The 51,605-nt window shown below is 42.0% G+C and overlaps 3 protein-coding genes across 5 annotated transcripts; all 3 read left to right on the forward strand.

Moving 5' to 3' along the window:
* Positions 1 to 3,410: 3,410 nt before the first annotated feature.
* On the forward strand, positions 3,411 to 5,001 carry LOC119126225. The gene is made up of 7 exons (XM_037257360.1): positions 3,411 to 3,590; positions 3,837 to 3,875; positions 3,936 to 4,364; positions 4,422 to 4,489; positions 4,581 to 4,589; positions 4,706 to 4,902; positions 4,962 to 5,001. Exons 1-7 carry the CDS (start codon positions 3,560 to 3,562, stop codon positions 4,999 to 5,001), a joined length of 813 nt encoding a protein of 270 aa, XP_037113255.1. The 5' UTR covers positions 3,411 to 3,559.
* LOC119125499 (adhesion G protein-coupled receptor E2-like) lies at positions 4,425 to 7,088 on the forward strand. Its single transcript, XM_037256084.1, has 8 exons — positions 4,425 to 4,589; positions 4,706 to 4,902; positions 4,962 to 5,206; positions 5,274 to 5,340; positions 5,410 to 5,501; positions 5,807 to 5,966; positions 6,078 to 6,140; positions 6,278 to 7,088. Exons 3-8 carry the CDS (start codon positions 5,022 to 5,024, stop codon positions 6,428 to 6,430), a joined length of 720 nt encoding a protein of 239 aa, XP_037111979.1. The 5' UTR covers positions 4,425 to 4,589; positions 4,706 to 4,902; positions 4,962 to 5,021; the 3' UTR covers positions 6,431 to 7,088.
* A 3,967-nt stretch (positions 7,089 to 11,055) lies between these two features.
* On the forward strand, positions 11,056 to 48,070 carry LOC119125386 (protein phosphatase 1 regulatory subunit 29). 3 transcript variants are annotated; one of them, XM_037255836.1, is made up of 4 exons: positions 11,056 to 11,208; positions 23,332 to 23,504; positions 41,086 to 41,666; positions 41,748 to 48,070. In XM_037255836.1, the coding sequence occupies exons 3-4, from the start codon at positions 41,328 to 41,330 to the stop codon at positions 44,277 to 44,279; spliced, it is 2,871 nt and encodes a 956-aa protein (XP_037111731.1). In that variant the 5' UTR covers positions 11,056 to 11,208; positions 23,332 to 23,504; positions 41,086 to 41,327; the 3' UTR covers positions 44,280 to 48,070. The 3 variants fall into 3 exon arrangements, with proteins under 3 accessions (XP_037111731.1, XP_037111733.1, XP_037111732.1); XM_037255838.1 differs by lacking the exon at positions 23,332 to 23,504; XM_037255837.1 differs by lacking the exon at positions 11,056 to 11,208 and having other exon boundaries at positions 23,245 to 23,504.
* The last annotated feature ends 3,535 nt before the right edge of the window (positions 48,071 to 51,605 follow it).

Raw genomic sequence — 51,605 nt, forward strand, 5'->3', positions numbered from 1 at the left:
CCACTATGTTGAGTTATAGGTCATTCTCCTCATGCCTTCTGTAAAAAAGGACATAGGCAGTCGTTTGCCGCTTGTTGCACACAGCGGCATAACTTGTTTCTTGGACATCCAGGTCATTGTAGGTAAACCAGCGATCAGTCTGGTCCTCGTCTTGCACTGCTGGATCCACTCCATCACTAATATAGTGCCCTAAACAAGAAGGCGACTTTAATTCATTTCAAAGTGCCCATAAAAGCTGTCTACTCAAGGACAAAAAACAAAATAAAACCAAAACTTCATTAGGCTGATTATCTCACCGCTGCTTGTTGTGCAGCCATTATGATTGATAATGCTCACCAAATTGTAACGAGCCCCATCCTGTAAAGAACCAACAGCCCGAGTATGTACTTTCTCTTTGAGGTTGTCATCATCTCGCATTACCTCTTTGGGTGGGAGAAACAACTCCTTAGAAAGTGAAACAGGCCGACGAACCTTTATTGAGCCAAATACTGAAAAAAATACAAAGCGCTTCAGGTGCAAGACCAGCACTCTGTAGATGGGGAGGAATGGAATGATTCAATAAACAGAGTTTTCAATATCACTCATTAGAGGTGGACATACCTTGGCAGGGTGATAAAGGAGGAGCTCTGCAATGATGTGTTGGATCCACACTCGCATTGAAAGTCCACCTGTGTATTCTGCACAAAAGCCACACAAGATTTCACCTTCTTCCTAAAGTTTGGTGGAAATCAACAAATCTTCTCTTAGGTTACCTTCAGATAATTTTGAAGCATTTCCTTAACTGTTCCACAACCAGGTAGCAGGTCTAGGGAGAGGTTTGTAAATTCCTCCTCTCTAGTAAATGTCTTGCTACACCTACGGAGGGAGGTCCACAACATTAACGCAGCAGTCATCATTCGGTTTCAAGGTTGCTGCTGGCAGGTGGTGTGATTGTTTTTGTAGTACCTCAAACACATTCTGATGTTTTGCATCTTGAAAACAAAGTGTTCTTCCACCGGACACTTGTAGGTTTTTCCTATAGCGGAGGCCAGATTCTGCAGGACTGGCTTCAGATTTCGGATTTGATCAAGTAGAGAAGTCAGGAACTCATGGGCATCCTGTAAATGCAGACGCAGATTCAAATCCAAAAATGATGTCATACAAAATCAAATTGTAAATGTTTTTACTTTCTGGCCTAGATCTCGAAACTCTGGCACCAAGGTGGAGACAACGTTCTTGAACGCGTAAAGGCAGTTGATTTTTTGCTCCACGTTACTGGAGCTGTGACATGCGCTGATGTTCATAAATGACCTGGAGAGGGCAAAAGAAAAAGACATGCGATCCGAGCTACGTTACGTGTTTCGATAGCTTACGTTAGTAGAGCGGCCTCGGGACTCAAACTCCAAATGGGCTGCTGGCAGCTGATGCCTTCAACAAAATCTTCCAGAGTCAGAAGGCTCTGCAGGCTGGCATTCATATAGCAGATCTGTGCTGGGTTGGGAAGCCTGATGCACCAGAAAGACAAGTCAGTTATTCTTTTAAAAAAAAAACCCATTTATAAATAATAATTAAAAAATAAAACTAAATCAATAATATCTCTATAAATTACCCTGTTACAAATAGACAGTGGCGGAAGTAGAGGGGGGGCACTGTCCCTCCATGACTTTTGGGTATTTTCAGTATTTTTTTTTTAATTTATATTTTTTTTACATTTCCCCCCGACCCACTGTCGGGAACTGTGTGCAAACCCACCCAAGACATTTGTACTGTTTAAGTCTCAAGGTTGCCTTCATGGGTGTGGCCTGTATTGCTTCATTGTATTTTTCATTCTTCATCGTCCAACTTGTCCTGTTCTCCGGAAGCCCCACCGAAGAGTTGAGGCTCTGCTTCGGATTTGGCGCCACTTGACATCTCTGTGGCAGAAAAAAAAAGGCCTCGCAAATTCATGACCAAGCGCTTTGCTTTGTGTCAAACTTACCTTCCAGCAGCACCGTGTTTTTTTCTCAGTGGGAGCGACGTCATCTTGGATGATGTCACTGTTGGAAAAACATGATGTCATCATATCTTACACAGACTCATTTTTGTTATCAATCACCCACGGAAAATGTTCAGGTCAAAGAATGTGACTTTTGAGGTAGGGGGCAGGCAGCGTGTTGCACAAATGATTTACTCACTTCAAATGTCTGTTTTCTTCAGCACTGACATTTTTGATGATGGATTTGATGGGTTTTGGGACACAATCTGTCTCCGGGTCTTTGGGACTTGTGCTTAGGTGGTCTTCTTGGAAGGACACCCTGAGGGATTTCTTTTTTACTGGCTGGATTTCACCCACTTCCACCATGTCCGGGAGAGAGGTGGAAGTGCTCTGCTCTTGCAGGCTCTTTTTTTCAGGAACGTCACCGCATCTCTTTTGGAATGATGAAAAAAACAATTCGATTTGGTGGTGCATCAAGTGCTTTTTGTCATACTTACCATGCAACAGGGCCACAAGTGAAATTTGTTGCTCTTGTGTTTTTTTATCGCAGCACATTTGTATTCTGAGTCATTGGAACTGTGGGGCCAAAAAAGCAGAAGTCATTTTTGTTTTGTTTTAGAGAGACAGGCTGCAGGTTTCAAAGTTTAAAGTCAAACCATTTATTTACCTAGGGCAACTAACATCAGCCCCTTTTTCACAGCCCGAGAGTCGCTTCCACCATGATTTTTTTTCCTCCTTAGAGGCAGCGGGACTAACTTGGTTGGGCACTCTGTAGAGCAAGATGAGCGGCGGTTAATTCTACTTTTGTCCGAATTGCGAGAACAGCTTCACTGTTGAGCCCTCCTCACGATAACAAGATCAAACTTCATCACCTCTTAAATAATGTCATCCATTTGCTGTCATCTGCGTCCACATGTAGAGGAGGAGTCGTGTTCTTTTGAAGCATCTCTGTAAATCATGGCCATTGATGTTCCTATTGGCCATGCACAACGGTAGATGCGGCGGTCTTTCGAGAAAACGGACCTGGGATCCTTACGGCAGTCGAACAATTACATAATCCCCCTCAATGTGGTAATACCTAATTAGTCATGAATGACATCACAACATTTGTAAGTCATCAGAGGTCTTACATCATCGGCATCAGTGGGATTGAGTCATCGTTAGGTTTTGGAAACAAATATTTAAAAAAACAAAAAAAAGTATGTTTTTGTTTAATAACTCCATGTTGAGGACAAATATTAGAAATGACCCTAATGTTCACAATACCACCATATTAAAAAATGTTAACATGATTTGTTTCTATTGATTTTTTGCATTGATTTCAATGTAATGGTTTTCCTACTGTCTTTCTTCTTCATGTTTTTTCAACTCATTGAGTTTCTTTTTTTTTTGTGGTGACGGACACAAATGGCTATTCGTGTTCGTCACCACAAAGCTCCCGAATGATGACAAACATCTATATATATATATATATATATCGCCTTGAGTGACATTTGCATTGAATTTTTGCATGGGGTGGGGACAAGACGCTAAGAACACACATGTTGGCTACTTTGCAAATCTCTCTTGCGCTTTGGAGTTGCAGAGGTGTGCTTTCTTGTCACCATGAACTTCTGCGCTTTAACTCTTCTCCTGGGTGAGTTCATTTTTATCATAAATATTATTATTTGAGCGCAGGGCTTTGTGATCTGAAAACGTCAAACATAATCAGTTCAAATAGATTACAATTTTGATTGCACGTATTATATGGATCGAAGAAATGGTCATCTGATTTTCACCTAAAGTAATCTGGCTTAGGCTCCAACTTGTCGTCACCCTGAACCAGAAAAGATCAGATGAGCTTGTGTCATGATGTCCATTAATCATATTTTCTTTCTCCAAGGATCCTTCTCCATCATTGCACATTGTGTTTTCCCTCCCGGTAAGTCCGACGACACTTTGCATTGGAGATGACACGCAACCACGGTGATGTCCTCCACAGGTTCTTGCGATAGCTACGTCAACATTACGGAACCATATCGCAACATCGCCTTTACGTCAAGTTCCTTCAGTGGCTACTCGCACGATGACGGCGGCCTTTCCAGACAGTGGTCACGCTTCACTGGAATCGGCGGAGACAGAATCGTGCAAAGCCGCCACTCGGGACCACGGGGCGGCTTCCGGTACCCCATCTGTTTTCAATTTAATCATCCAACCGAGGAGTCGTCAACGGCGTCGACAGGGACTGCATATGTTTATGCTGGAGGGTGTGATAGTCATAGCATCGCAATGGAGGTGGTCCTCTGTCCAGGAAGCTTCTACATCTTTAAACCAGTAAACCACCCACAGTCCAGTTCAGGCTTCATAACCTGTAAGAGAATGGAAATCATCGTCGTTATTGACCTCGTGACGTTGGCTTTGTTTGATTCCTGTCGGACTTCTGGAACGCTCTCAAATGGTTCCTAACTTTTTTTTGCGCCACTCTCAGGTATTACCCGAATCTGGTTTGGTGACTTGTGTGTACTGGAAGGACGAATCGGACGAGACGATGAGATGGTCGGTCGACGGGTGTTGGATGGCTCACACAAATGAAAACGTCACAGTTTGCAGCTGTTCTCATCTCTCCACGTTTGCCCTCATCTTACAGGTTGGCAAGGTAGGCAGTCTCATCACGAATATATCCTATCAAAATAATACAAGAATTTCAAACAAAATTTATAATCATAAAAAAAAAAATCGACTGATGCATGTTGAGTGTTTTCTGTCTGCCAGCCTCCACCGGAGGATTCTTTTTTAGAGTGGCTGAACCGAATGTGCATCATAGTGGGACTCTTCTTCTTTGCTTTGTGCATCCTCACCTTCCTGCTGTGCAGCTGGAACCCCAAAATCAACAACACGGCACGTCTTCACTTGTGTCTCAACATGGCCTCGTCCCATCTCCTGCTCTTGACCGATATGTGGAGCATGAGGTTCGCCGCAAACCAGACCTGTATGGAAATAAACGTTCATGTATGTACTCTCCCGACAGCTGGCCTGCACCGTCATTGCGGGGCTCCTTCACTTCTTAGTGGTTGCAAGTTTTGTGTGGATGCTGCTGGAGGCCTTGCAGCTTCACCTGCTGCTCCGTAAGCTCTCCAGGGTACAGGTGATCCAGAGAGACGGGCTCCCCGAGCTTTTGCTCTACTCCATCGGCTACGGCGTTCCCTTTGTGATTGTGGGTGTTTCTGCGCTGGTGTATTCGGATGGATACGGAGTAGCCGCAAATTTGAAGGAGTGAGTTGGCGCAAGTCGCGTGTCATGGTGGCGTACGAGAGGAGACTCATATCGGGGTGCATTTCAGCTGCTGGCTCTCGCACAAGCGTCACTTCAACTGGGCTGTCTCAGGACCTGTCATTACCATCCTTGCAGTGAGTATCAAATAGACGCTCCCAAAATACGTATTTCTTTCCTGATTGTGACTCTGAATCTTCTACTAGCTTAACGTGATCTTGTTCTGCGCTACTTTATGGAGTCCAAGACCTACTTTGGACGGTATGAGAAGCGACGTCTCTCAAACCAGGGATACCAGGTGATTGTGTCTACTGTATTTATGATTTATATTTCAGAAATGACACTTTCGATTTATTTCAAAGTCAAAGTCAAAGTCAGCTTTATTGTCAATCCCTTCATATGTCAAGACACACAAAGAAACCGAAATTCCGTTTCCTCTATCCCACGGTGACGAGACATACAAGCAGACGACACAAATTTCATGGGAATTCGTTAAATGTCATTGCGCTTGGCTAATAAGTAAAAAAAAAGCTTCCCTGCATCTTTTTGCAGCTGAACATTCGGTATATTTTTGAAGATAGACATTTGAATTTTGTTTTGCAGGTTGATTATTTTTAAGATTGTAGCCCAGTTCGTTATACTGGGCTGTACGTGGCTTATCGGACTCTACCAGAGCAACCTTTTCTTCCACGTCCTCTTTATACTACTCAACTCCCAGCAGGGAACCTTTCTCTACATTGTACACTGTGTGCTCAACAAAGAGGTCAGATTAGCCAGCGCTTAAGTGTTAAAAGTGTTTGCAAAATGTTTGGAAAAGTTGGCGACAGGAAAATGGATGGATGGATTCAATTTCGGTTTTATTTTTTCCCCCCAGGTTAGGGAGGAGTACAGGAAATGGTTGACGTGTTCATTTAATAAGAAACAAAATGGCTCTGAGGTGAGTATCTTTGGTTTTCTTGTATTCTGGCTGACACTGCATTTTTCCATCTAAACTCTTACTGGTAGCATCCCATGACATCATAAAAAAAGTTCACTTTTTTTCGACTTCCTGTCGTTAATGATACAAAATGACAGAAAGATGCACAGTCAGTGTCTGAGGACATAGACAAGGCCGAGGAGGACATTTCACACAGTGTAAAAAAACTGACGACAGATGAATTTCACTTATTTGTCCACTTAGAGCAACCTAGTTTTGCTGTGGCTGCAGCATATATGAATTTGTTTTAAGATGTTCAGGGCAAAAATGGCTTGCCCCCCCCCCCCCCCCCCCCCGTTTTGCATGATTTGTTTACAATTGATGCGGGTCTTTCATAAACACGACAGCGAGTCTGTCGAAAGGAAACAAACGCCTCCACAATGTCAAACATTCATGCCTTAGGTGACATTTTCCTTCGGAAGTACATCTTACTTTACAAGACAAATGGAAAGGGCTACCAAAACAAAACAGTCACACTGCATTTCACAACAATGAAACACAATGATGGCTTTGTCCAAACAAAATCATGTAAATAAATAAATAAATGTCTTTATTCTGGTAAGGTGCTTGATTCGTATTCCTCACATTAACATTTGCTAATAGCTTTATCTGTATTTGTTTACCATTCATTCCATTTTTTTTTTCTTTGCACTAGCAGGTGATAGCGATCACAGATTATGACGGATTATTAAATCATCAAAGATAATTGGGAATACAGTACTGACAAATGCATGCATTGTCAAATATTTACATTCAGGATTGAGTTTGATGAAATTTCATTTCATTAAACATGATCTGAGTCCTGTGACAGCTTGCTTCCGATATGCCACCACTGTCTCCTATTCATATTTAGATTGTAATTTGGACGTTGGGCTTTCGGGGCTATTGTGCCTTTCAAAGAAGGTCAAATATAATGTCCACATGTAAAAAGTTGCATTATATCCAAAGATTTGTGAGTACAAATGTGTAAACAAATACATTTGACTACTTATTCACACTTGCTATCTTCTGAGTCATAGTAACATTTATTTGGCAAGCTTAAAAAATATTCTTACAGATGCATGTTAAGAATGGGTCTTAGGCAAAAGCAAGCTGGCTTTAAAAGCAAATCCCTTCACAAAGTAGCTAAAGCCAGCAGCAACATTGATGTCATTTGCAGACATTACCATTAGATGTCAGAAAAGAGCTGAAAAAGTGCACTTGTTTTGATTTAGGAACAGGCTGTGAGTCACATGTTCCCTTTTAGTTGCCCTTAAAACCGAGACCATAACTCTGCTAGTTAACACATTGCTCCCGTCACACGACATCATAGTTCAGCTCAGATCGGTATTGATTTTCAATTCTAACATCGTCTCTGACGAGGTATCGTTTTTTTCCCGCTGCGGTATCGGCTACGTGTAACCTAAGTATGACGATGTGCATTTATGAGCTTTATTTATGACCACTGCATATTGCAAAATGGACTACATCTGCAATGGCGCAAGCAGGATGGATTCAATCATAAGGAGGAGTGCAGAGAGAGAGCACCGTTGAAGATAGAAATAATAAGGATTACTGATGCATAACATTCACAAGGATCAGCTGGACTTCAGTGTCGTCGTGTCCACCTGAGAGCTGATCCAGTCCCATTTGTGCCCAAGTTGTGTGTCCATGCATGTGAACACCAAATGGCCGCAGGCATGCTAAGAAGTTTATTTACATCACAGTTATTCCAGGCTGCCTATATAATGCCGTTTATAGCCCCATATAACATAGAGCTATTTAATAAAGTTTATTTTTGTGTTTGTAGTTTGCAGCGGCTGAAGCCACATATTTACATTGACTACTCAAAACCTCTCAGTGTGAAATGAGAACTGATCTTTGTCAAGGCATTTTATAAACTGCATCGTCTTTATTGAGCCTCATTACATCAAATTCCACCATTGGATTCTTTCTCTTTCATGGATTCAGAATGATGTAAGCGGACCTAGTCAACTCAAAGTACACTTCAGTATTCTCATCCATACTGGACTGCAGCAGGTGAAGCACTAGAGCAGGGGTCTCAAAGTCCAGTCCTGATCAATGTCAATGATCAGGCTCCTGCAGAACGTGAGGATGAACTGATCATTTGAATCAGGTGTGTTTAACGAGGGAAACTTGGAAAACATGTAGGAATGCGCCCCCCCCCCCCCCCCCCCCCCCCCCCCCCCCCCGAGGACTGGACTTTGAGACCCCTGCACTAGAGTGACTTGAGTATTGTCCAGACACATTTTGAAAAGTCTCCACATAGTAAGCTTTGCATACAAATTCTTTGACATGAATTGTAAGCTGGGAAGGAGATATAAGCAGAGTGTGGGTATATTCGCCCATCTCAATCTCTTTGCTTCTCTTCGCAATACTACACTCGGTAACCATGGGAACACACTCGCAGCACAAGAGTCGTGAGACCACTCTGCTCAAATGCGGTAAACAATCCTGCCGTCACAAGTCAACATGCCTCCAGCTGAGTTTGCCAATTTACGTTTCCATAACGAAGGTGCACGGGGAGGAAGTAATAGGGCGCTGTCAACTTTGCATGAGGTTTTATTGACTTAAATGGCATTAACAGGCACTGGTCATTTGTTTTCAATATATATTAGAAATTAACTTCCTGGGAAAATGTCTGACTATTTTTCATCTATGTATTAAAGATAAAATGAAAAAAGGGAAAAAGGAATCTACAGTACGTGCCCTCATTAAGGCATTGGCAAAGTTAGGATTCTTTTCTTTGGACGGGCTAAAGATATCTCAGGGTGTCCTGCCACAAAACTTTTTATTTTCATCACTACAAACCCCCACATTTTTTATGAATACGCTGATGAAAATTCACTATAAGTTACATCAGGGGATGAGAAAAAATGTCCAAGCATATTTTTAGGTGGGGGCAGTGCCCCGGCTGCCCCCCTCTAGCTCTGCCAGTGTTTAAAATGTTCTATGTAGCCTAAAGAAATTGTCATCACAGTGCCTCGGGCAAGGATTTGCAACTTGCAAATCTGGCATCTTATAGGTCAGTGTCGACAATGTATGAATGAAAAGGTGAAAGGTCACCTGTACCATAGACATACACTGTGATTTGTCTTAGTCAAGTGCGGTTCTCTTTACTGAAGCTTCAGAGAAAAACAAACTCAGCAGGACAATATCTGAGCTGTAGTTAATTGGTTGCCCCGATGCATCAGTGTACCTTTTCACACAGATGAATTATTTATAAGTAGACAGCTGAATGAACAAGATATAACACAAGAAAACATCTATTTATATTATTTCGACAACTTTGTATTGAATTTGACATTTTGCAGTTGCCTTAACGACACTCATTTATCTTTTCTCTAACAACAGGGCTATTTTTTCTTTTATACTCACAAAGAGTTGAGTGCTGCGATCATCAAAAATAATGCCAGAAGAACATATGTGCGAGAAAATGGAGGATGACTAAAGAGAAACATTACCGCTTGACTCATCTGAGCTTCCAATTCTATTTTTTCCCATTTTGTGAGAGTCTTCCCAGACTAAAATGACGCACTTACAGTCGTGCAGCAAATGCAGCTGGCATTATTAGAGCATGATTTTTTATTTTTGCAAGAAGTTACAAGCGCTTTGTTTAAGCAGTTTGGCCGGTGTATACGTCTCTTATGTTTTTAGCAATACGTGGTGGTAATAAATTACCTTTGAGGCGAGAAATAAAATCACAGCTATTATGTCACTGCTCTAAGAGACGCACAAAGACGCCCATTGTGTGCGAAACCATTTAGTAACTCATCACACATGACCACACATCCTCCCAGTAGCAGCAAAAGATAACAGCTTTGTCGAGCGTCATGCCGAGACGAGCCATTGTGCTATTGCTTAACACTTGAAGCACTGATAATGAGAAAATATTAATGAGAGTTTCAGTACCGCGTCAGTCTCTGGAGCAAATAGTCTTCCTGCGGAAGAGAGAGAGGAAAAAAAAAAGACGGAGATGGAGTGAGGGTGAGTTAATGAGCTGTGCACGCTGGGCTTTGCGCGTGCACACTTGCCGCTGCGAGCGAGCGAGCGAGCGAGCGAGAATGGAGTGAGTGAGAAATGAGGACGAGGGAGTGTTAATTGAGTATGATCACACTTTTCCTTTTCATCAGTATGGGAAGTGACTATCTTGCTGTATATGATTTGAAATGGATTTTTTTGACAGTGCGCCGTGGCACATTAGTGGCCCGTGACAAATTACCAGGTGGTGCATCGAAGTTTGCTTAAAAAGGAGGTTGCAATTGAAAATAAACCACTTTGCTCAATCAGTCATTGACCGGCAGTCAGTCTCATGAAATGTTCCTTCGCTCGATGACAGAGACAAATTACCACCTGTTGCCATTCGTACAGCAAAAGATTTTTAGCAATTAAAATGAAGTAGATTAGAATGATCATAAAAAAAAAGGAAGGGCCCGATCTGGCCCCCGAGCCTTTTGTTTGACACCTGTGGTGTTGAACGTCATTGCATCATCCAAAGAGGTTTATTTAGATTAGCCCAATTAGCGACACAGCTCTCTCTGTATGATGCCGTGCAAATGATTATTTGAAACCTTTTCAACTGTTTCAGGAATGAAGCGTTAATATCTATTTAAAGGCAGATTGCCAATTGTGCACCTAACAAATAGAGATGTTCATATCTAAGAAGGACATTTTGCTTTTTGTATGGGAGGGAGACGGACATCCAGTGCGATTCAACGCTCTCTCTCTCTCTCTCTCTCTCTCGCTCTCTCCCCCTCTCTCTCTCTCTCTCTCTCTCTCTCTCCCCCTCTCTCTCTCTCTCTCTCTCTCTCTCTCTCTCTCTCTCTCTCTCTCTCTCTCTCTCTCTCTCTCTCTCTCTCTCTCTCTCTCTCTCTCTCTCAGAATCATCCTCTATACCAGCATTGCTGCTGCCGCTGCTGCTGCTGCTGAGCCTGCGACGTTACGGCGGATGAGAAAAAGCGAATAATGTCCCCTCTTTTTTTCAGCTTCAGTCAAATGGACGCATAGTTCGGAGCGGAAACAAGTAAAGGTACTGTCCTCAAGTCTATTCCATATTAGCACCCTGTGCCTTTTTGAAATGATGTAAAGCCTGGCAATGCTGATTCTTGTGAGAAGGATCATGCACCTGCACTTGAGACTTCTTCTCTCTCGGCTGGCTTGAGCATTTGCTTGTTTTTCAACCTGATTTGGGGTTCAGCGTCTAACATCGGAAGTGTGTCGGTGACTGAGCCATGTGGGATTGTTCTTTCTTCTTCTTCTCTGTAGTTGTTGCTGTGCAGCACAAGCCCATTTCAGCTTGGTTCAAGCGAGCATTGATTTAAAGTGAGGAAAGGAATGAGTCTGGCAAGGGGGTGCGGTGCGATGCGGTGGGGTGGGGTGGAGTGGGCTAGGGGTGAGGGGGCGGGTGGGGGTCTTATGAAGTGGGGGAGTGGCTGCAGCGAAAGAAAGATTGGACGGGCTGCGCCATGGACAGATGTGCAAGAGGGATTTAGAGTCGTGGGAGGAATCACGCAGGGGATAAAACTGGCTGTGAGTGAGGATGCGTGTGAGTGTGTGTGTGTTTGAGGGTGAAAAAGCTCAAGAGTGGTGATGACTTGTGTGCACACACACGCACGCTGCCACACAGACGCACGGACACGCAGAGTTCACCTGCAATGAGGGCTTGGGTGTCAGCCGCTTTGAGCACTCCTGCGTCTGTTTGTAACCGTGTGCATGTCAGCCAGGGAAGGACGAGAAATTCCCGCCCGTGGCAGCAACAGTGTCGGTCGGGAGCACGCAGATACCGCCCACACGTTTTACACAGGCAAGCAAGAAAATCTCAGGTCCAACAATAGCTGAGAGTTAAACGAGCTTCTCGGTAGCTTTGTAATTGTTGTCGTTGCATCCACTGTGTGAATGAAGCGCAGCGAGTCACTTCAGGACCATGGATAGCGAGCGCACAGTGCTGAGCCAGCACGTTGGTGCCCCCCCCCCCTCCCTCCTTCTTGTTGGGGAGATTGCATGCTTGATTATGCACATGCATGCTTGATCGGATTAGAGCAAACACATTCTGATCACATTAGTCATTTGGGGGTTGGGGAGCGACAGAATAGTATGTATTTATAGTTCAACATGCTGCACAGCAACCAAGGTAGATGGACTTTCGATTAAGTACACTGACACAGTCTGCTGAGATTTGATGCAAGCATTGGAGCCGGAATTCGGCCCTCTAGTTTGATGGTAGGAGAAAGTCAAAGCTAGTAAAGAAAATACGTTTTAATTAAAAAAAGAAATAAAAAGCAGATGATGCGGCTTAATGGAATTATTTAAAAAAAAAAAAAACAACCCATGACAGAATTGAACAAAAATAACAAGTTATAAAAGGAAGATTCAGTTGACTATGTCCAATAAAATATGTCAACATTGCATTTGCCCTGATCAGTAATCAATCATTTGTACACGGTCCTTAGAATACACAATTCCCTGCCTGTCACTCGGTATGGACTCTCATAGAGAGTTGTAAATTTGCTTTCACTGCAGTCAATAGTGTGATCCCCCTCCTGAGACCTTTGCGATCAATCACTGGCCACGCCCACTTTGGTTAAGGACCTACTACGTGAGTGCAGCTGCCCTGTCCCCACATCAGTCCTCCGAGTTACTTCATTCCCGCAATGCCCCCCCCCCCCCCCCCCCACACACAAAAACTGCATGTATTTGTCAGATCGTATTTGTCTCCTTTCCGATACGGAGGAATGATGAAGAGTTCCCGATCAATTGCAATCACAGATCAGTGGCGTACTCGGTGGGGGAGGAAGGAGAGGAAATCAGTAAGAGAGGCAGGCCCGGGAGACCTGAATAATGACCACCTACCTTGGAAAGCCACAGCCTTGTTTCTCTCTAATCTCCAGTTCATCACAATTGTATTGAACTATGTTAGTCATAATTCAAGGAATCCATGCTCCTGAGAGTTGATGGATATTGTGCGGCAGAAAAATAAACACACAAAGTGAGAGCGGAATCAAAGACCATGCAAGCCTGCTGTTTGCTGAGCTACATATAAATAAGGAAATGGTTTTTTTCCATAGGCTGGTGTCAGATGGCTGGAAGCAGTAATCACAACGTCCGTGCGTTAAAGCTAAGATGCATTGCGTTTCTTTGTTTGCTTCGAAGATTTGTGCAAAAAAACCCAAAAGAGACTACATTGATGACGAAATGGAAGTGTGGCTGACAGTGCAAATTAAAGAACACAAAGAGAGGACAGTGATTTCACAATGTAGCAGAGCAGTTTTAAGTTGCAATAAAAGTGTTCACCACTAGATGGCAGACATTGCTTAAGAGGCCATCCAAGAGACGTCACATTCCGACCTAAATCATTACTACAGTACCAATATGGTATGTTCTTTTCCCACCAGAACCATTGACATTTCATTTGAAGTGCGTGAAGAGTTCCTAAATATGTGTCCTTCCAAATTAGATCTGTAATTCCATTGAAGAGTGTTCCAATGGCTTCATTTGACAATGGACGGATTGCTGGCTTCACTTGATTGCAGTGAAGAAGGGTTAACAGCCAGAGTCATTAGTGCTGTTAAAGCTTGCCGACCTCAACACTCAGAAGAGGCCAAGACACTTTGGGCTTTGGTGACCCAATTATTCACGCAGACGTCTCAGGTCAATTAAATTATGGAGCAAATTTGGCGGGTGCAAGACAAAACGTGATTAGGCAGGTAAAAAAAAAAGCCTTACAACTATCTGCTGGAACACACTATTGTCTTACTTCCTATTGGAGAAAAAAATCATACAGTGGCATACAAAGTCTACACACCCCTTTTTGAAATGCCATGTTTTATGATTTCCTGTGCAAATAGAAAGATTTTTTGTTAATCTGTTCAAAATGGGATGTAAAAATAAAGTGGTTGCATAAGTGTGCACACCCTTGACTGTAGCTGTGCTGAGAATTAGCCAAGTCATGGTCAATGGAAGTCTAATTGTCCCCAAATAAATTTTCAGCAGTTCAAGTAGGTTTTTCTTGGCATTGCTTTGAAAAGAAATCCCAGAATGCATTGTGTTTAACCACAGAGTTTTCAGTGCACATTTTTCAGAACTAGAATAACAAAATCCTATCAGCATGACCTAGCGCAGTTCATCAATTACTACATGACAATGCTGTCTTCCTCCCACATTGCAAAACCATTCATGTTTGCTTCATTGAAGACTCTCAATTATCCATACACAGATGCGCACGGTTATTTGCATACGACATGTGCCCTGCTATTGGCTAGCAGCCAGACTAGAGTGGAAAGTCAGATGCAACTAGGTCTCAGTCCACCCAACGAGGCTCCATGTGCATTATATAATTTGGTGTTACACCATCTTTACAGTTCTTCTTCAACAGGGTCACTCGGCCCACCTCCGCCAAGGCACCGTAACGATTTCTGCATCCAGCAGAAGGGATTATGCAAAGATCCTAAGAACGCTAACCCTTGGGAGACATTCTCACACTAACTCACACCTCCACATGTCATCCTCAGCCGTAGCGCGCCGCGTTCACTTTCAGCCTACCAGCTGTTGCAGCGCAATCAATACGGCCATCATGTTTCACAACTCGGAGTCGCTCCCTCAATGCCAGGAGCTTGCGGGGAGATCCCCTTCAGGGAAGAGACGGCGAGTCGTGGCTGACAATGATTCGCTGATGAGCTTTTCCAAGAGAAGACAGCAACAACTTGTCACGGGAGGACGGCGTGCTAGTTTATTTGCTTGGCTGCAGGGATGAGCGAAAAGCCATCATGGAGCCTGGCAAACTCTCTTTGTCAATGTGCTTATTTGCCGCCATGGTTGCAGAGATGCCGGCTGGCCGGCAGCGGTAATGCGGACTGAAATACCAGCAGTTGGCTCCGATTTGAAAGATTGCAAATTAAATTCTCAGTTCCCCTGTGGTTCTCTTGAAATATCATCCAGCAAAAGGTGACTGTCGTTAACATTTCTCCCGTGGCAACATATGGTGGCATTATTACGTGGATGGGGGAATTAAGCGGCACAGTAAAGACTGTTTGAGGTGAACGCAGAGAATTTAGCGTGACCTAACCGGGGCCAGCAGATGTTTCAGACCTAGCAATGCAGTGCATTCTTACGGAATCACACCATTTATTAGCATATCAGGCTCAAATTGCTTTGGAAAACCAGGAAGGAAAAATCGGACAGTTTATTTCTATAAACCAGTGCAAATAAAAAAAAAAAACCAGCATGCTTGGGTTGAGCGAGCTCCAGAGGCTCAACAGATGCTCTGTAAATCCAGTCTGAGAGCTCCGACTTAATGGGCGGTCAATTGGCTTCATTTATACCGGCTGCTGGCATAGACATTCACTTCATAAAAAAAAGCTTGATACTGTTACGTGTGGGAAAACCCTCCCAGCAATATTTCACATCATGACACCTGATTCCCTCCCTTTCTTGCATGTTGATAGTAGCAACACAGCAGTTGGATGTGCTAGCCTCGTGACAAAGTGCTGAGTCATGACCCCATGTTGGATGGCGACAAGCTGCTATCGGAGCAGGGGGGGTGGGGGGCTTGCTTATCTGTGTCTGCTTGATGGAAGGTGTTGCTTCTTTGGCGACTCGCAGAAGCAATGTGGACGTGGGTGATAGAGTCTGGGAATGTGTGTGTGTGTGTGTCGGTATGCGGGCGCCTACACTATCTTTTGTACTTTGGTTCTGACTTAACCAGCCGGCGTGAAGCGGCACTTTAGAGCGCCTCGTTGTCATGGCGAGAAAAAGCTCCGCTGGGGCCAATTAAAGATAAGAAAGTCGATGTCGTAGTGTCCATTTTTCACGACTGTAAAGGTATTTGATTGACAGTTGAGAGATGAGTGGGCGTTGTTACGGCACATTTTGCAGACTGCGTTTGAGAGAGCGGCTTCATTTGTCTTGATTTTGAAGCCTCATTTGACATAGTGTTTTGAATTATTCAAATTGAGCAGAGCTCTTAACAACACTCTTCACTGAGGGGTGTCAAATTTAGACATTAGAATCTTTCACAGCAAAACAATCTTGAAGAACAAATTGTGTCCAATGGACATTTTGCCCAGCTGGTTCGCAAAATCAAGCCAAGTTGAGTTTCATTCAAAAAAAAAAAAAAAGGGTTGGTATTTTTGTTTTCATTGCAGCCTGTCATAATTTTGTTGTGTTTTGACAAATTATTTAGTTGTGTAAATGCTGTTAATTGTAAAAAAACCAAACAGATTGTATTTAACCTGAGCCAAGTCAGTATTTCTGCCCTAACCACTTTAAAATGATGGCACACTCCATCTTTTTTTTCATGGCAATTCATAACCTCCATTTGTCTAAGTGCTATTTCATTTTCAGATTATCATTTTTTTTGGGGTGGAAAATATTGAATAAAACTTCTTTTACAATCTTCACTATCTCTCTTGTGTCAGTTACATTACGGTCTCGAGCTCCGATAAAACTTTTTATATATCGGTAATCGTATATTGAGTCTGCGAGAGTCGTAACGTATTAACGTCATACTTGTGTTTTCAAATTCAACGCTGGCTTTGTTCTCTTGCCATATACAGTATGTGTGTGAACTCTACTGTCAGGACCATCTGCCACCATCTCTCCTTTGTGCCAGCTGCCTGAAAAAGCTGACCCCCCCCCCCCCCCCCCCACACACACACCACCACCAACCCCAATTACCAGATAAATTTTTCAACGCGTGGAAATGTGAGTGTGAATAAGTGCGAAGGAGTGAACATGCAGCAAAGCGAGGGGGCGTTGCGCATTCAGCCAGCTCTGTAATTGTAAAACTGTGATGAGGATGAAAGGGCAAACACACACACAAGAAGGAAATACTATATGGAAAGACTTCATTCCCTGCAATGCTACACACTGTTTGTATTTTGCCACACACACACATGCATGCACGCACACACACGCTGGTACTGAGTGGATTTTGGAATAAAGCCTTGTTTTTTGTCTACTGGCCTAGATTCATATGGCATCTGTGCTGCACAATCATTTCCCTCTCCGTTGTTAACATTCTGCACTTTCACTCATTTGTGGATCGCAATGAGCGAAACATCACGCGTGCACTCGCTCAAACACAGAAACACACTTGTCATGTCCACTCATTCTCCATGTCCGTTCCCTCTCCATATCCATCGCTAAAATCAGGTTATAAATATTTTAGCTACGCATCTGCACTTAAACACATATTCTGTATATGTGTGTGTGTTTGTCTTGGCACAGTTTAGTGAGGATGTGTCCTGCTGAAGCATCTGTTTGCATTTTAATGTGAGACACAGCCTTCAGAAATTGAATGGCTGCCTTGAAAAAAAGATGAGCAGACTCATCTTGAGTTTCAGTTTATTGTGAAGGAAGAATGAAAGCCTTAGCACAATAAATTGCACTGGACTTGGAAGTTGAAATTGTGAAACGTGTCCAATATTGATAGAAAATATTGTGAAAAGGATTTTGTTCCAGTGGGATAATGGAATGATCCAAGTTTGAATCGAAAAAGATGCTATTTTTAATTGTAATTGTCTTTTATGATACATTCACACGTAATACTTGCTTTCATAACAGCGGTCTCCCAAGTGGTTTCTTGGAAACCCTTGTTCAGTTCGGAGAAATTGTTTGCTCATCCTTTTTGTCCGTCTGTCCTCACGAGTGCATATCTGCTTTGCCGTGGTTCCAAGGTGAATGCGATCCGTCACTTGAAGCTAACCCAACCAGAGGGGACACTTAATAGAGAGAAGCAAGGCTCGTCCACCACTGAAATGCATTGTGGGGCCTGAGCGCATCATATGATTGCAAACTGAATTGCCATATTGAGAGTGGACAGACGGGTTCCTCGGAGGGAAAAATGTACTCATTACAAACGTCAACTGACATTTGATCAAGTCACGTCACCTCTCATGTGCTGCAGCCCACTGCCTTGCATCTCAATGAAGATTAAATGGATACTATTGACGATGTAAGATGTTTTTTTTTTAACTAGTATTAAGTGTGTTAACATGATGCCAGGGGGAATATTTTGTGTTGTGGTCTCTTTTAGTGAATGATTATTTTTCCCCCCTGCAGTTTGTAAGTGGGCGGGGCCTCCTGCAAGGCAGATGGAGGAGGCTACTTGTCAGAAACAGGAAATGATGCCTGCTGATTTCTTGAGTGTCATTGATTGCAGCTCATATTATTTAGTCATATTTCATTTTGGTACAGTTCCTCTTCTCACAAAAAAAGAAAAGGACCATATCTACATCCAAAAACTATTTCCACTGGTGGACACTTGGATCTCACAGGTAAATAATTGGCAAATTGTTTGTTAAGGCACGTGTTGAAAATGTGGTGGCCATTTTTTTCCAGCTGTTTTTGTGATGTAAAAAAAAAAGGTAAAACAAGCTAATTGAGGCCCGAGGGAACATTGAGGCATGGAGAGGACTAGAGCATGATTGCGTGTTTGCATATTTTTATGAGAACTACTGCTGGCCTCTGCTTGTGTCCTCATTATGAAGCAGGTATTTCCCTGCATGCATTGCAAACAGCATGCGGCCGAGTTTGTTGTTTATATGATGCTCGCTGTGAGCTTCCCTTGTAGGTCAGACTGGTGATTCATCAGATTAATTTGAGAAGAAACTCACACATGAATGCACAAAAGCAAGCGAGCACACTCCGGTGCTGTTGCCGATGTCTTTTCTGTCCGATTCACCTGCTTGCCCGGAGGTGGCCGTAGATGTGGATTTGTTCAATCGTTTGTGGGCAAGAGAGAAATGAAAGTTGATACATGAAATAGAAAATACAAGCTAGCTGGAAGATGTGTACTTTTTTTTCTTCCTTTTCTGTATGCCACTTAAGAATGATAAAAGGCAAATGAAGACAGTCCCTGTGCTGCTATGAAAGGTTTCCGATTGTAAATGAGAACAACTGCAATGTCACAGAGTGGCGGTGTGTCCATTTTGAATGCCACGCTGTATTTGAATGTTTTTTTCCCCAATTATTTATATCACTTATCTCTGGTTATGAGCCTCGCCGGCACACGCTTTGCCCAGCGGTACTAAGCATGCGTGCGCCTGGTTGCACGCAGATAGAAAGACAGATGGGAAGGTGATTGAGATGGATGCCATTCATTAGAAGCTCATTTCAGTCTCCCGCGCTTTCTAATGGTTCCGGTCAGACAGGAAGTTGACCAATCCCGGCCGCCTCTGAGGCCCACAATTCTCACTCGGCGCAATAATGACTTCTTCAGACTGGCTTCTTCAGCCTTAAGCGTTGTTATCTAACGAATACATGTAGCAGATGAGGGCCCCCTCCCCTCTCAGCTCAATGGGCACACCTGCCAAGAGCTCACCTGCTTGCTTGCTTGCTTGCTTCACACTCAAAGATGCGCCTTCTTTGTCACTTCAAGTTCTTTTCCCCCCACAGGGTGTTTTTAACATTATCAAGGATGTTTGGTGGTTTGGCTTTCCATGAGTGACTTGTTGAGCAATTGGAATAAACGACTTTTGTTGCAAGAGTACCTTCACAAAAGTGCAGGATTACTTTGCGATACAACTGAGCTGCTTTGTGAGGTTTTTGAGTTACGAGCTATCATTTGGAAATTTTTCACGTCAGCTTATTTCACGACAAAAAGCAATTTGGCATAGTGGGAAAAAAATCTTCTTGTAAAAAACTTCAAGCTGTTTAATGCCACTTCCAGTTAAAGTTTACTGTCAGAGCATTACTAATGTAAGAGAATTACTAATGTAAGAGAATTAATTATTAATGTAAGAGAATTACACATTGTTTATTTAAAAATAACCCAAATAACATTTCCTTAAAGTCTGCTGACACATAATTCAAACCGTCACGGATGTGTTCACAGAAACATCCATCTATGTGGCAGTGTAATAATGCTTCCAGCAATGTATTTGAACACAAAAGGTGCAGCAACACATATAGACAGACAATATATTAGATCAATAAGATATTCAATCATATCATGTAAATATGCTTCTTAATTAAGACTCCAATCAATTTTGTTGACTACCCCTTAAATGAAGACACATTGACTCATTCTGATCAAACTGATCTTATTGTAACATTCAATAATATGGTGTGCGATATATTCTCAAAAGTTACCCTTGTCTACAGTGGTAGACTAATATCATCAGACAAAAATATGCAAACACTTTCAATATGAGAGCCTAAATGAAAATATGTGATCAAATATGATATGATTCAAATATCTCCTGTTCATTTGCAATACAAAACCTTTTCCCAAACAATTCTATCTTAGATCGCCTGCCCGCTCACCACAGGATGCAATCACATCCAATGTGCATATCTCAAATATGCTGCCATTGTGTCAGGCTAATTACAGAGATGCTAAAATGCAGATGGAGGGGTCAAGACTTTCTCACGCTCGAGATGTATTTGTCACCCCCCCAACCCTCAAATTAAAAACTTGAATATGGCACATCATCATAAGGTAATTACACGAAAGCACTCAAGTTTCAGATTAGAACATTTAATGAGATCCAATGAAATAGAATTGAATATCCTCAAACAGAACATTGTCCTCTATGTGAAAGCAGAATTTGTAATGCAGCAAAGTTGTCAATGTCTACAAATTGCAACAAGGCCAACAACTATCTCAGCAAATAATGACAGGCAACAGCAAATAATGCTGCTATCAATTAAATCGAGCCTGCTTTCTGAAACCAGATGTTCATTTTCTTTTTAGTTGGAGCCGTTACAAATGACATCCATTCACAAGAACTATAACTGTGTCGCTTATAGTGTTCAAGCAATGGACATTAGTTTGTGGATTGATGATGAAAGGCCTTGAAAAGCACAATTCAGAAATCAAAAAGGGGAGGGGGGGGTAACAAATGCACTTTTATTGAAACATAAGAGATACTTACATGAGTAAATGATGATGCCTTGTTTAGCATATGAAGAAGCTTTTGCCTATTTCCATTTTTGGACTGCATGTCATTTTTGTTTTAGCATGTTGAATATTTAATCAGTCACTCTGTGGCCCATTTGAGATTTATTTTTCTTTCTTGACTGAGGGGCATTGGTTGAGTACTCTTTGCTGGCGTGCAATCTTTTTGCCATTAACATGCACAAAGTCCAGAGCAAAGTTTGCCTTTTTCAGAACAGAGTCCGATTGATCTATGATACGAAAGAAACGCTTGTGCCTCTACTTCATTTAAAAGTCACATTTTCATAACATTCACTGACTTGAACAAAATAATGTCAAAAAGAACATTCCAAAGAACACTCCATTCTTTTCAATGTACTGCCTGCACTAAGGTGGAAGTCACATTGTAACCAGATTGTTTCTTTTCTTGCAGGGTTAGTAACAAAAAAAAAAAGAAGTTTTGTGAAGGCTTGCTTTAGATTCTAGTTAAGACCCCTAAATACACCAATACTTTGTCTGATCTGCTTGCAATCCATCTGATTGTTTCGACAGCTGCTCATGTTAATGCAGCCAAGCATGCGCTCATTGTGAACGGCAACGCAGGTGTCGCCTCGTAAAGCCTGACAATAATAACAAAAAGGCCATTTTGGTGGGTCAGAGTGCCTTTCACTTTTTAAGGACTGTCTTTTACGGTCAAATTAAAACACACAGGGATACCACATCAGGTGGTACATTTTTTATTTTTTTTAAATATCACTCAACATTTGCGATACGATTCAACGAGCTGCGGCCGTTTCTCGACATACAAAGCATCGGGGTGTTTTTTGTGAAATAAAACTGTCGATAGGACACAGGTATTGTTTGTACATTATTGGACATTATAGTCGAGCAATGAAAGCTTCATATAACCCACACATGTCGTATTGGTGATTTTTGGAACAAAATCGGGACGATCCGTGCAAGTTGGGAGCTCAAAATTCAGCTTGACCTAACTTGCTACTTCAACCACTTCACATTTGTGCTTCAATTGAAAGCCAAATTGCTTCTCAGGTGGCCAACATTTCACTGGGCGATTTCAAATTCGAAATAACGATGTGACTAAAGTGTCGCACTATTTTCCAATTCAGCCTTTTAGAATGTGATATTTATTTTTTTGGGTTGTGTCCTAAATGAGAAACAACTATAAATGGACACTTCAGTGTTTCCAAAACAAGCTGTAATGATCCGGCAAGACCTTTGTGTGGTTCTCTACTTCCAAGCCATTAAGCCCACACCTCTCCAAACATTGAAGGTGATCATCAGGTGATTTTCTTTTTTTTCTTTCTCCCCAGCGGAGATCATTACGTTGCTAGTCGTCAAATACAAATTGTACACGCGTTCGCCAGGGGAAGCGTTTGCATATCAAATCTCGCACATGAATTCTTCCGCATACCTGAACCCAAAATATGAGCTAAAAAAAGTGTCGAGCATAACTCGACATTACTTAGTCAGCGATGGCACACTGGGGAGACACTTTGAATGTGTCTCAATAGTCAACTTTGAAGCCTGCATGCGTCCAAGACACTTTGTTTTAGTGCTTGAGGAGACAATTACTTCTCAAGCCTCCCAGCCGCTTGACTGTATGTGCTTGCAAAGCCGCACTGAGCATGCAGCACTGCTTCTTCTCCGCCCATTTAACTTGCAAAAGGATCGGTCTGGTATTATTGCTCATAATAGGATGTCACAGTTTGTTCTCTAACTGATTTTTATGTCTGTGTGTGAGTGTGAGTTGGGCTGGTGGAAATGCTGCAGGGTGGGAGAGGATGGAGACATAGTACATATGAGGAGAGGCAGGGGGGGGGGGGGGATGCGGCTGCACGTCAGCTTCCCTGACAGCAATTTGCACAAATTATTCAGAAATGGGCCGCATGCTTGAGGTGTGTGGTGACAGGTGTCCTCTGGAATGCACAGTGTCCATAACACCACTTAAATGAGGGCATCGCTTTACCTCTTAGCCTTCTGATGTGGCCCGAGTCAGGAGTTATCCCATCCCAGTAACATTTAAGTGGGGCACCACGGTGAAATCCATTTGCCACTTTGAGGGAAAACAAAAGGACGGACGGGCGTGTATAATTGGATTGAATTGTCACATGAGCCAAGAAATTAACTTTAAAAATGATATTCTTATTCTGCATGCTGGATACGAATAAATAAATAAATACGAGTAGCCTTTTTTTTTTCTCACAAAATACAGAATATTTGATGTACTCATACCTAACCTCCTATTTTCATTTCTAGTACCAACCTGTGATGGAAGCTTGGTTTGGCAGAAGTGAGTCTTAGACAAAGAAGCAAACTTCTCTCTCAAGTCTTTTGGAAAATCCTCTACTCACTCTTTCATGATTGCTAACTGAGAGGGCGCAACGCAATTGTGCCTTGAGAAAGCCAACTGACGACAGAGCGGGCAACAGGTAGGAAATGTTTTTGGGCTTCAGTTTTAATATTCAACATGCAATTTTATTAACCAAAACATACTTTCTTCTTAATTGACTACAAACATAAATTGTTTTAAGGCAGAGCACAGCTTTTTTTTTTTATTATTATATAAAAATAGACATGTGTCACTTTCTTTCAACAGACAAAGATTGTCACCGGCAGGGACGAAAGCATTAGTTAGTGTCTTGGCGTGCGTAGATTATAACTGCTTTATTGCGCTTATTACTCCGGCACGGCTATCATTTGTGCTGACAGCATCGCGCTCACCACTGCTATTAGATCTTGTGGGGATGCCATGTACAAGTGTGCTATAAGTGTCAGGCCATTATAAAGTCAAAGAAATAATTCTTGTAATTACGTCGTCTCTGTTTTCATTCCGCCTACTTGTGTTGGGGAAAAAAAAGTTACCGGAGTGAGTTTATTTACAGAGGCTCGCTCGGGATCATTGCAGTCTTTGTTCCACCTGTTTATTATTTTTTTGTCCAGCAGAGAAATGATGATCCCTATTCTCAAATGTCAGATTAGGTTTCAAGCAAACACCCCCCTCCCACCCCGGGTTATGCGCATCCTTTGCAGCATACTCTCACGGCCTCCTCCGCTGGCATGACTCTGTGTCCTCGCTTGCACTACCAGTGCAAACCATTTTTTTTTTTTTTTTTTTTTTTTTGTTACCATAATTATCTGTGTTTTGCCACAATTGTCCCAAATTGATTTTCAAAAAGTTATAGATGACTTAAAATGTGAGAAGAAATAGAAGTAGGCAAGCTAGCGAAAATGTTTGGCCTAATTGTGCAGTCAAGCAAAATAGGTTTGAAGTGAACTTTTTGATTTTTTTTTTTTAACGCCACATCTGTTCAAGTCTGCCAGGAAAATAAATCAAAACTACCCAAAAAAAACCAAAACAACGATGGCATTTGGCAGTTCTACTTTGCGCCTCATGTATGAATGAATTTAGACGCTTATTGCAGCAATAAGAGACTCAAATCACACGATGTATACTAATTAGGCATTAACATTTTTTTTGCTTCAGCGCAAGAGAAACAATTACCAGTTTAAGGCCATTCGAGAGGATCATTATTGATGGACCTAATGAGAAAAAAAAAAACCTTCGCCTGCCATTCAGGGCTAAATTATTGGCAGCATTGTTTAAATACAAAATGCATTTGAACCTTGCTCACATTTATGGTTGAGCTTCTGGAAAACAACATTTTAATAATAAAAAGATTGTAAACAACACATTGTGGTGAGTAATAAGTCACCAGGGACCTGAGGGCCGAGCGTTAGGGGGCAGACTTAGTCAGGCCCTAGAAAAGGGAGAAATTGCTTCAAATGACATAAATGTACTTTTAGCGATAATTAGGGAACATTGAGTCCCTTTTACTGGCTAAAAATATGAAAAACATCGTTTGTTCAAAATAGCTCAATTTTGCGACTTTTATTCTAACACCCCTATTCAATTCCTAATCATCGATTCCTCGGCCAATTCACACGCAAGAAGAGAACGGGGACAGACTGCAAATTGGCACTTTCTGCAAGGGACTGAGAAAGCTCAAAAGAGCAAAAAGCTGTGAAACTGTACCAACACTCCCATTAAGCCATTTCTCTTGTAAATCCCTCTTTAATTGTGAGCCATGCCTTCGACTGCCTCCTCAACCCAGTCACAACCAATACAAGCATTTTTGAGGCCATTACGGGATCATTTCTTGGGTAGGATTCTTATTTTTATTTCTTTTTTTGCCACTATTAAAAGGTTTAAATTCCGATTTTTGGTCCATGTCAAAGTACAATCAGACTATTGTTGTTGACTCTAATGTTCATATTTGTTTTTAAATGTTGAGGTTTCACTGTACGCACACACATGGCTGACAGCTCTCCATCTGTTTGACTAAGCAGAAAATGAACTGCATTTACACCAAAGGTTAATAGACTTTTTTTGTAGATTAGAACTGAAAATGACCTCTGAGGCGGAAATAAAAAACGCTTCGAAGGTCCAAAAAGTGATGAAGCTGAACAGTGAGGGGAATTCAGTTGTTTGAAATGATTTTTTTTACGCACGTGATCTGCAATCCAAGAGAGCGACGTGGCCCATATGCAGCCAATCCTGCATGTTACGTAAGCTGACCCAGTGTTGTAATCAGATCAGTATGCTTCAAAAAGCCAATCCGCCAGCCACTGCCAAACACTTCACAAAGAATAGGAAAAGACATTCAGACTTTGTACCCGTGGGAATTCTCCGCATCCTCAGCGGTCTTTGGGGAGTTCGTTGACTTGCCTTCGTTTTGGTTTGAATATTGTATAGCGATAGTGTGTGTTGTGTATCTGATGTATATTTTATGCGCGCTATGATCGTTGTTCACGATTCTCAAGTAAGAAGAGAAGTGGGGTGCTTGGAAAGCGATGTATCACAGACCTACTGTGCGTGACAGCTTGTCACATCCCCTATATAGCATTCAGAGCACTTTTCCGTTATTCATGATAACTAAAGCTAGCGGTGGGATCTCCTGTACAAACACACTGTACTTCTAGCTTCTGTTTGACTCATACCTTGAGTTTCTCTCACTCGCAACATCTCCGAGTCGACTTTACCGCTTCATAGTTCTGAATTGCCAATCACGTTTTGGGCGAAAGGACTGTAACGTTTTTATACGGCCCGAGAGCTGGTTGTGGATTAGCATAGCGGCTAGCTTCGGTCGCTTCAATTGCCGCTAGTCTTGAAGGCAACAGCCCAATTTAATTTGTAAAAATACATTGTGATGTGATTGATTGTGACCTGAGACTTGGCTACTGTGATGTCATCTTCAGTCAACAGTAAGTGGCAAAATGGCCGCCCCCTGAGATAGATATATATTTGCATCTTAATTCATGTTCCACAAATTCAATATTAATCAGAATGCTACGTTTAGACTAATGAGGGCACATACAACATTTTATTGGGGGGGAAAAAAAAATGAGGGTTGACTTCCCCTTTAAAATAATCATAGCAGTAGAACAACAGGAAAAAGAATCCATGACATTGATCAACTGACAAACAAACAAAGACGCAAACTAATACATAGACAATACACTGGCAGAAAACAATAGCAGCATATCCATGGAGCTCTTGTGTTATTCTTCTCCGAATCCCCGTTCTGTTATCTCAGATGCCTCTTCATTTGTTTTGTCTCTGTAAAAGAAAAGTAAACAGTTGCATCTTGCTTTACTGTACTGCAAGCAAGCAGCACATCACTGACTCCAGTCCACTTACTCATTCATATGAGGTGCCATTGTGTTTCAAAGAACTCATCCCTTTTTACCTGATTGACTACCGGTGATTTACATAATCACTTAGTCAATTTAGACGAGCGGAGGGAGGGAGAGCAGATCTGCTTTGTCGTTTATCATCACAGCACGTTCCCTTTGTGTGATTTCTCCACAAGCTCGCACGCTGCGCAAAGTACAGTCGTTGGCAAGCTGTGCTTTCATTTATTCAGTGATTATTTGAAATTGAATTGAAGAGGATGTTTGTTCGAGCATGAATGCTTGCCCGGGCTGGATCGTGGAAGCGCTTTGTTTATTTTTACAAATTTATTTTCTATGTAATAAGATTTCAGCCATGGTTTGATTTTGTTTTTTAGTTATTATTGCCGCTGCATTACACCTGCGCTGACTTAACTGACGTTCTATATTCCGCTGTTAATGAAGGATAAACAAGAATTCACTGTCAGACATCAAGAACTCTGCAACAAAATAAACCGCGGGTCGTTTAATCTTAAAATAACTTCCCCGGGTCTATTGAGTATGTTCCCGATGAAAGATTACAGCTCTTCAGTAGACAAACAAGCGAGTCGCTTTCGACTTTGCACATTTTACTGACAAGAACATGATGAGCTCTCATTGCCTTCCTTTTCGCCACTGTGGAATTCTTTGTCACTCTTCTGAGCATCGGCGTGAGAACAAAAATTGGGTTTGCTGTATTTTTTAGCACACCCACACACACATAGTAAGTGGAGCACTAAATGAGGACTTGTTCCTCGTTTGAGACCTAGCCTTGTGCTATTTTGAACCAAAAAAAAAAATCATGGCAGGGTTAAATTATCTAGGTAACCTAGAATATGAGGCAAGGCTTGCTTCAAAGATATCACAGTGGTGCCTCCAGATACGAGTTTAATAATTGGATGGGGAAACCCAAATCATTGTTTCGTATTGAAATGAATGGAAATGCAGTTAAACCGTTCCAGCCCCACTCAAAAAAACCTCAAATTATTTTTTTTAAGTGAAATACTTCCTGAGAAAAAATGTATGGATGTTCTGTTTTCTACCCGAAACATGCGAGAACAAAACAGGACTATTTGTGTTATTGTATTCCATTCTATTGTTGTGCAGTGTCAGCGGTGAGTGATCGTACCACGGCTACTCCGCAGGCTGCTCGGGTCAGGAAGCAGAGAGCTCGTAATTGCTCCTGATGAGCTGTTTGTCACCTTGTTTGGAAGCTTCCACCGTCACCGCGTGACGGAATGTGTGTGCAAGTGGCTGAATGAGGTAGTTAGGACAGACACCTCGCTGCAGCGTATCGTAAATGAAGCCCAATTTGCAGTCCTGAATAACTCTCGTTATTTGCTGATGCTCAGCCAGCGCCATTGTGGTTGATGACTAGCTTTTCCTTTATTGTCATGTTTAGAGGAAGAACTGTTAGCAGGTAGGATTCTAGGATCTGCTAATCATGATGCCAAGCGTACTCTAGCTGGCAGTTATTAGTATTAATAATAATTCATAATTTGACAAAAATAATCATACAGAACTTATTGTTGGTGAAAGAACCCCAAAAGGAATCCTTTCCTTTTCCATCACGAAATCTACACCAATGTCACTTTGGAAATCAAACTAAATAGTCAGGCGGTCTGTTATTGGATCTAAAAATATTTCTGACTGAATGTCACTGCTAGTGAATATGAAAAGAAAAATCTGCATACCATAGTCAACATCCATTGCGAGACCTTCTTTGCTGACTATATTAGTGTGACACTTCAAATGCAAATTGTATTACACAAAGCCTTTCTTGCAGCTTCACCCAAACCCGTTTGGACCTTAAAGGGCCATACTACTCAAGTGAGTACACAGAAAGAGGAAATGCAACCAAACAACTGTGAACAACATTACCACTAATAGTGACGATGATGACAAAGCACCAGAAATTGGATTGCATTCTTGCACTTTAGGTATTAGTAGTGTGTGCATTAGACAGTATATTGAGCGGTCAGTACAAGAATGTAGCGTAATGAACGAAAACAAAAAATACACTTCTTAGTGGCTGCAATATTGTTAAAAAAATAGCATACTCTAATTACCAATATAATTATTTCTGGTCTAGATATGTGGGAAATCTCTCATACTTGCTTATGGCGGAATGTTAGCACTATGTGGAAGTCCGACATGATGTCAAAAATTCACAAGTGTGAATACGTAAATCATACGAGCCGCATACATGCTATGCTCCTCGTTCATATTTGATGGTACAAGCTCGTGTTCAGACTCGGGCCGTGGACTCGTCGTGCACATTAGACGGAGCACTGACAAGCATCTTCCATTAAGTTTATGACTTCTTCTCTGTACTACGGCTTAGATTTCATCAGGTCACCGTGCTCATCTTGCTTCTTTTTAAATAGCTTGTATTTGTGTTTGGTTATAAAATGATTGCGCTCTTCATCTCGGATGTTCCATTTTAATTGGGTCTCTGTGTCTTTTCTCAGTCACAAAGCTTTTTTTTTCTCTCTCACAAATTTCTATCGTTGTAGTGTAAGTAACATAGCACACGTCATATATGAAATAATAAACACGTTGAGTCTTGCGTGAATTAATGTCTATTTATTGTCACGCAAGCAAGGTACACGAGGCAAGCGCCAAAACGGCTGCCATCATTATGGCTTGCTTTGCCAGCGCTACGTTTCTATTGTTGTCCTAAATGAGATCTTGTTTTGCAATGGCAGTCCATATGCTCACGAGGCTCCCTGCATGTATCATCCAAGAAATGAAAAAAATGGCATCTGCCCACGCAGATAAGATCAAGCATTATATTGTTTTGTTGGATTCAAATTCCTTTCTTTGTGTTGCTGTGTTGTCCATATTGTCGGCATTCTTTCATAACTTTTTTCCTTGTTTGTCTTTTTTGGCCACGAAGCACTTCTGGGTATTTCGTCTTATCACTGTGACGGACGGCTCCATGTTTTTGTCGGCTTTCCATCTGTTTTCTCCATTTTTCTATTCAGCTGCTCGTCGTGTGCGCTACATGACATTTCATTCTGAAATAATCACTGAGGAATGCACATTTTCTCCCGAGTATATATTCTCTCCCTTGCATATATTCTCTTTGTCTGACCATCGAGTGATGCGTCGGTAGTTCTAGAGATGTGAATTTAAAAGAAAACCAAAAGATAAAATGTGTTGATTCTAGATAGAACTGATTGATTAGCAAAATAGCTCCTCAAAGACAAAAAAAAGGCAATTAGCAGTCAATATTTTCACTCGAGTTGTTGCTAAATTGTCACATGATGAACCAACAGTGTGTGCGTGTGTGTGCGCTTCCATTCTTCAATCACACATGATGGTAGGCTTCTTACATCAGACTGTGAGCGCTTTCGAGTGGAAGATAAATGGCTGCTGGATTAGAGAGGAGCACCCGCAATGAAGAGAAGGAGATAGAGTGACTCAAAGACGGCCAGGTGAACCCATCAATTTGGCCTGATTTCCGATTGGAAGTCATAGAAAGGCATTAGGCCAGACGGAATCAAATGGGAGAGGGAAAAATGGAGAGAAAACTGGAGAGCACTGAGGGAGATGGACGGAGAGCTTGCGTGTGTGTGTGCGTGCGTGTGACGCTGGAGGTTGTGAGTGATGGAGTTGTGGAGTGATGATAATTCTCGTGAAGAAGCTCAAGCGTCGGCAAGTCTCATCTCAACACTGATGTCGTCGGGCAGTTGGCATACACAACTACGCATTACTCAACACTCCACTGGAGGACATCTCATTGAAATCAAGCATCGTTGCGTCTCAGTGATACGCTTCGAATATGTGGATGAAAAGTCAAGGCCAAGGTTAAAGTTCTTTCTGGATGCATGATTAGCCTTGCAGGTCTTGATGCTCAATTTCTGTGGAGTGCTTGAATCGCATTTAGTTTTATTTTTTTTATTTTTTACTGACCCTCACTATGCCTGTATTGTCCAGTCAAGCCCCGTTAAGCACAGGGAGTACGTTCATATTTATAGGGTCAAGTGACTCAACTGGCTTTACAAGTACCGTAATTTTCGGACTATAAGTCGCACCGGAGTATAAGTCGCACCAGCCATAAAATGCCCAAAAAAGTGAAAAAAACCCATATATATGTATATAAGTCGCTCCTGAGTATAAGTCGCCCCCCCACCCAAACTATGAAAAAAAACCGCGACTTATAGTCCGAATATTACGGTAGCTGTTAGCAGAAAGCAAACAATTCTTCCCCAAAAAATAAAAAATAGGCTTGTGCTTGTTTGTGGCCATGTTAATTCTGAAGGTTACTTTCAAATAAAATGTATAACAGAGAATTCAAAATGACTCTGCTAGCTTAATGCTAACATACAATTCAAAACACACTCGCTAACAATTAGCCTCTCTGAGGCAGTAGTGTTAATCTTTAATGATGACAAACAGTGAAGCAACACGTGTAGAATAATTATGCAGCAATAGTCAGAATATATTCTTTATCCTCTGCAAAGAACTACTTGTATTAGTGCCGCACTGAGAAGTCCAGAGAAGGTCTGTTTATGCAAAAATCGCTTTAAACACCACTTTCATATTGAGGTATAGAACTCTGTGTTCATGTTTTTTTTCTTTATAGTTGAGTTTATTTAGAATCAGTAGAGAATCAATTTATTGGCTAAATTTCATCTTCTGGACGAATCCTATCTAATGCCAGCCACATACAGGATATTCATTGCATGCATTGCTTAGCTGTTGTCCAAATATGGTCAATGGAAGCATATTCTTCTTGTGTCACATGAGCTCTAATCTAAAAAAAAATCAAATAAAACCCAAAGTTCCCCCTGAACTACAAACAGAATAAGATATTATGCGGTTCAGAAGCAATTTTAATGAGCCACTTGGGGAAAGCTTGGCTGTCAACAATACGATACAAGGAGAAAAGTAATTATACCTCCCGGACATTTTAAGTGAAGCTCATCACCACTGTATGAGACTTTAGTGTCACTGTGTTTTGCTAAGAGTACTTTAAGTTCATCATGGATACGTCGTGTGCACTCCGAAGAATGTCGACAAGGTTGTAAAGGTGCCATATGGTTTTGGAATGATGGAATGCGGCGTCTTTATCTTGTTTCCTCTGTGCACACTATACATCCGTCGCCGTTTGTCAGAGGCTGGCTTCCTTTGGATCCTCCTCCCTTTCTAATTGCATGTTTAAATCTCTCCTCCATCTCGCTGGCTTCATCTGCCCGTGCTCCCAATCCTCTTTAATGCTGCTCCCCTCTCGTCCACCTGCGCTACCTTTCATCCTCGTTTTCTCCTTCTTTAGCTTGCTTTAACTCCTTTAGCTTTTCACCGTTTTTTTTTTTTTGTACTTTGGCTGATGGGGAGAATGTTCTTGACCCGTGACCAAACTGCTTTTTCTGGTCTCGCTCGGTTTTTCTTTTGCTGACAGTTTCTTACCACAAACTGCTACAGCTTGTTTAAGCAATTAGGAGAAATCAACATATTACAACTTAAGCTATGGCAAGAAAAGGAGCATTAATTTTCCTTCTAGACTTGAATCTCCGTTTGAGGTCAAATAATCTTGAATACTACACATGGTAAGACCACTCACTCTAATGCATCTCAAACGTCGTCATGTTTCTATTCAGCGAGCCATCTAAGCTAACCAATTACCCACTTTTCCATCTATTGTATGATATTTCATAATTTCTTCAAGAGCTCTTTGTCTTCTTGCCTGCTTTTCTCCGTTTCTTTCAATCTTTTTATGCCTCGAGCCAGACGATGACCTAGTTTAACAGTGGAAAAGATTTTTTTTTTTGATCCCACCCTTCCATCCGCCCCAACAAATGTCAAAACATACAGATAAGGGCTTCACATATTCAATTTGAAGTCCACATGTTACCATGCAAGAACTGCACAAGTATGTTTTTTTTTCTTTTTTTAATCATAAACAAATGAGGCAGTCATTTTCAAGCAGATAGTTAAAATTCAGTGTCACAAGTAAGCCGGGATGGGTCAGCCAAGAGTCAGCAACACGCACGCACGCACGCACGCACTCGCGTCATGTGTCAGCATGTGTCACCGAGTTGTCTGAACTAGTGTCGAGCTTCACTTGACCCATGTTGTGATGCGCTGCTGTTTGGAGCCGCAGGCTAGCCAGCGAGGAGCATCCGGGGCCCCAGACAGTCCGCTTCACTAATATTAGAGTACATGACTTAAAGCCACTGTTGACTCATTTTTTTAATGAAGTAAATCAATATGAAGTGGGTGTCATGTAATCATAGCCCTGGGCATGTTTTTTTTTCTTGCACAATATGTAGATTATTGATTGTGATGTTCAAACGCTGCTATCAAGTGTAAATGAATTCTGTTTCATTAAAAAAGTACATTAGTCGAGAGAAAATGGGAAGGCAGAATGTGAAGCCTGAATATTCTTTTTGTTATGTTCCAATAGAAATGTTCTGATGTGAAGATTGTGTTGACAAGAGTTTGAGCAAATCTTGAAAAAAATGACATTGAATTCTATGCACGGAGGACATTATCCATTCAGTATAATGAGGTGAAGTTTCTATTAACCAGCTAAGCCTTCCAGGCTGGATTTAACTAAGCCATCAGAACAAAACGATTTCATCATTTATAATCTACGTCTTCTTTATTGTAATTCTGCCATTGAACTCGTACCTTAACTTTATGCCTCAGCCCATCCCGGATTTGAATGTTAATCATCCATCCATCCATCCATCCATCCATCCATCCATCCATCCATCCATCCATCCATCCATCCATCCATCCATCCATCCATCCATCCATCCATCCATCCATCCATCCATCCCGTTCAGCTTTTACAGACATAAGTATTATCTTGTGCAATTTCAAAACAAAAAAATCTCAGCAGTGGTAATTAGCTGCTTTTGTTCAATCACTGAAGACATTTTTTATTTTAAATGCAGTGAAAAAAGCTTGGATTTGGAGCAAACAATGAGCCACAAACATTGCTTGTTCATTCATTGTCTTAATAGTGTCCCCCTCAAATGATTCCAGTCCTTGATTGGTAGAGGCGGAACTGATTGTGGCCCAACTCCTCTTCTTTGTTGTCAGAAGCTGGATTCAGATCACTGGTCTGTTCCAAAAGGTGTGGAAAAAAATCAAAGTGTCATTGATGAACTCATTTTGTCATTGGGAATTGCAACATACCACCAAAACTGAACATGGCCACCTTAGACTTTTGCATTTTTCATTATAGTTAGATTTTATTTTGTTTTCAATTAGGTTTTAGAGCATGGTTATTAGTTTGTTTGGGTTTTTTAGTTGTATAAAAGTAAACTTAAAATCTCAAACAACTACATAAACTTCCTTCTTCTGTGTGGATGTTCAGCAATTCCAAAAATCTAAAATCAGCTCCTGTATGATATTAATTGAGAAAAAAGAAGCGAAGGGCAATTTCGCTGCAATCATCAGTTTCACAAACGGAAGGTGCAATTTTATTACTATTTTTTTTTTTCCATCCTTTTAATTTGTATTTAATTTCATTAAGAAAATATGTTTTATTCAACTTCAGTGGTGGTTACTTCATGACTTTTCATTAACCTCGTCTTTCCCACACTGTGTTTTCTATTCATTTCAAAATATTACTTTCAGGATAAAAACATTCTTCTGTCTTTGTTCAGTCAGTGCATATTTCATTCCTCCCTTTTAGCCACTACTGCGTTTCATGTTTTTTTCAGTTTACATGCGTGTTTAAGAAGGAAAGGAAAAAAAAAAATCGGAACCATTGAAAGGCGCTAGGCCAATAATGATGAAGACAAACGTGCGGCTTTGATCCAGAGCACACCTTCACCCACGGGATCATTTGTGAAGGTCTTTTAAATGGAAAACTATTTGTGTTGTGCACATTCAGTCTGAGCAAGCCAGCTTCCAAGTAAGGCTTAAAAGCAGTTGTCCTATTAGCTTTTTATATATATATATATATATATATATATATATATATATATATATATAAGAAGATTTGGAACCATTATAATTGTACAGATAGTTTTTAAATGATGCGGTTAAATGAAAGACTATATAAAAATGCATAAACAACTTACCACAAGGAAGTCATGCATACATTTATATGGTAAACGTAAACATGTATGTTTAATAAATATTTCATCGCTCGTATTCACTAGTGTACGTATTTACTCTGGCTTCATCAATGCCGGTTCATTTCTTTCTAATACAATTCCCTAACACTCTTAGCGTTGGCTTACAATTATATACGACATCCAATGACAATTTTTTTTAATGTACGTGAGTCTAAACAACCTTTACATGAGTCTAAACAACCTTTGTTCGCTCGTCTTTCTGTTTGTGATGTTTCATTTGTAACACAAGTTGTGAATGTAAACGTAAACAACGCGCAGTCGTTTTCAACTTTCGAGCGGGTATAATTGATAGTACTACAGAAGGCCAACATTATGCACAATATTCACTTGTGTTGGATTAAAAGCAGATCAGCCAACGCAATTTTGAAAGCATTCCCTCGCAGACGTAAATCCCGTCTGATTGGAGCTTTGCGAAAGAAAATTCCATTAACTGTTCCCAGGTTTGTGATGGAAGCGCAAGCCCCAAGCCACTTGGCTACCTTTCAATTGACTGATCCGGGGAATCTGTTCTTTTTTGAGCAACCTGTCACCAAATCTGAAAACCTGAACGACGTTTTAATATCCATTGATCGATATATCAGCACCTTGAATGGATTGATTGAAAAGACACCACCTCAGAGTTAACTTGTTCCAGAGGGGCTCTGCTTCTTTTAGTTGTAAATCCTCCGGGCTCTTCTCGGTCACGCTTCATTAGGTTCCCAAGTCTTCATAATGCAACCAGAAATTGGATAAGATATCATGCATGAGCGGCTGCAGATGTTGGTATCGGCCAAAAAAAAAAAAAAAAAACAGATGCAGAGCCAAGCGGACAAATATGAAGGTACGGAACAAAACACAAGTAGAAAATTATTTCAGCAGTTGTGACAAGAACAATGCAGATGACAAAACATGTAATGCTACTAATTAGCAAGTGTTGAAAACAAAGCCTCCCGCTTGCTTGCTTGAGATCATTTGTCATGCTGCGATTGGACGCATGGTGTGGGGGGGAAACAAAGCATCACCTCACCAGCTCTACCACTTTTTCTGCCCCTTTGTTGACTTCTGCTTTTCTGCTCTCATCTTCCTCATTTATTTATATATCCATCTTATTTATTCATCTCCTTCTCACGCTAGCCGAGAGATGTGAATCAAGGTGAGCGGCTGAAAATGCAAATTTCTCCTCACAGTGGTGTCATGGAGTCAGACAGTAACTGCAAGAGGGACATCAAATGGGTATATTTAAGCTTGACCGAACTTGGAGACGTAAGCGTTTGTGTAGTACAGCTGCTTTTAGCGCACTTCTGCCCGCTCGCCCGCCCGCCTCTCAGAGGAGCCTCATCTGTCTGCAGCCGTGTTGGTTTCATCGTGTCAAGTGAAAAGGAAAGAGGGCTTTTGCTCACAACCTCAACCTGTCTACACTACACTCCACGCTCTCGGGGGAGCTGGCACGGAACACGGCGGAGTGGAGAGGAACAATAATACAACGGACAGATGGACCGAGTGGATGGAGCTCAGGGAGGGAAAGGAAAGCTACAGACAAACTGCCGTAAATGGAGGGCCATGACTCGTCGGGAGGAAGTGCACGGGGAGCACCGAGAGGAGAAGAGGAAGGGAAAATGCCCGGCCTGTTTACTTGTGTTTCCAACTACAAGCCTGTAATTGGTACAAAAACGGTGCTTATGTACAATAAACAGGTCTGAAGTGAAAATCTCTATGCTAAAAATGTGGAAATGGATGTATGAACACAAAGGGTGGAGCAACACATGTAGACAAACAGTATCACAATACTCGCAGGCATGTATGCTTTATGAGAAGGGTGACAATGTGACTATAAAAAACAAAACAAAGAAGAGCCACTCACTTTCATCGTTGTTTACCTGTATGACCTTATTGCACTGCCCCCGGTGGCTGCGGTAAGCACACCAGAAGAAGCGCTCCTTAAATTCCTTCTTGAGGGAAACATATCTGAAACGAATCTCTCGCCACATATTCTTGGCTGCATTCTCCTCGACTGACATTGACAGACAGCAGTGCAATATATAATAGCATCTGGATGTTGCTGGCGGCTTTTCCTTGCTTGAACCCTTTTGTAAGTTGGATAAAACCTGTTTGCTTTCCTGTCAATCTCTCCTCCACTGGGTAGCTCCGCTTCATACTCGCTACTGCATTAAGCATTTTATTTTGCCGCCGTAGCGCTGAATCAAATCTGCACACGTGCACAAAGATAAAGTAGTCCTATAATGAATCGTATTCGACCCGAGGCAAATATCAGGATTACCAACGAGTGGACATTACTAAACTCCGAGTGGCACTTACCGAAGAGCCATTTGCGAGGCAAAAAGAAACGACTGAGCCAAATGAGCTGGCTCGCCACAAAAGGAAGCTGGAATCCTCTTCGCAAAGTCATCTTTCTGTAATAGGAACCAGATGAGTCTGTCCTGTTTTATCACTATCCAAATGACAAAGCTCCTTTGGTCAAAATTGGCCATTCCAATTATCATCCAATCTTTGTGCATGTGCTACTTTTCAGGCAGTTTTTGGTCCTTTGACAAGATGGAGCCAATGAGAGTCAATCGCTACCATGGAAGAGGGTCAAAATAATAGCCGAGGAGCAGAAAGCATCACCGGGTGCCGACACCAATCGTAAATACCGTATCAAGCCTACCACCAGTAAATCACTTAAGAGGCTATTATTAAACATTTTTACCTTGCCAGATCTTTGCTTTGCTTTATGACCTCAAATCCTGTTTCTTAATTTGTCTTTTGTTTATTTTCAAATGAATGCAGCGGGGATGCTGGCACTGTTGACGCCTGGGGAAATGTCACAGCCGTATTTAAAAAGCCGCAAAGGGAACCTCAGTCGTTTCCCAAGGACCGATACATCTTTTCAAAAAACCAACACATTTTAAATGCTGCTTATTAATTAAAGAGTTCGATTATGCTCTGAATTGTTTTCGTCAGGAGGCTCATAAAAACCAAGCAACAGCACACAAACCTGCCACGTTCGACCTAATTTACATTTCTTGTGAATATATTGCGCAATTTATGTCATAATCTACGCCAGGATAATATATGCAGTTTGTTGCTACTTAATGGGTATTTATGTTCCTCTTTCTGAATTTCTGATAAGGTAACACACTCCTGCTTAAAAATAAAAACAATCGTGTGATGGTGATTTCATTGGAAAGATGCAAATTTGCTGTTGAAGGTACTCAAATCTCCTTTTGTTTGGACGTGGCATTTTGACAAGCACATCCAATTTGATTCTCGCTTGACACGACTCAAGGTGACGGGATTCTATACGCGGCTAACGACAAGATGGCTGCTATAAATACATTTCGCATTTGGGCTGATGGCGGCTGGAGCAAATACAGTATATGGACACGGTCCAATTTCAACACCTGTCACAGTCAATTTCCGAGGGAGCTCATTATTATGCGGGGAGGAGAATGTCATCATTGAGGCTAATGAAGCGGAAGGCAAGCTCTGATTTGATGTGAATGCCAACAACGTTGGATATCATTAGCAGTATTCTGAATTGGCAGTGCTAATTATACGATATGCGTAACGATCAATAAAAGGATTGACGTGTGGGGCTGTAATGAGAACTCCTATTCATACATGTAGAAATGAGATTCAGTAGATGCTCTGGATTTAACAACAACAAAAAAACATTTATTGTTGTTTCGTATCAAAATATTTGAAAATACCGTAGTGGGATTCTGAGCAGACACTTTGTTAAAATAACAAGCCAACGGAAGCACCAATTCCTTGTGAGCTCCGCTTTAATGAGCACATAACACTTAGATTTTGGACCTGGCTCGCCCTAATGTTTACACTTGCATCAACCCAATGCTGTAATTGCAAGAGGATGCTTAAATAGTCATTAAATAACTTAACCTCCAACTCTGCAAAGTAATCTCTTCTGGGCAGAACTAAATAGGCTTGCTACTAAAGTCAAAGTCTGCTTTATTTATTTCAATCTCACAATTTGGAAAGTTTCAAAGATGTGACGGATATCACAACAGGACTTTTTTTGGCTGTTTCTATCGGAGAGGCGTAAACCGAGATAGCAGTGATGGTGAGTGAAGATTGATTAAGCTGCCAAGTACTTTTTGTACAACAATCTGACAGTTACAAGTGTCAACATTCGCCACTGATTGTTGTCGCCGGTCCTACGAAGGTTTGAAAAGAAAAAAGAAATGGTGGAGAAGAGGATGGAATTGTGCCCGCGTGCTACCCTTCTGTACCATCTGTTCATCTCATCCAAGATTTGAACCACTTTGGCAACACTGACTTGCTTAGATTCCATGACTGGGAGGGAGCTCACTAAGCAAAGAAACAAAATTGTGCATGGTTTCCAAAAACTTGCCATTTTTTTGGCCTACTTTTACATCTTTTATGACACTAGTACTGGATCAATGTTATTTCCCAGGTGGTGTCAATGGCCCATATTCTAAATGATGCAATCGGCACTTGCATGTGGTGGTGCTTCCTGCCTCCCTCCCCAATGTGAGCCTTGTGACTTTTCAGTATGTGGGGCAGCAAATGAGATCATGCCTCAAATAAATCTCACATCATTAAAATGGTGGACTGTGTCCAAATTTACACCTGCTGCGTGGAGAAATGGTACTTAAGTATGTTAATGGCTTTTGATTGTTTAAAAGAAAAGGTATTCTGACTGTTCAGAATCTTGCCATTATTTGTTCCTCCAGTTTGCTCGTGAAAACACAGGAAGATGAGCACCTCAAGGGAGCGTGGACCGGAATAGACAGGAAGGAGTTCAATTCTCTGTTGCGTCAGATATTGGAGCATAAAGAAGAAAGGGAAAAGAAAGTTTTGCACTCTGTTCCACAGCATGAAAGACACAAGGGCTATTTGATGTGCGATAAAGGAAATTAACTGGACGGTAAAAGACGGATGTGCCATGAAAGTGACGGAACATGAAAGTATGTGAGATGAAGCACATGTGAAGGCTCTATTTGAGGAGATGGCCATCCATATATGTCGTATGAGTCCACTCAAGCAGCAAGTGGGCAATTTATATCATGATGCAACAGGCTGCTAATCCTCTACTTATGTAAACACTTGACTGCTATTCAAATGAAATGCAGATGGGGACAGAGAGAGAGAGAGAGAGAGCAAGAGCGAGAGCTCATCATTCGCCAGGAAACAAAGAATGTCTGAGTGGAGACGATCTGCGCTCCTTTTTTTGGGAAGGATTCTTGAGTCCTTTGCTCTGTGGCCTGAGGTGGAATTGGCAGGAGAACGTGTCGATGCCAAACAAAGCTGAAATGACCTCATTGCGTTCAATGTGAACAGGAAGGGGAGGGGCTGAGCACGGATGCTGTGAAAGCTCATCATAAACAACATTGTGTCGCAGATTCATGCATTCTAAATGTGCTATAAAATGTCATTAGGGTGATTGCATTCTTCCGAATAACTTCAAGGCTTAAGCATTTGTCAGCTGCAAAAAAATCAATGACTGAACTGTTTTGGATCTTATTCATAGCCAAAAGGGTGTGGGGTCATTTTTCTTCTGATTCAAAGTCACAAAAAGTGCATACTGATGTGTGTGGTTAAGTCTCACTGACAGTCAAACTAAAATGCTTTAAATCTCAGGCGACCACATTCCGAAAACATGCAGCAGGTTAGGTTAAATGCTAATGCTAGATGCTAGGTACTTTTAAAGGTACAATGGAGATCAGATTTGGAAATCGGACAGTCTATACATAGCGCAAAGAAGATTCAAATCATTTATAGGAAAAACAATCATGCGCCACAAATATTTGATGTTTACTAGTTTTTGGCTTGAAAAGGACGCCGAGGCGCATGTAGCAGCAGATCAATGCGCTGAATGAAAATGGTCTCTGAACTTAATCGATTCCGATTGTCTTTCATGTGCAGCTTTGCTAAGTGAGGGAGAACGGATGGAGCCGAATTTTCAAAACTCCATCAAAGTGTAAGGAGAGGATTTTATGCAGCCAACGTTGAATTGTCTCAGTGCATATGCAGTGTACTGATCAAAAATGATATCAATCGAGACTAATCACATTCGTTGAGTTCATTTCAAGGTACTAGCCACTTGCACGGAAATAAACCCACATAACCTTCCTTTACTCACCCGATGCAATTTTGATGAAAATCCTTTCAAATGAAGCCTTACATAATAAATGTCCTTTATATAATGTATGTGCTTTTTGTTATCTTTTCCCTACAGAGCCGAGGTCCTGAGAGAGCATGAAGACAAGCTGCTCCGACTCCCCCGGCTGCAGCCTAACAAGATATGACGTAACCCGGGTGACCTGCTAATCAAGCATGATAGCCCCGAAGCTGTGACTGAAAGGCCCTTTTGGAGACGGACGGACACCATAGCTACTTTCTTGTCTGGCCCTCCTCCCTATGTGCCTGCCCCTGCATTCCTTCCCCTGATTACAAAAAACATCTTCTTTCATCTCCATCATGGAGAGTCTTTCCAGCAAGTCGGCTTTCATTGTTATTCTCTCCGCCCTCCTAATTGCCAGCCGCTTCCCCGGCACGGTCAACGGGGACTGCTGGCTCATCGAAGGGGACAAAGGTTACGTGTGGCTGGCGATCTGTAGTCAGAACCAGCCGCCGTACGAGACCATTCCGCAGCACATCAACAACACGGTTCATGACTTGAGACTCAATGAGAACAAGCTGAAAGCGGTGCACTTCAACTCCATGTACCGCTTTACCAACCTCACGGACCTCAATCTTACCAAGAATGAAATTAGCTACATTGAAGACGGAGCCTTTTCGGGGCAAGCTAACCTACAGGTGGGTTCCACGCCACGAAAGACAATATACTCGATACGGTCGTCATATTTTGGTGCTTATATCTGATTTGGTGCTCGTCAGGTTCTTCAACTGGGCTACAACAAGTTGACCAACCTGACAGAGGGTATGATGAGAGGACTGGGCCGCATGCAATGTCTTTTCCTCCAACACAACCTCATCGAGGTGATCGCCAGCAATGCGTTGTGGGAGTGCCCCAGCCTGAGCAGCATCGATCTGTCGTCTAACAAACTGGCCCGTATCGATCCGTCGACGTTCACCGTTCTCAACCGCCTCATGGTTTGCGAACTGGCCGCCAATCCGTTCCATTGCGGCTGCGATCTTTATAGTTTCCTCACCTGGCTGGAATCCTTCAACAACGTCACCCACACCTACGATCGACTCCAGTGCGAGACGCCCAGGGAGATGTTTGGATTTCCCCTACTGAGTCCCATCGCCGCCGGTCACGCCGGTCGAAACGCCAAAAACATTTTATCCTCTCACTGCGTAGGCGGCGTGATGACGTCCCTTCCGCCAGACCCGGATGGTCCGTCTGGAATGGGTCCGGAGATGTTTGGACCTTACCACCAACCCAACGCTTCCACGTCCACAGAAAACAATTTCATTCCCAGCCTCAAGCTCGATCAGGTGTCCTTGTCCTCGGCCTCTTTCTTCGTCCAGATTCCCAGGCCGTTCAGCAAAATGTACATCCTGACCCAACACAACCACACCGATGTCTCCGATGTTATGACTCTGAAGCACAAGAAGGAGAAAATCACCGTCAACAAGCTCAAACCACACACCAATTACACCTTCTGCGTGGCCTCCATCCGGAACTCCCAGCGATATAACCACACGTGCCTCCAATTTTCCACCCGTTCTCAAAATCCAAACCACATTCTCCCCACACCGTCAACCACCACACACTACATCATGACCATTGTGGGTTGTCTGTTCGGCATGCTCATAGTTTTGGGCTTTGTCTATTACTGTTTACGCAAAAAACGCATGCACGACGAGAAAAAGAAGTCCATCTGCGTCAAGAAGACGATACTGGAAATGCGTTACGGACCCGAGGTGGCGGCGGCAGTTGCCAACGATCCAGCGGCGGTCCACAAGCTTCAGGAACACTCCAGAGAACACCACCAATATCACCACCACCATCACGGGGCCAAGCTTCCCATGTCTACGTCCTCGAGCTCTGGAATGCTTCACTCGGCTAACACCAGTTCCTCCAGACTGTCCTCTATTCCGCAAGTCGAAAAAATGGCTACTGCCTTCTCGGAGGCCATGACGGGTAAAGGAAACTACATGGACATCAGAAGCGGAGGGGCGGGAATGGAGAGGCACGGCGGAGATAGCGGCCACGGAGCTATGAGAGGGGAAGAGCTAAGGGACGACGACGGCACCGAAGTCGGGGACGACTCGGATGACGGGCACGGCTCGGCGTCGGAGATCTCGACAATCGCCATGGAGGTCGACAAAGTCAATCAGATTATAAACAACTGCATCGATGCGCTCAAACTGGATGCGGCGGCCGTCGCGGCTTCGGGCTCCTCTCCCAATTCTATGCCGTCCTCCAACCCAACCTCCCCTCCCCCAAACAGCACCGCCGCTCTTACTCGTGGTTTAATAACTCTTTCTCAAGGGATGACTGAATCATGCCAAGTGAACAAAATTCCACCTCCGCCCCCGCTCCCTGCTTTGAATACCCCACTTTCTGAGCGCCCGGGGATCAGCGGCGGTGGATTCGTTGTTAGCCCCCCCTACAGGCCGCCTCCGCCTGCCAATGCCGTCCGCCCCATTCAGCGCCAAATGAGTGCGGATGCAGCTGTGGTGATTGTAAACGCCGTCAAGAAACAGAGCAGCACCGCCTCTTGCGGATCTGTGGGACGCGATCGGGATCGCGGAGGACTCGATCGGGACCGCGGAGGACTCGATCGGGACCGCGGAGGACTCGATCGGGACCGCGGAGGGGCTCGCGTCTACAGCCTGGATGTTCCCGAGCCGAGGAGTCCGGATGGCTGCAATCAACAACCACAGTACCAAGACCGTGCGAGTCCTGTGGGCTGTGGGGAACCCCTGGAAAGACTGCCGTTAGTGGGGAGTATGAGCTGCACCGGAGGGGGTGGCGGTGCTTGCGACAGTGGTGGTGTTGGTGGCCAACATCAGGAAAACCAAAATCCGCACCATTACCAGCAACAGCAGCAACAGCAGCAGCAGTTGGAGGTGCAGCAAGACTACCATTGCTCAGAGCACCGCCACTCCGTCCCAGCTCTGTACTACGATGGCTCCCATCAGGGTTCCCCAGCCCAGAGGGTTTCCTTCCTAAAGCCGCTGTCCCGCTCCCGTAAGGATGCCGCCTCCTACTCCCAGCTTTCGCCAGCTCGCCACCATTCCAGTTACTCTGGCTACTCTTCCAGTCCCGAGTACTCCTCAGAGAACACACTGAGGATCTGGGAGCGCTTTCGACCTTACCGTAAAGGCCAGCGTGACGAGGCCTGCTACGTGACGGCCGGTAACGCCCTTCGGAAAAAGGTGCAATTCGCCAAAGGCGAGGACCTCCATGACATCCTGGATTACTGGAAGGGGGTGTCGGCGCAGCAGAAGCTTTAACTTGGGGAGCGCTAAGAAGCATTGTGAGTGGGGGGGAAAAAAAAAAGCTTGTTTACGTCTGCTTCTGAGCTGGAGAAACTTCTTAAAGGGAAGGAACGTGTTGGACACGGTTTGCCTTTTATTTTTCTTGGCATGCTCAAGTGTATAGAGTATTGTGCGCCCAGCACGGACTGTCCCTGGGATACCAGAGATAAGTCTTTTATTTTACACTTTCATTGTAGCACCATTTCTGGATTCTTCTTACAACTGCAGGTTTTGTTTCTGGTCACAGGAAACAAAAGCCGACTGTGCAGTCTGCTAATACTCATGCGGTCACATTTTGTGATCTTTTAGACAGTACTTACACAGTGCCATGTTTTTAGATCCCATCAGAGCTTAATGTGATATTTTGATGGCTCGTTTGGAGTTGAGCACATGTGAAGCAAATGGCGGCGCCCTTTCGTCCCCACGGGGCAGACGTATTGACATTAGAACGGCAGCCTCCGCGCAGGAGAAAGTCAAATAAATGCCACCGCAAAGCGGAGCATGCATCGAAACAGCAACAGAAATGAAATCATTGTCGGAAACATGGCGGTTCACCACATTTTGGTCTGACGAATGAAATTTGATGCTCCTATCAAAAGATCTGGTATCAATGCCAATGAATTTGAAGGAAGTCCAATTCATGTAAATTCCATCAAACTTTACAAAACACATTCCAAAACCTTTGATATTCAAATTGAACCAATAAGAAAAGTCCTCATTTCAATTTACTGCCAACATTGTGGTTCTTTTTGCTATCATATGACGGGCGTGTTGGCTTGCACCTTATGGCTTCAGTGTGTGCGTGTGTGTCGTGCACAGTGGTCAGTGTAAGCGGGTGTCGGCATACCTTGTCAGATTTCATGCCCAGATTGATTTCAATGAATTCTTGTGAATATCCTGTTTAATAAATGTAGAATTCCTTCCATATGATGAAACAACAGCAGTATTTGTTATTTTCCAGACATTATGTACATCTGGACCCGATATAATATCTAAAGTAGCCCTGTGCCTCTCGCTACGACGTCCACGATTTCTTTTTTGTACTTTTTTCTTCATTCCATCGCAACAATCTGATTGGGATCTCCAATCTGCCTACCTAAACCGCTGTGAAACATTAATCTATTTTTTTTTTCCTACCCTCAAATGTGAAAACTGAAGTGATCCTTGCCTCGCGTTTGTATTTAGGGCTATACTGAAAACAAATATGTTCCAGAGGCATTTCTAAATTCAGGTCTTTCTAGACAAATTCATCAATTTCCTGCTACCGCATGTTGATTGTATGTAGGAGTTGTAAGGGACGATGCTTGGGATAGCTTTAACTGTGAGCATAAGTGGAAAGCAAATTATTATTATTTTTTTTACTTTTTGGTGTAGAGTATCTCAATTTGGTTATGAGCTCATTTTCCGGCATATTTCTTTCATCTGTCGTCAAAATGAATAGTAGGATTTTGTAATGCAGTATTAATAGGAGGGCCGTTCCCAGTTAGCAGATTTTGCTTTGAATGAATTTTCGATTTCATCGCTTCCATTTGTTTTTTGTTGTGATTATCAAGGGTATGGAGAGACTCATCATAATTTGTGTGTTAGCTGAAACAAGGGATGGACATTTGACTTGTTTTTGCCTAATGTGCTTTATTTGGTCAAACAAAACAAAAATCAATCGGTTGTTATTTTTAATACATTAGAATCTCTTTCTGAAAGTTTTTGAGCGGAATTGAAGTCTTTTGTTGGCTCCTCATATCTTAGCAAAGGACTCCAAAATTCTCCTGACAACATGCTTTTTTTCTTCTTTTTTCATCTGTCGCCGAATTAGCCACACCTTCTTTTTGCACATGATGGAAGTTATTCACTTTCGGATCTTCTACAATGTGAAAAAGTTGCCAAGTTACTGTGATTCCAAGTCAATATTTTGCATTTACATGAAGGACTCTTCTGTTTTAATCAAACAGATGTGTTCCTCTGCTCAATCAATTCCACATTTAAAGATTTGACTTTTCATTGGGAATGATTTTGCGATACTTATGCGTCACAACCAGTGAGCGCTTCTGACACTGTCAGCGAGATTGTTTTTCCATCAGTGAACTAACTCCTGGCATAAATCATAAAACCCAAATTGATTCGTTTCTTTGGCTAATTAGTTTTAGATGCGTTGTATTTGAAGACAAGGGAATGACTTAGCCATTCATGCACAATCACTTTCTTAATTATAATTCTAAAACAATTGCTTATAAGTAATGAAATGATTTTGCATCGTATTGAATCGCCAAAAACATTTCAGGCAAGATTACAAACAAAAAATGATTTTTGTGAACTGGATTTTATTATTTGTTGTATGATTTATTATTATTTTTATTTTTAGCCTTCCTATGCCATTCTCGCTGCTCAACAGTGAGTCAGAATGAGTCACACAAAATAAAGAGAGACATTTTATTGAAAGGCAATTCTAATGAGAAAGGTCTTTGGCACAATGAAGGCACACACATGGCTAATATACAATAATGTGGAAATTTCAACATTCTCCCCAACTGACCTCGTCAGATTTTGAAGAGAAGCAAGTAAGCTTGGTCTGGCTAGCGAGTGCCCGCTTTAAATAAATCAAAAGCAGCCCATCTGGAAAGCCTTAAAAAGGGTTTTACTTTGCTTTTAACTCTAAAGCAGAAATTAATTAGGCCTGACAGCAAATGATTTCATCTTCCTTCCCCTTTTTATGAAACTATCTATTAGGGCTTGATAGTTCACTGCATTTCAGTCAAATGCATGTCTTTTTTTCTTTTTTTTTTTGCTACGTTGCTCTGAAGTTGTACTTCCAAGTCCCGACAAATGGCTTTACTGATTTCTTGGTCACTCTTCACATTTTACAGTGAAAACACTTCCCACGCGTCCTCTCAATTCGCCAAGCACTTTAAGCTGAAGAGAGAAAAAAATAAATATACGTATATATAAGGTAGAGTTGAACAGGCTACTCAATGTGCCATCATTGAAAGAATGTGTGCCATGGTCATGGCCTCAAATGTGTTTCTTCTGAAGTGCACCAAAATTCCAAATTGAATTTCCAAATCTTTACAGGAGTGCCCACGCCAAATGTTTGTCACTATTCAAAAATAGATTCTATTTGGTGAAAACATCCCTGTACAGTATTTGTATTTTGGCTTTGGTTTCCAAAGAACAAAACGATCTGTGAATTATGTTATTTTGTACACACATTAAAAAAGAAAAAAAAAAATCGATGTAAAAATGCTTCTATGGATGTTTTATACTCAGCCTGAGCTCTTGGTACGCTGTCTGTGTGTTTATTTTTTATTGTTGTTTTTTTTCATGTATTTCTGATCTGCAATTTCTTTTTGTCTTATGTGAGGGTGCTGAGACTTTATTACATGCGGTGATATACGTTATAACAGATTAAAAGCAGAGGAAGATTATAATAGTATGCTACGTAAAAGAAAGTTGTATATTTGCATGATTCTCTGTCATTTTGGAGACAAAAAAAAATGTATATTGTTGTGTACGATGAGTGGACATACAATGAAACAAAAATAATAGGGGCTCTACGTATAAGCATTTTTTTTTTTTTTAGCTTTTTCAAAATTCTGTGTAACTTGATATTTACATTGCTACTTTTTACGCAAAAACGTCTGAACAGGTTAAGAAACTATCCCTCCACATTGAAAAGTTGTAACTCTTGAAATTTGCGCCAACTATTTAACATGGATTGCTGTTTTTTCAGATAAATACATCATCTGGTTCTAATTTGCTCATTGAAGAATTTTCTGTATCAAAGTTCCCGAATATGTTCAATGGCCACTTGATGGAAATCACCCATAATATTAAATATATTCTTATTCTTATTATTATCATCTGCTGTAGATGCTGCTCACTGGTATGTTGCCCGCCCCAAACTTATTTTCTTGAGAATAGCAGCATACAAAAATAGACAGTCTCACTGGTGCTATTTTTAGAATAGGCCCACAGGCTACACATTTGGGGCTACGTGGTGCCTGCTAGGCAAAAAGAGACAAAAAGGGGGAAAAATATTGCTCTAGAGAGAAAAAATAATAGCATAGTTTATGACTTTTTTCCCCAAATCCCCGAGGTAAGACACAACACAAGCATAGAGGAAAAAGGGAAGTCACATGATCATATGATGTAAAGGGGAAAAAACTCAAATGTGTTTTACAGAAAAATGTAAATAAGCGAGACGACAGTATGAGACAAATTGGATGAAATACTGACTGAGTGATTTGCTCTTCCACGAATGTGGTCTCATTAGTACGCCATTGCTTTTCTGTCCACGATCTCGCCTTTGCACAATACAGCAATCATCTTTGTTGCAAACTATAAAATGAATATTTATCAACGCGCAATATATCAACGAAACAACGGCAACAGCCTGCCTTTTTTGCAATATTAATCACGTCACATTTTAGGACAAATTCCATCGCCTTGATGTATTCGTTATTGAATCGGTGTCTGATTGAAAAAACGCCATTGCTAGTTTGATGCAATACGATTGGCCTTTACTCCCTCCCTCCCTCCCTCCCTCCTTCCCTCGCCTTGTTTGAGATGCGGATCCGCCACGCACGGCTACTCCACTTGTCAATGTGGCCATTTAGCATCTGGCATCCAATTTATGGAGTCGTGTTTTAATTGGATGGGATTGCACCGTAATCACATGAGCCAGACGTTTATTAGTGCTCTGGGCCCAATTCTGCAAGTCAGAAATGACATTTCTTTAACCTCCAGAGTAGTGCAACTTATTAAAAGGTCCCCGCTGGACTGAGAGCAGATGACAGTAAGCAACTCTTCGGATTAATTCTGCTTTTTTATGATCCCGGATTGCCGGGGATGGATTCTTTATCCTGAACTCATAATCCTACATAGAATATAAATTGAAAAAACAATTCTCGACTCGTAAAGGAAATCAAACTATGGAATTTTTGGGTGTGTGAGCCGTCAAGTGGCCCTGACGGATTTTGCAAAAGCCTCTTTTGTTAATCTTTTCTAAATTTATGAAGTTATAGGGGGCATCATTTCATTAAACATTATTTTTACTTAAATGTGTTATTTATGAGGCTCACAAAAAAAAAAAAAAAGTTTAAATGGTGGTACTTGGAAAATAAAATGTGCTTTTTGCTTTGGCGTATTATTCGTTGCTGGTATTGACATGTTCCCTTTGCAATTTCTGTACAAAAGATCTATTTCTATATTTGCAATAAATTTGTAATTAAAATCGATGTTTGGAGTTTTTCTGACGATTATTAATTAATAAAGTTTGTAATTGCGAGATTATATGAGCCGCTTCACATTGGGTGCCATGTTGTGGGTGAGTATTTATTGTGAAATATCCATATGGTGCTTAACTTGCGTGTTTTTTTTTTTTTATTAATGTGGCAGTTATGATGCATGACGACTGGCCTTCAGCCGTTCTCTCCCGCACTCGCCTTCTCTACGCGCCGTAAGGTAAGCTCACAATTTATTGTTTGGTGTTTAACTTACTGTTAGACTTTTATGACAATGTCAAAATGTTTCATTGCCTCGGTTATTTATACACTTCCAGCTTTTATTTATTCATTAGTTTGCCCTCGGAATCGAGTGAAACAGTTTGCATTGTTTGGAGTGGCTTGATGTGTTCCATTAAGTGTTGATATTTGATGCTCTTATTTATGTAATTGCAAGAGTGCAGGTTTGTGGCATGCTAAGGGATTCATCGAAAAAAAAAGTCCCTTTCCAACAAAATCCGACTAAATTCTTGTGAGAGCAGGCTTCCTGATGCTATGCAATTCAATTATTCATGCTCCAAGGGTTTCAACTCCTTGTAAAGTGACAGATTGGTGGATTTGACTCCCCAACACACCCTGGCGCAGACACTACCGCACACACACACACAGACAGACACAGGCCGGCTATTTTGACTCTGGGTAAAAACGTTTTCGTGTTCACGACGCTATTCCTGCAGCCCGTTTGGGTATTCAAGGACTAAATATGATGAGTCTTTAAAGCGACAGGTCCACCGCGAGAGCCAGTTGTTTAAGTTGAACGCTAGCAAACGCTTTGCCCGGTGTGAAGTTTTAATGAGTAGGTTGACAGAACAAGAGGTCGCTAACATCATAGATAGATAGATAGATAGATAGATAGATAGATAGATAGATAGATAGATAGATAGATAGATAGATAGATAGATAGATAGAATGGATGGAATCTCTTTATGTGAGCTAATAAGACGTTCGTCTTGCAAAGCTGCTCGTCATTTTTCAAAGGAAAGTGTTTTTTTTTGAATGCCTGCGAGGGCCGGAAGGATGATGCTGTCTGCGTGGCCCACTTTCGCAACCTGACAGAGAGATTAAAGACGAATGTATCATCATGAGAGCAGGTTCGACATTACCATCCAATTAGGGCGAGCTGTGCCAGTTGCTGATCAAAACGTTCTGCTAAATGAAAGTTTGACCTGTAATCAGCTTTCTCCCACTTTTCCTTCCTTTCATCTTTCTGACCTGCCAACCCTCTTTTCATTGTTCCAAACTCCCTTTAGAGAGTTCTGTAAGACAAAAGGCACTGCTGACATAACCCATATTTCTAAATATCCATAACAGGGCAGCGTCCACGTTAAGATCTTTATCGCTAAAGGATTAGTGGAGCGGATTAACCCTTCACTGGCCCTTCTTGGTTTAAACTAACGGTTAATCCGCACTGCTATCTCGTTGAGCCTTTCCACGCCGACCAGGCCTTTGCATGTCAAATGTCTTGACACGATTTAACTCGTTGGACGACAATAGACGTCAAGCAACATGGCTTGCTTTCCTGTCGCTTAGCCATTAGTTGCATTGCTGTTTTCTTTTCGCTAGCTCAAAGAACAATGGAGTGAAAAGGCAGCCACGGGATTTAAAAGCTTTCGGCGGCACCTGCAATTACTCTGACATTAAAAGCGTGTCACCGGGTGCGGCTTAAAAAAAAGCATTAAGTGTCATTTGAATATCCTTTGGTGGCGTTACCCCTTCCCTTCCCTCCCCTTCCCTCCTTACGCCATAATCCTCATGTTAGTTCATCACACCTTGCATGCTGCGTGGTTGTTAAAGGTGGAGATTTTCACATTGTCTACTTTCATAATCCGGTTCAAACGTGAGCCCGTGTTTATTATTTCATTGTTATCTGCCAGATGTGAGCGCTTGAGTCGGAAAATGGCCCTCTGCTTGTCTATTTTAAATAGGCCGTTACAACGATACACGGGCTTGTCTTTGCTGTTGCCGCGGAAACCCCAGAATCAGTTTGTCCGGTCGTCGCAGTCATTAAAGAAAAATCCTGATTCGC

The sequence above is a fragment of the Syngnathus acus genome, chromosome 8 (genome assembly GCF_901709675.1).
Source record: "Syngnathus acus chromosome 8, fSynAcu1.2, whole genome shotgun sequence".
Lineage (NCBI taxonomy): Eukaryota > Metazoa > Chordata > Actinopteri > Syngnathiformes > Syngnathidae > Syngnathus > Syngnathus acus.

Coding starts and splice junctions, on each gene's coding strand:
- LOC119126225 (XM_037257360.1), top strand. CDS start 3,560: ATGAACTTCTGCGCTTTAACTCTTCTCCTGG. Junction 4,365..4,421: donor GTTGGCTTTGTTTGATTCCT/GTCGGACTTCTG, acceptor CGCCACTCTCAG/GTATTACCCGAATCTGGTTT. Junction 4,903..4,961: donor ACCGATATGTGGAGCATGAG/GTTCGCCGCAAA, acceptor CTCTCCCGACAG/CTGGCCTGCACCGTCATTGC.
- LOC119125499 (XM_037256084.1), top strand. CDS start 5,022: ATGCTGCTGGAGGCCTTGCAGCTTCACCTGCTGCTCCGTAAGCTCTCC. Junction 5,341..5,409: donor CTGTCATTACCATCCTTGCA/GTGAGTATCAAA, acceptor ATCTTCTACTAG/CTTAACGTGATCTTGTTCTG. Junction 5,967..6,077: donor ACTGTGTGCTCAACAAAGAG/GTCAGATTAGCC, acceptor TTTTCCCCCCAG/GTTAGGGAGGAGTACAGGAA.
- LOC119125386 (XM_037255836.1), top strand. CDS start 41,328: ATGGAGAGTCTTTCCAGCAAGTCGGCTTTCATTGTTATTCTCTCCGCC. Junction 41,667..41,747: donor CGGGGCAAGCTAACCTACAG/GTGGGTTCCACG, acceptor GGTGCTCGTCAG/GTTCTTCAACTGGGCTACAA.